The sequence below is a fragment of the Dipteris shenzhenensis genome, chromosome 19, assembly GCF_047967505.1.
Source record: "Dipteris shenzhenensis isolate YYH24624 ecotype China chromosome 19, Dip_SZ_1.0, whole genome shotgun sequence".
Lineage (NCBI taxonomy): Eukaryota > Viridiplantae > Streptophyta > Polypodiopsida > Gleicheniales > Dipteridaceae > Dipteris > Dipteris shenzhenensis.
In genome coordinates this window covers 23672720-23744808 of record NC_141614.1, presented here as the reverse complement: position 1 = coordinate 23744808, position 72089 = coordinate 23672720, and positions in this window count along the sequence as shown.

The window sequence follows — 72089 nt, the reverse complement described above, 5'->3', positions numbered from 1 at the left end:
GCACATGGACATAGGCAATGCACCCAAAAATTTTCAAATGAGAAATATCTGGTTTCCTACCAGTATACATCTCCTCTGGCGTCATGCCATGTATTGCTGCAGTGGGAGTCCTGTTCATTATATAAACTGCTGTAGCAACTGCTTCAGCCCAATAATAATCTGGTAGATCTTTTTCATTTAGCATAGCCCGAGATACCTCTCCAATATGCCTATTTTTCCTTTCTGCAATTCCATTTTGCTGTGGGGTATGACTGCATGAATATTGCTGCTTTATACCATGCTCCTGCAAGAACCTTGCAAACTCATTTGAGAGGTACTCTCCCCCTCCATCTGACCTTAGGCATTTTATTTGCAGGCCTGTTTCTTTTTCAACCATAGCTTTGAAAGCTTTGAAGTGCCCAAACACTTCACTTTTCTTTTTCATAAAATACACCCAAAGTTTTCTGCTGAAGTCATCAATAAATGTGACAAAATAGTAACAGCCACCAATAGATGCAGCTTTAGTAGTCCACACATCAGAGTGGATTACTTCCAATGGCTTTTTACTCTCTTGAACATGCCTAGGAAAAGGTTTCATTGCCTGTTTCCCAAATTGACAGGCTTCATAAACCTTGTGCATTTCTGCAACTTTGAATTTAGGCAACCCTGCAACAATGTTTTGGGCTTGCATTGATTTAAGTCGCTGTATATTAACATGACCAATGCGTTTGTGCCAGATATCAATATCTGCAACTACACCGGTCCCATGTGCAAACATTGCTGCACTCAATTCAGGCATGTCTGCATCCAATGTAAACATCCTGCCCTTCTTCTTTCCTTTTGCTATCAAGCGACCATTATTTTTCATATCCTCAACAAAGCATCCATGAGGATTAAATCTGACCTGCAAGCCCTGCTCAACCATCTGACCAACAGAAACCAGATTCTTGGTGATGTTCGGGACATGAAAAACATCAGACAAGTATTTCTTTTTCCCATCCTGCATAGACAAAGGAATTTTGCCAATCTGCACAATAGGATGTGCAGTATCATCACCAGTCTCCACAAATCCTGGTTTTTCCATTTTCCTTGCATCTTGCATCCATTTTGCATGACCTGTCATGTGGTTTGACGCACCTGAGTCAACATACCACACATCATTGCTTTCTTCTGCACTTGTCACAGAATTGGTCATATGCTGCACCATAAATAGATGCTCATTTCTATCATCACCCTGCCTACTAGAAGATGCATAATTGCCTTGCTGCAATTTTCCATTCATAATGTCATTCTGCTTTTTGTAGCAGTCTTTAGCCATATGCCCCATTTTGCCACAGTAGTAGCATTCAACATTGCTGTTTGCATTTTGGCCTCTCTGCCATCCACCACGACCTCTTTGGCTCCCCCTGCCTCTAGAGTTACCACGTCCTCCTGCATAGGACTGGTAAATTTCTTGCATTTGCTGCATATTATGATTTCTACCACGGCCTGCAGATCGGCCTCCTCTACCTCTGCCTCTACCTCTGCCAGCATTTGAGTAGAAGACAGTTTCTTTTGAAGTTCCTACTGAAGAAGATGCACCCCCATTTCTCTGCTCTTCAGAAATTAGAAGAGCAATCAGCTCCTCAAAATCAGGAAAATTTTCACGGACGGCAATGGATGTCCGGAACTGTGCATAGTCCTTTCCTAGACCATTCAAGGTCACAGAAACTAAATCGTCATCATCCACTGGCGACCCAATGGAAGCAAGTGCATCCGCAATTTTCTTCACTTTCATGTGGTAGTCATTTATGCTCAAATTTTCTCTCTGCACACATTGTGCAACTCCTGTTTGAGTTGCATTTTTCTGGCTTGCGTATTTGTGCTGTACAATTTTGCCAAAGTATCCCATGCCTCCTTTGGCGTACTTGCATCCTGAATATGCACAATCATGGAGTCCGAAATACTGATAGACAGCCAGTACATAACTTTCCTGGCTCTCTCATGCCATCCTTTGAATGCCTGCATTTCCTGTTGACTGGGAACATTAGGAAGAACAGGTTCTTCTTCATTTCCTGTAATGAACTCCCAATAGCCTTTTCCCATCAAGAAATTCGTCATTCTAAACTTCCATGCCTGGAAGTTGTTCTTGTCAAGCTTTTCAGTGACAATCTGTGAAAGAGAATCAGATGCCATTCCAGAACACTGCAAAATATTCTGTCACTGCAAAGAAAACACAGCTTTTGCCTCACACGGGCAGATCTGCAAAACTGACGAAAGTGGTGTTTCACCACACAGTCACTTCCTAGTGACGATTTTGCATCAACAGGCAACAAGCATGAATCTGCAACTCCCAGTGTCTCTGCGCACAGGCATACGATGGAATTTCTGCGGCAACTTTTCACCGACCTGCAGAACAGTGGTCGCACAGCAAAAACAGGGCCTTTTTCTGAGTGCCTGCGGAGAACTTCCGCCTCCAAAACGGGCCCCGAAATGACCTCAATTCAAAAAAATAAAGTTGTGTCGGATTTCATTGTTGTTGCGGGGTTCGACTTCCTCTTGGAGAAGCAAGCTTTCGTGAGTCTACCTATGGGGCTGGCCCTTGCTTGTGTGAGTAGGGCGATGCCATTACCTTGGAGTGTCTGTCCCTAGGGGGAGGTTCTTGTGTAACTCTTCGTGGGGTGGAATTTGGTTCCTGCAGAGTTTCTCGACTGGTGGTGGTGATACTTGTGTGAAGCCGGACCGCCCATGGCACTTAAGGCTGGCCTATTGTGTCTGGTTCGTTGGACATTCTTGTGGTGCTGTATCCCGAGAAGACAAGTTCTTGTGGTGCTGCCTTCGACTCCTTTAGGGTTTGCACTGGGTTTGCACTATCTTTTTTTGGATCTAGGCGACTTTCTTGCCTTGGCCGCCCAAGCGAGGGGTGTTGCTCGAACAGTTGGTGATACGTGGCAGTGGATGAGGCGCGAGCACGCAGTGCAGCTTTCTTCAAGTAGTGAATGTGTTCACAAGAAGCGTTCTTGAGGTGATCGGAGCTATCATTGTTGCTACATTACCGTTCTCTGGGCATCGGTTTTTATCAAAGTGACGTTGGGCACAGAGGATAGCATCCTGTACTTGCAGCTCTCGGATTTCTTGGGCGAAGGATGGTGGCTTCGATTGAGCGTGTAATGGCATTGGTTTACCATTGCGGGGCGAGCTTTCTTTTCATTTCTAGCATATACTGCGTTCTCGCCACACCGCGAAGGGCGTCTCAATCTGAGATAGTGCACTCTTGCACTTCTGGCTGTGCTACCTGCAGAGATTTGCTCCCAAACTCGAAATAGGAAAGCAACACTGGTCCTCTTACCAGGACACCACGAACTTGGATTGCTTTCTTGAGCTCCTTACCACGAACAAGGCTCTGATACCATGTGAAGATTGTGGGAGAGAGGGAAGGAGTCTCACTTGAGGCTTTCTCACAATCACAATGGGGGAATACACACAAAGGTGGAGGCTGAAAATCAGTTTTCCTCTTCTTAGTTGTGAAAGCCAAAAGAACTCTAGTACAAAGAAAATAGAAGAACCCTATATGTGGGTCTCAAACCAAACTCAACTAACTAAGGTGGCATACTAACTGAGCCACAAACTAGAGTAGATAAGGATAGCTGTCATACAGCTATTATTCGTGGGCGGTGTACCAACCGCATCTCCAGCTAACAAGTCGGTGACATAAATACACAACGGTCACCCCGGCATATCGCGAGTGGTGGAGCTCGATATCTCAACACTTATCTCATGCACTAGATCTGTCATCATCACTGCTAGTGTCAGAGTCGGTCATGCCATCCTCGATGTCAATGGCTGTCGCATGAGTAGCATTGAACTTTTCATAGCTACTGCTAATCTTTTTCATATCCTTTCGGATTTTCTTTCTTAGTCCTGCAATGAACCAGGCCATGAGGTACTTTGCATCGGGGTGTGGGTCACATTTGGTGATTAATCATCTCATCTTACCCATGTACGTGCGTACATCTTCTCGACGGCCTTGTTCAATCTTGCTTAGTTGGAGAGTGGGATCATCTTGTAGCCTCTCCGTTTGAGAAGCGTCTTTTAAATTTTGTTTGAAGAAGGTCCCATATGGCTCGCTCTTCCACTAGAAGGTCTAGGTATCATTCAGATGCTTCATTACTTAAGGCCATGGGAAACCAGGCCACCTTGGTTTCATGGGATTGATCTCGACCTACTCGGCATGTAGCATCAAAATGCTGGAGGAATCAGGTTGGATCTCCCCGACCATTATATTTAAAAAGTTCTAGTTTTCGCAAGGGGTGCCTACCTTGAGTGTTATTATTTCTTCGATTAAAGAAATTGTCAACCTCTACATCGAGGTCGATATCCCCATCATTGTCTGATGGCATCTAGCCATGTTGCGGCATGGAGGAGTTAAAGGGATTGCTTGATTTTCAGGGGGGGATTCGGGGTAGAGGATTGTCGGGGGTGGTGGTTGTAGCTAAGTTGTATGCGGATTTGGTGAGTGTTGAAGTCGGAGGCGTTGGCCGGAACATAGCTGTAAGCAGATTGGACGAGAGTTGCAAAGGGTGTCTCTGTAGGTGTTGATGTAGTTTTGTTTGAGGGTTAGAGTGGTGTTAGTTTTGTAGGGACTGTCATGTTAATAATGTGCCTAATCTTATCCTACGTGTGTAGGAAAATGTGCTCGTGCAAATGGATCCTCAATCGGAGGTCATGGCGTAAAGATACAAGCAAATTTGTGCAAAATGAGGCCCGCACGGGGAATGAGCAAGTGCTAGGGATGCCAAAATGGTGTGCACAAAGTTGGAAAAATTCCCCGTAGTGTGATGTTTTTGTGTGTGAAATTTTGGTTCAAACGGGGTCTAGTTTGGGTCCCAAACGGGAGTGATACGAAGTGTTGAAGTAGGGGTAAAATTGGCCTTTTGGGGGGGGGAGGGGGCTTGGTCTTAAGGTTGGTGTGAATGGCTTTAAGTCCAACTGAGGGGTTTCAACCATTTGAATTCCAGTTAGTCTAACTAGCCTATAACCCTAACTATGGGTTAAAACTTAGGACAGTTAGATAAACTAACCACAATAAGTTGACCTAACCTAATTGTCCAATTAGGCTAACTAAGTAAAAGTTAAACTAACCTAGCTACATCCAACTAACCTACGGTTAAACTAACTAGACTAGTTTAATCTAACCTAAGTTAGAGCTAACCTTACTTGGGTAGAAAGTAACCTAGATAGGTTTAGTCCTACGATTAAGTTAGGTTAGGTTAGGGTTTTTTTAATAATTAATAATTAATAATTAATTAATTTAAAAATCGGGGGGGAGGGGTCGCACTGCGGCTGACGGGAATCTGTGAGGGGGGGGAGGGTGTTTTTGCGAGCAGGAGGGGAGGGTGGAGGGGAGGCTCGAAGAGGCAAGGGTAGGAGGGGAGGGGCTATCGAGAAGGAGATGAGGTCATGGTTGCGAGGAGGGATGTGAGGCAGAGGTGAGGCGCATGCGGGTGCCATGGCCTTAGAAGCAAGGGATTAAGCCCTTGCTTCCTACATGCAACTCCTACATGCGAGTTCTACATGCAACTCCTACATGCGAGTTCTACATCCAACTCCTACATGCGAGTTCTACATCCAACTCCTACATGCGAGTTCTACATGCAACTCCTACATGCGAGATCTACATGTAACTCCTACATGCAACTTCTATATGCAAGTTCTATATGTAGAGAGAGAATGTCTTACAATTCCTACATGTAGAGAGAGAAGCTCTCCAGCTTAATGGAATGAAGTCCACACTCTTTGGGGCATTGTATTGAGTTCTACTTTGGTATTCCAAGCAATTGTCTTAAGTGTCCATGCTCCCTTGCACTCCATGTCCAAAAGCATGTCCTAACCTTGCAACTCCTCCTCCCCTCTCCTCCAACCTTGCAACCCATCCTCTCTCTCTCCTCCTCCCTCCTCCTCCTCCTCCTCGCTCCTCCTGCTCCTCCGTCCTCCTCCCTTCTCCTCCTCCCTCCTCCTCCTCCTCCTCCCTCCTCCTCCCTTCTCCTCCTCCCTCCTCCTCCTTCTCCTCCTCCTCCCTCCTCTCTCTTCTTTCCCCCATGCTCTTACACCTTCTTTCTCTTCCACTCCTATGCTCCCCCTAAACCCTTAGTTCCTCAACCCTTATCCTCCATGATCTACGAGGGAGACAAGTTCTCCACCATGTACTCTACTCTGAACCTTGGATCCTTCTTTTAACCTTGGAACGTCTTCTTAACTCTGGAACCTCCTTCTAAACCTTGGAACCTGCTTCTAACCCTTAAACCTCTTCTAAACTCTGGAACCTCTAGTTTTCAACCTTGGAACTTCCTTTTAAACTTTGGAACCTCGTTCTAACCCTTAAAGTCCTCCTAACCCCTGCAACCCCTAATGAAGGCGAAAGCCTTCATTACCTCAACCATGATGATACACATACCTTTTACACGTGCATGCACTATGTTTGCTTACCACACTTAAGCCTATGTCTCTCACCGAAATACGACTCGTGGTCCTAAGCTACATGTATACTACAAATGACAACCCCGATATATCTGTAGGTGACACAAAGCCTCGGAACCCTACTTACTTAAAATACCCTGCTCTTCTTGCGAAAGCCGTGGGAAAGAGCCAACATTTGGCGCCACTTCCAGGGAGACTAGCGTCTCAAGTAATGAGTAAACATACGCAGGTATGTGTAAAAAAGAAACTACTTCAAACTTTCATAAACATATCACTCAAGAGCTAGGAGGGCTAAAATTTTTCCAACTCAAGTAAAAAAATAAAAAATAAATAAATAATTCATAGTTGAAACTCTTCATTATCGGTTTAGGAAAATGAATGTTTTCTAAAAAAACAACATGTTAAGGAATAAATCAGACCATGTGATGGTTGTCAGAGTGTAGAGCTTGAAATTCTGAACATTTCTCCTTTTTACGGAAGCACATTCTGACACAACCACCAAAAGTTATGGGCAATCGATGATTAAAGGCTCTAATTGCCATAACCCAAAAGAAAAATTAAAACCACCTCCTTAGTCAAACATGGACAAATTCAAAGGTGCACATGTGTTTGACTAAATCCACATCCCCCCTCCTTCCCTATAAAAGAGCACCCATCCCTCTAATACTTTTTCTTCCACATCTTGCCTCCATCCTCTTCCCCATTCTGAGCCCTACACAACACTCCTCCCTCTCCATCGACCACCACCCTACTCCCATCCTCACATGGTAAGTTATTTCGAGCCCATCTCGCAGTGATAACCTAGCCATCTACCCACCGTCCATTGGTTCTCAACAATCTCGTTACATTGAGAAAGACTTGGAGAGCATTCAGGTGACCATCTCTTCTTCCCTTTGGATTTCCGTCAAAGTTTTCCTTCCATCAAGTTTTTTCTATTTTCTTCCCCCCCCCCCTCCACCATTCCCCCCTCCACTTCCCCCCGCTCCCTCCATCCCCCTCCTCCCTCCCCCCTCCATCTCCACCAACTCCCTCTCCACCACCCAACCCTCCATCTCCACCACCCCCTTCCATCACCACCACCCCTTTCCTCCCCCCCCCTCCCTCCATTCTTCCCCCCCCCTTCCCTCCACCCCTCCCATCTCCACCACCCCTTCCCCCCCCCTCTCCCTCTACCACCACCCTTTCTTTTCCCCCCACCCCCCTCCTCCATATCCACCTCCCCCCCCTCCATCTCCACCTCCCCCCCTCCATCTCCACCACCCCCTCCACCCTCCAACAACTGCCCTTCCATCTCCTCCACCCCCCCTCCTCCATCTCACCCTCCACCACCACCCCCTCCCCCCCTTCTCCTCCACCACCACTCTAGCCTTATGCAAGTACAAGCGGAGATCTGTTCTAACTAAGTCCATGTTGGCATAGAGACAACAATCATCTAGCACATCCGAGAGACTATAGTCTTGCTCAAAGTGTGAAGGTATATGTGCACCATCGCCACACTCCTCATCTTGTCTCAAGATTTCGTGTACATATAAGATCTTGTCTCAAGGTTTCGTGTCGTGTACATATGCACGTGTACATATGCAATATTAATCACAAACTCAAATAGCATTGACTTACTGATGATCCATCACCACGTGCAACACCAACGGTGGGTATTGATTCGGGATCCTCTCCATACATTCACAAGTGGTGCATGACAATACGACATTGATGTAATACTTCTCACTTGCAATGAGTGAAATGACAATTACAACCTCTCTGTAAGCCACTCTGTGCTCCCGGGCATTGGCGCATCATCTGATGTTGTCTCTTCCATCTGCACACCTCCAAAATCACAACATGAGCTGCAAGGAAATCTATTAACATCCAAAAAATAGCCACCCATTAGCTCCTTTTCTCTCTTCTAATAATAAGTGCCCTTAACTGTTGCTATATAGCGATGGTTTTCCCTGTTCAGTCACTATATAGAGACGTTTTTAGGATATAAACGTTGCTATAGAGTGACTGACGAGTGTCGCTATATAGCGATGCTGGGGGGCTAAAACTCGAAACCCCGTGCGACGCCGTCTTTCACATCTCTATTGTGGGAAAAGAAAAAATCGATCCTCTCACCTTATATTCGACGATGTCGCTTTCCTCCTCTCTATTCCCCACACTCCTCACCCCTACCCAGCCCCTCTCCTAACACTTGTGCTCCCTCTCCACCCTTCTCCCTCTCTGTTTGTGTGAAAAAAAGTTTTTCAAGAAGGTCCGTCTCTTTAAGTAATGTAGGTTCATTTTTTGTGAGATTACATTTAGTGAGTGTTGAAGCATGTTTCTCCTTGTATTGCCAAGCCTATGTGCTAATTTTCATGCTTGATTTTCAGAGGTTGAGGACAAAAAACGAGATTTGGTAAAAGAAAGAAGACTCATCTCTTCTCTTTTTGGTATTTCTCTTCCTCCTCTTTTTCCTTGTTTGTACGTTTATGCTTTCTCCTTGTTGGTAGGCTTATGCTTGTCTCTTCAATCCAATCCCTTTGAAAAGTTGCTTCTCCAAACTCCTCCTTTCTCTAACTAGTCATTTGAAAAAATGGTATGTTTCCTCTCTTTTGTAGGGCTAGTCCACGAAACACCGAGCGGGAATTTTTCAAGTAAGAAAGTGCTTCCTCTTTTTTCCTTTTGTTATTTTTGTTATTTGCATTGGCCTGCAGCTAGCGCCTTAAGTGCTAGATGCAGTGATGGGCGTAGGAACCCTCTTTTCCCTTCTCTTCTCTTATTCCCTCTTCTTCCCCTCTTTTCCTCTTTTTCTCCCTCTTTTTTTTCCCTCTTTCCCTCATATGCTCATGCATAAGCATAAGCATATGCTTTCTCTCTTTTTCTCTTATGCATATGCTTTTCCTTCTCTTATGCTTATGCTCTTTTCCCCTATTCTTTTTCCCCTCTTCCTTCTCTTCTTTTCCCCTTTTTCTTCTCCTTTTTCCATTCTCTTTTTCCCTCTCTTTTTCTCCTCTTTTCATAAGCATATGTATTTACCTATGCTTATGCTTATGCATGAGCATATCCTTATGCTTATGCATAAGCATATGCTTTCTCTCTTTTTCTCTTATGCATATGTTTTTCCTTCTCTTATGCTTATGCTCTTTTCCCTTCTTCTTTTTCCCCTGTTTCAATCTCTTTTCCCCTGTTCCTTCTCTTCTTTTCCCCTCTCTTTTTTCCTCTCTTTTTCTCCTCTTTTCATAAGCATATGTATTTGCCTATGCCTATGCTTATGCTTATGCATGGGCATATGCTCATATGCTCATGCATAAGCATAAGCATATGCTTTCTCTCCTTTTCTCTTATGCATATGTTTTTCCTTCTCTTATGCTTATGCTCTTTTCCCGTCTTCTTTTCCCCCTCTTTCAATCTCTTTTCCCCTCTTCCTTCTCTTCTTTTCGCCTCTCTTTTTTCCTCCCTTTCAATCTCTTTTTCCCTCTTTCAATATCTTTTTCCTTTTTCCTTCTCTTCTTTTCCCCTCTTCCTTCTCTTCTTTTCCCCTCTCTTTTTTCCTCTCTTTTCTCTTCTTTTCATAAGCATATGCCTATGCCTATGCCTATGCTTATTCTTATGAATATGCTTTTCCTTCTCTTATGCTTATGCTCTTTTCCCCTCTTCTTTTTCCTGTCTTTCAATCTCTTGTCCCCTCTTCCTTCTCTTCTTTTCCACTCTCTTTTTTACTCTCTTTTTTGCTTCTTTTCATAAGCATATACCTATACCTATGCCTATGTTTATGCTTTTCCACTCTCTTTTTTACTCTCTTTTTCGCTTCTTTTCATAAGCATATACCTATACCTATGCCTATGCGTATGCTTTTCCTTCTCTTATGCTTATGGTCTTTTCCCCTCTTCTATTTCCTCTCTTTCAATCTCTTTTCCCCTCTTTCTTCTCTCCTTTTTCCCTCTTCCTTCGCTTCTTTCCCACTCTCTTTTTTCCTCTCTTTTTCTCTTCTTTTCATAAGCATATGCCTATGCCTATGCTTATGTTTATGCTTATGCTTATGCATAAGCATAAGCATATGCTTTCTCTCTTTTTCTCTTATGAATATGCTTTTCCTTCTCTTATGCTTATGCTCTTTTCCCCTCTCTTGTTTTTCCCTCTTTCAATCTCTTTTCCCATCTTCCTTCTCTTCTTTACCCCTCTTCCTTCCTCTCTTTTTCTCTTCTTTTCATAAGCATATGCCTATGCCTATGCTTATGCTTATGCATGAGCATATGCTCATATGCTCATGCATAAGCATAAGCATATGCTTTCTCTCGACTTTCCCTTAAATGCTTTCCCTCATGTGCATTTGCCTATGCTTATGCTTATTTCCTTCTCCTTAGTCGTATTCGGTTCTTTTTTCACATGCTCCTTAGCCGTATTTGGTTCTTTTTTTTTTCAAACAGATTCCAAAAGGAACAACCACACCCTCACCCACGAGTGTGCTCCCTAAACCCCAACCCAATTCCCCACATCGCAGAGATTATAGACATAGCTTCTTTGCTAGCTCATGTAAAAGAGAAGATTGCACAAGAGAGCGACTGGGTGAAGTACAACGTGGGGGTGCATGCACTTGGGTGGGGTCCAAGACAAAGGGTAGTGGAGCAGAGGCGCCTAAGGAACGGACGACACAACCTATGAGATCTCCGTATGTTGTGGAGAGACTGCCACAATCGGTGGAGCCTCAAATATGATTGTGTAAAGGACATAATGGATTGTGTGGAGGCATTCGTGGATTACGAGTACATAATCGTTGAAGAGCATAACCGCATATTAGAAGATATGGAGGATGAGGTCCCCAATGACCCGCCTAGTGGCACGGAGGAGGAAAGTACCTCAAAAAGTAATTCAGAGTAGTAGACCTCCTCCACCATTTAGGCATTTTTGGAGAAAGTCTCTTTTGGAGACAAATTTTTCTTAAGCATACTTTTGGAGACATATATTTTTTATATACATACTTTTGGAGACATACTTTTGGTCTCTATTTTTTATATATGAAAATCTTATTGGATTGTCTTTCATAAATATTTATCATTTCAAAACTGGCCTTTCATAATTGTCTTAAGTAAATAATTGTCCTTTCATATTTAGCCTTTATCCGTTGACGTCATTTCATAATTTTCACAAGTGATTAATTGCCTTTTCATGACTTCTTGAGTTTGAATTTCATAATTGTCTTAAGTAATTAATTGTCTATCCGCTTCTTACCCACTCTTGTTTTTATTTTTTGTTTTTTGTCTTCGTGTTTGTGTCTATGTTTGTCCAATCCCCCCAAATTAGACATGGGATCACGTTGCACGTCCGACGAGTACGAAAACCCTCGTAGGAGGAGACATCATGATCTCTACTCTCCAGATGACTTTGATTCCACTCAGGTGACACCTAAGGGGCCTACTGCTGTGATACCCTTGGCCTGCTACCCCTGGCCCAACTCCTCTCAGGCTAGCACTATGACTACCCCTCGAGAAACTCCTTTGCTAGCAGCCCATGGCTTTGTCGGGAGTGTCGATGACTTTGTCACACAGATGACCGATGCAGAGGTAGCAACATTCTTCTCTCTGCCACCCCGGAGGACCTTAGGAAATTCCTCTTTCTCAACGATAGCTCGACGTATTATCTAGCTGTCCCCTCTAGCCCCTTTGACTGAGGGGTCATCACCTGGGCATGCGCATCGTAAGGGAATGAAGAGTAGGAAGGGTCGCTTATGTCGTGCTAACTCAAGAGATGTAGACGAGTCAGCACACGCACATCTCTACAGGTCTCCACTTTGTTCCGAGACCTAGTACCAATGACCAGAGCAAAGAAAACAAGCTGTGATGTCATGATTGGTGGTAGAATTTGAGGAAGCAACATTAGTCCATTTAGGTAAATACCATTCTTGAGTCTTCACAAGCTTTAGCTTGCACTCTAAAGTTCATAGAGTGACAACGTCCCTACCAACACCTTGTTTTTTTGTGCCAAAACGTCTCCACTATTGCAATGACTTCTACACTTAGTCTCTGTCTCTCCTTTTCTTGCATTCTATTGAAGCCCAAGACTACTCAAATCGGGATGATCAGGCATTGCTTTCACTCTTCGTGCATCTCTTAAGAGTTTCTCCAAATAACAAGGACGTCTATAGAAAGCAGACGTGATACAAGATACAATGCTAGTAAGTGGTTGCCTAAACCATCCCAGTGGTTGCTTGTGATTGGGCTTTGGGATAGTTTACTTGTTTCATTTCTTGATACAACACAGGTCAATGGTTGCCTAAACCAGCCTGGTGATTGTTTGTGATTGAGCTGTGGGATAGTTTACTAGGTTGGCAATTTGATTGTCCTAAACTAGCCCGGTGGTTGGAATATCATGTAACATATGGCTGGTTCAGCTCAAACACCAGAACCAAGCCCGCTTGGACTCAATGTGATTGTCCTAAACCAGCACGGTGGTTGGAACATCATGCAATCATGGTTGGGTCAGCTCAAACACCAGTTATGTGATTATCCTAAACCAGCCCAGTGGTTGGAATATCATGCAATCATGTGGCTCGTTCAACACAAACATCAAAGCCAGGCTGAATGTGATTGTCCTAAACCAACTCGGTGGTTGGAACATCATGCAATCATGATTGGGTCAGCTCAAACCAATTAATGTGAAGATAGTGGGAGAGAAGGAAGGAGTCTCACTTGCGGCTTTCTCACATACACAATGGGGGAATACACACAAAGGTGGAGGCTCAAAACAGTTTTCCTCTTCTTAGTTGTAAAATCCAAAAGATCTCTAGTACAAAGAAATAGAAGAACCCTATATGTGGGTCTTAAACCAAACTCAGCTAACTACTGACATAAACTAGATCAATAAGACCTAGTAAAACCTTATCCCGCACATAGTGATAATGACCTCAATGTGCTTTGTTCTAGCATGATAGAATGGGTTATTTGCCAAGTGTATACTGCTCATGTTGTCACAATAAATGACAACTGGCCCATCTATAGACTGATGCATATCATAAAGTAGCTTATGCAACCAAGCTACCTCACATGCAGCCATTGCTGCACCCCTGTACTCAACCTCTATGCTCGACAAGGCAACTATAGACTGTTTCTTGCTGCTCCAAGTGACTGCAGCACTCCCAAAAGAGAACACATATCCACTGGTAGATCGTCCATCAGAAATACTACCAGCCCAATCAGCATCAGTGTATCCATGAAACTATATCTGAAGCCCATTCTCATAAAATAGTCCATATTGCAATGTGGACTTCACATACCTTAGTATGCGTCTAGCCGCATCCAAATGCGGTTTCCTTGGAGCCTGCATAAACTGACTTACCAATCCAACAGCATAGCTTAAATCTGGCCTGGTAATAGTCATATAAATAAAACTTCCTACTATGTGTCTCTACATAGTAGGGTCTTCCAGAAGCTCACCTGCATCTGTGCTTAGCTTCACATTCTGCTCCAAAGGAACTGAAATAGGCTTACAACCTGTCATCCCATATTTGGACAGCATGTCCAATCCATACTGCCTCTGCAAGAGCTGTATCCCACTTGGTGATCTAATCACCTCAATGCCCAAGAAATAACGCAGCTCTCCCAAATCCTTCATCTCAAACTTCTACTTCAATAGCATTTTCACATGAAGGATATCTTCATCACTATCACCTGTGATGATCAAATCATCAACATAAATGACAAGCAGCATAATACCTTTCTCTGTTTTTCTCACATAAAGTGAGAAATCTGCCTTGGAAATCTGAAAGCCAATAGTGATAAGATATTGTCCTATCTTGTCAGACCATGCTCTAGCTGCTTGCTTCAAGCCATACAAGGCTTTCTTCAACCTGCAAACAAACTCAGGATGAACAGCATGAACATAACCTGGTGGCTGCTCCATAAAGACCTCTTCTTGCAAATCACCATGCAAGAAGGCATTCTTTACATCCATCTGATGTAAAGACCAGCCCTTTGATGCAGCCATAGCAATGATTTCTCTTACAGTTGCCATCCTTGCAACCGGATAGAATGTTTCTTCATAATCAATGCCATATGTCTGCGCATACCCCTTGACAACTAATCTTGCCTTGTATCTATTCACAGAACCATCTGCATTGTGCTTCACCTTATAAACCCACTTACAACCAATTGCATTCTTGTCTTTAGGCAAAGGCACCAATTCCCATGTAGCATTTGCATCCAAGGCATTCATTTCTTCATCCATGGCTTTCTCCCATTTTTCTTTTCCCATGGCTTGCTCAAAAGAAGTGGGTTTTGGTTCCTGTATCACTTTGACCATATAGGCATAGTGAATGGATGTAAATCCATCATATTTCAGCCTATTCACAGGATACCTAGCTTTAGTAAACCTGCACAAAATAGGCTCACTTCCAGGTGCTCTCAAAACATCCCTGGTCTTCTTTACTCCAGGTGTAGCAACAGAAGGAATACCCAACTCATCATCAATGCTCTGTTTTGAGCCACTGGATTCACCATCTACATAAGAGTGACCTGCATTCACATCAAACATGGGCTGATCTACCTTCTCTTTTCCTTTTCGTGATACCTGCATACCACTATCTGCAATGCTTTGAGGAGATTCTCTTGATCTCAATCTGCCTGTCCATGGCGAAGTATGTGAACCACTGCTAGAGGACACTCCAGGTCTACTAATATTTTGTTATTGCTGCTGTGAATTCTGTGCAGCATTACCATTTTGTGCATCTACATCATTTTATACCAGCTGCTCATCTCATAAAAAACAACATCTCTGCTCACTGTAAACTTACGAATAGAAGGGTTATAGCATCTATACCCTTTCTACTATAGAGAATAACCAATAAAGATGCACTTCTTAGCTTTTGGATCCAACTTGGACCTCAACTCATCTGGCACATGAGCATAGGCAATGCAACCAAAAAATTTCAAATGAGAAATATCTGGTTTCCTACCAGTATACATCTCCTTTGGCGTCATGCCATGTATTGCTGCAGCGGGAGTCCTATTCATTATGTAAACTGTTGTAGCAATTGCTTCAGCCCAATAATAATCTGGTAGGTCTTTTTCATTTAGCATGGCCCGAGATGCCTCTCCAATATGCCTGTTTTTCCTTTCTGGAAGTCCATTTTGCTGTGGGGTGTGACTGCCTTAATATTGTTGCTTTATGCCATGCTCCTGCAAGAACCTTGCAAACTCATTTGAGAGGTACTCTCCCCCTCCATCTGACCTTTGGCATTGTATTTGCAGGCCTGTTTCTTTTTCAACCATAGCTTTAAAAGCTTTGAAATGCCCAAACACTTCACTTTTCTTTTTCATAAAATACACCCAAACTTTTCTGCTGTAGTCATCAATAAAAGTGACAAAATAATGACAGCCTCCAATAGATGCAGCTTTAGTAGTCCACACATCGAGTGGATTAATTCCAATGGCTTCTTACTCTCTTCAACATGTCTAGGAAATGGTTTCCTTGCCTGTTTTCCAAATTGACAGGCATCACATACCTTATGCATTTCCGCAACCTTGAATTTAGGCAATCCTGCAACATTATTTTAGGCCTGCATTGATTTAAGTCGTTGTACATTAACATGACCAATGCGTTTATGCCAGATATCAATATCTACAACTACACCGGTCCCATGTGCAAACATTGTTGCACTCAATTCAGGCATGTCTGCATCCAACGTAAACATCCTGCCCTTCTTCTTTCCTTTTGCTATCAAGCGACCGTTATTTTTCATATCCTCAATAAAGCATCCATGAGGATTAAATCTGACCTTCAAGCCCTGGTCAACCATTTGACCAATAGAAACCATGTTCTTGGTGATATTCGGGACATGAAATACATCAAACAGGTATTTCTTTTTCCCATCCTACATAGACAAAGAAATTTTACCAATCTGCACAATAGGATGTGCAGTATCATCACTAGTCTCCACAAATCCTAGTCTTTCCATTTTCCTTGCATCCTACATCCATTCTGCATGACCTATCATGTGGTTTGACGCACCTGAGTCAACATACCACAAATCATTGCTTTCTTCTACACTTGTTGCAGAATTGGTCATGTGCTGCACCATAAACAGATGCTCATTTCTGTCATCACCCTGTCTACTAGCAGTAGTAGCATTCAACATTGTTGTTTGCATTTTGGCCTCTCTGCCATCCACCACGACCTCTTTGGCTCCCCCTGCCTCTAGAGTTACCACGTCCTCCTCCATAGGACTGGTTTTCTTGAGTTTGCTGCATATTTTCATTTCTACCACGGCCTCCAGATTGGCCTGCTCTACCTCTGCCTCTGCCTCTTCCAGCATTTGAGTAGAAGACAGTTTCTTTTGAAGTTCCTCCTGAAGAAGATGCACCACCATTTCTCTGCTCTTCAGAAATTAGAAGAGCAAACAACTCCTCAAAATCAGGAAATTTTTCCATAGGACTGGTTTTCTTGAGTTTGCTGCATATTCTGATTTCTACCACGGTCTCCTGATCGGCCTGCTCTACCTTTTCCTCTACCTCTTCCAGCATTTGACAGTTTCTTTTGAAGTTCCTCTTGCAGAAGATGCACCACCATTTCTGTGCTCTTCAGAAATTAGAAGAGCAAACAACTCCTCAAAATCAGGAAATTTTTCACGGATGGCAATGGATGTCCTGAACTGTGCATAATCCTTTCCTAGACCATTCAAGGTCATAGAAACTAAATCATCATCTTCTACTGGTGACCCAATGGAAGCAAGTGCATCTGCAATTTTCTTCACCTTCATGTGGTAGTAATTGATGCTCATATTTTCTCTCTGCACATTGTGCAACTCCTGCTTGAGCTACATTTTCCTAGCTTGCGTATTTGTGCTGTACATTTTTGTTAAAGTATCCCATGCCTCCTTTGGTGTACTTGCATCTTGAATATGTACAATCATAGAATCTGAAATACTGATAGACAGCTAGTACATAAATTTTCTGGCTCTCTCATGCCATCCTTTAAATGCCTGCATTTCCTACTGATTGGGAACATTAGGAAGAATTGGTTCTTCTTCATTTCCTGTAATGAACTCCCAATAGCCTTTTCCCATAAGGAAATTCGTCATTCTAAACTTCCATGCTTGGAAGTTGTTCTTGTCAAGCTTTTCAATGATAATCTATGGAAGAGAATCAGACGCCATTACAGAACATTGCAAAAAACACAGCTTTTGCCTCACAAGGGCAAATCTGCAAAACTGACGAAAGTGGTATTTGACCGCACAATCATTTCCTAGTGACGATTTTGCATGAACAGGTAATAAGGATGATTTTGTAACTCCCAATATCTTTGCGCACAGGCATACGATGCAGTTTCTATGGCAACTTTTCACCGACTTGCAGAGTAGTGGTCGCACACAGCAAAAACAGGGCCTTTTTCTCAGTGCTTCCGGAGAACTTTTGCCTCCAAAATGGGCCCCAAAATGGCCTCGAATCAAAAAAATAAAGTCACAAAGGGCTTCGCCATGTCCTGCAGCATATACTGCCCTCTCGCCACACCACGAAGGGTGTCTTAATCTGAGACAATGCACTCTTGCACTTTCCGACTGTGCTACCTGTAGAGATTTGCTCCCAAACTCGAAAAAGGAAAGCAACACTGGTCCTCTTACCTGGATGCAACGAACTTGGTTTGCTTTCTTGAGCTCCTTACCACAAACCAGGCTCTGATACCATGTGAAGATAGTGGGAGAGAAGGAAGGAGTCTCACTTGCAGCTTTCTCACACACACAATGGGGGAATACACACAAAGGTGGAGGCTGAAAACAGTTTTCCTCTTCTTAGTTGTAAAAGCCAAAAGAACTCTAGTACAAAGAAATAGAAGAACCCTATATGTGGGTCTCAAACCAAACTCAGCTAACTAAGGTGGCATACTAACTGAGACATGAACTAGAGTACATAAGGATAGCTGTCATCCAGCTATTATTCATGGACGGTGTACTAACCGCATCTGCAGCTAACAAGTCGGTGACATAAATGCTCAACGGTCACCTTGGCATATCACGAGTGGAGCTCGATATCTCAACAGTTAAGGCTAGAGAGGTAGGCAGTGGCAACGATGCATTTGTGTTGGTTTAGGATTACCTGCAACCCCCACAAAATATAACCTTTAGTAAATCCCAAACAACCACCGTGCTTGTTTTAGTAAATCCCATTCAAGGGAAAATGTAAATCCCAAACAGTATACTAATCCCAAACAACCACCGAGCTTGTTTTAGTGACAATGACTGTGCATGAGGGACCATCTACTTCATAGGTTCAGATTAGCGTTCAATCGAAATCACATTGTAATAACAATGACTGTGCATGAGGGACCATCTAGTTCATAGGCTCGAATTAGCAGCTCGAATTAGCATTGAGCAAAAATCAGATTGTAATAATAATGACTTTGCATCTAGTTCACGAGCTTAAATTATTATTCAGTTGGTTTATGAGGCTTTAATAACAATAGTTTAGAATGAGAACTAGCTAGCATTAAGCTGAGATAGACTGTAAGAACATATCACATGGTTAGAATTACCATCTAATTGCACATCATGAGTTAAGCAGTCATAAGAAAATAGAACCTTTGAGTCCAACTAAATGCAACATTTTCAAATTATAAGGTCCAGCTGAGTGAAGCCATCATATCCAAGGATAGATAAATGGCGAATTATTGCTTTAAAACTGAAGTTTTATAGAAAAGCCAAATGTATAGTTAGCCCCTAACGTTATATACCCAAGTAGTATACAACCAAGTTTTACTCTTCTATATTTTGAAAAGAGACAAGCATCGTATCTAAGTATGGATAAATACAAACACAATTTACTTTTTTTTATTTTCAAAGAAGACAATTTACTACTTAACTCAAGTTCTATTGAAAAGCGAACTGTATTAGAGGGGTGGTCAACCCCTAAAAATGTCCTCGGTAATATATATCCAAAGATTCCAAGAGATTAAGTCCGAGATATTTGAAGGAATTTATATTTACGCAACGATTCCAGGATGCAGGCTCGACACTTTGCATAGTAGGAGCCTTCACCAACATATTTCACAAACTGTGGGTTCTTATAGTATTGAAGGCCTTCCCATAGTTCCTTATGCAATATGACCATCTTGTTAATGACACTCTTGGGAACTCTATGTTCCTCGTCCAAGTGATGAATCTCACATTAGGGAAGAATTGGGGTCTCCAAAGGGCCCCCAATTAGTGTTTCTTCCTAATTTCAAGGGATAAGTGAGGTATTTGAGGTGTACCAATGGGAGTGCTTCTTTTTGTGGGGCAATGCCATGTTGAGGTGGAGGGTGGGAAGACCTGTAAACAGCCCCTATTGGTGGATACTCCTCTTACACCAGGGACCACTCAAACCATTCCCCCCCCCTCAACCCATGCTTGACCCTTCTCCCATATGCACCTCCCCCAAACAAACCTACAAGTCATTTAAGAGGTGGTGGACCCTTCTGGGTGAATTTTTCCCCCCTCTCAGCTTGTTCTGTCCCCTCCTCTTCTCTGGTCCCCAGCTCCATTCTCCCTTAATTTTTCAAACGTGGGAACTCATTTGGCATCTTATCTGCCCCCTCCTGCTCTGGTCCAATGTGTTTCTCCCTCTCCATCACCTCATATAGCAACTGCTCATTCTCTCTCCATTCCTAGCTACAACACCTCCTACAATAGTAGCTTCTCATCCCTCTCTGCTCTTTCTTCCTCCATTCCTAGCTACAGAACGTGTTGTAGTGGCTGCTCATCCCCCTCTACTCTTTCTCCCTCCATTCCTAGCTACAACACCTCTTGGAGTAGCTGCTCATCCCCCTCTACTCTTTCTCCCTCCATTCCTAGCTACAGCACCTCTTGGAGCTTCTCTCAACCTTCAGTTTCACCCTCTATACCTTCTCCCTCTCTCTCCCTCTATCAGAGCTGCTCTCTCCCTCCAAGCTGCACTTTCTAGTCCACTATTGTTGTTGTGACCTCTGTACAAGCATGGTGAGGAGACCATACATGTACTCTGTGTCCCACAGGAGCAAAAATGCACTGGGTGAATGGGTGCCTTGCACCTACAGCTTGAATGATTGGATAGTCATGAGAGGATCTACCAAGGGTCCACAGAAGCTTTCCAAGAGCAAAAGAGGTGATCTTTTGCATGAATGGAAGGGCCACATCATGAAGTTCAAGCTTGGGAAGAAATGATTGCTTGCAAAGGTGCAACACATCTACATGGGGAAGGACATATGCCTTCCTCCGTCAAGCAATCAATCGACAATACCATCGCATTATAAGTCTGCATTTTGTGTAAGATTTTGAAGTGTAATGAGTCAGCTTGAAATTGTATTTTGAAATAGAACTAGTGTAATGAGTTAGTTTGAAATTGTATTTGGAAATAGCACTTGTGCATAGCATATGTATTTCCTTCAAACTTTGAGCAGTGGGAACCAGTCAAGTGCTTCTTAGGTAAGTTTACTGCCATTCATGAGGATTTAGGAAGGCAAATGCATGCTAGAGGGAAGTCCTCTGCTTTGAAATAGAGAAATATCTATTGGTATAATGCCAAGTACATTACTCCAAGGACGGCATCAGGCTATGGCCATCTTCAATGCATTGCAACACCACAACTTGAAGACATGGATTGCAGCATGGTGGACACAAGAACAATGCAATCATACAAGGAAAACATTGCAAAGAATGTGGGCATGGCCATGAAGTTTACATTTGGCTCTAAATGGGTAAGGTTGTCTTGGTTTATGCCTCTGCACATTTTTTCTTCTTGTTTTCATAATATCCAGATGCACAAAACAACAACCATGTGGTCATGCAAGTGCCTACATGAGAATGCCCTTGAGGAATTGCTTGGGGTGAATTGGGGAAGCAGGTCAAGTGAACAAAAGGGTGATCTATTTCAATGCCATGTATGTAAGGACAATGTGGTTGTCAAGTACCACATCTCCCACCAAATGTTATATTTTTCTTTCCAATATAGGCACTAGAAGAAAACAGGTGGCAATTGTCTCCCCCTTAACTCTAACGATGATGATAATATAGGGGGTGATTTTATGTGTTGGTTCTCATTTAGGAGATGTCAAGAATGTGACTGTCATGTCACAGTGGACTCTCAGGGACATGCGGGAACACCTATTGGTCATGGAGGATGGCATGTCTGAGTCCTTTCACTTTACCTTAAATGGTGAAAAGGTAGGAAAGCATGTAGAGAAGCTCGTGCATAGTGCCACTTTTATCCCTCCTGCAATATTCAAGATTGTCTAGGAAATGTGGGGTGGAACAATTGTGGATTTTGACATTTTCCAATTAATAGTGGTGCAATTAATTTTGATGTTTTGAATGGTTTTGTTTCATGTCAATGTCAAGTTCTTTCCAAAAAATTTATAATTCTTTTTATTTTTTATATTTAGAACATTTGGGATTATATAGGTTATAAAGTTACTTTAGTTTCAAAGTTTCACTATCATAGCCATAGTTCTCCTAGCTACCAAACTACCATGGATTCTGCTAGGTCTGCCTTCCACGATTTCATCTCCCGTACTCCATTAATTGATAGAGAGGAGTTATTTCCAGTCTTTGATAAGAGCATAGATGTCCTAGGCACCTACTTGGGAGCCTAAGAGGATTTTGAAGACATCATCAAGTACATGCAAGACTACATCGCGAGTTTTGCATATCAACTTGATGAGTCTACAAAAAGATGGGTCCCAATTGATTATTTGAAGTACTTGTTCAATCAAGAACCCAAGTTCATGAAGCGTTTAGATCACTTTTGAACCCAGCTCACACCCCTAGGGTTTAGGAAGGTGGACACTGCTGACCTCCTAGCATGTGGAGTCATTGGAAACATAGGAAATAGGTCCCTATCCTGGGAAATGACCTTTATTTTCCTTCTCTAGGAGGGAAAAATGGAAGAGGAGGCCTCGATCTCAAGCCCTGACCATGCCCCTTCCCTTTCTGATCCTCTTATTTCTGTAGATGAGCCCAACATCTACAATCAAGAGCCCATAGATGAAGAAGCTGAGGAGCGGAAAGCTGCATTGGCCCTAGAAGTGCTCTAGCGACCTCCTGAACCCCATTCTACTTCTCAAATTCCATCCACCTCAGGAACCACCTCTGTTGACCCTGCAACAATGATATGGTTTCTTGCTCCCCTTCTTGTCGATGGAGAACAATACCTCTTTCTCCATGACATAGAGGTTATGTTTGGTCTCCGAGAAGATGAAGCTCTTGGTATACTGTGTGGATACGAGGTGGACACGACTATGCAAGAACCTCAAATTTTTGGAGCAGATGATTTAGTAGAAGAGGTTCTTGTTTTAACACTGGACCATATCAAAGATGCAAAGACATCAATCTACTCTAACCTACCTGATGTTCTAGAAGAATTCTCCACATCTCACTCCAGACGGCCTCTGGATCCATCCTCATTGACAAAGAGGAAGGGATTCAGCATGATGACTCCATACTAGTAAGAAACTATGAGCTTTTAATTTCTTCTCTCTTGGTATACGTTTGCTTTAATGGAATTATAATGTAATGTTGGACTATTGCAGGAGGCATTTGAGGTCGACCTATTCTCATCTTGGCAATGCCTTGTTCGCAGTAGCTTCAGCCGAGATCACTCACTGGCACATTACCTTGGCAAAGCAAAAGGGCACTTTGTGGTTATCCACAAAAAGTTTTCTCCACATGGCACTGATGACCTCGTGAAGTGCAAGGCCTTGTCAAGAGTGAATGGTCATGCTGACATCAATCGCAATGCTGACAAGGTCATTTTGGTGAACCGCATGGCTACCCTCAATGCCTTTGGAACCAATTTCCAAGGTATGGCATTGACGGCAGCAACCATGTCCCTAGCCAGCAACGACAATAGAGTTGTCTCTCTATCGACTAGGTTTAGAGCTAAGAGTGTATTTGGGAATTCAAAGCTCGATGTTCTCAGTGTTTTAGAGAAGAGAGAAAGGCTCTGAAGCCTTGTTGTATAGAAATTTTATTTTATATAAATAAATCTATACTTTTTATACAGTGCCCCAATTTGTGTTCTTTTACAAAATTTATTTTATACTGTCATTGTATTTTGTAACTTTAATTGTTGTTGGCATTAATATTTTCATTCACTATTCTGTTCAAAAGCATGTGATCAGATAAATATTTGCACTATAATGGTCATTTCGGAGCAATCTAGTAAGAATTTCACCGCGCGGCAGAAGGCAAATGTGTTCGGCATCATATGCGCCATAGCGGGTTTTACCATTTTTGGGCCCCATACACGCCATAGTGGGTTTTACCATTTTTGGGCTCCTCGCGCGATGCTAAACACATTTGCCTTCTGTCGCATGATGAAAAAACATCATTTGACCACTCAAATTCACACTGAATTGCATAAACTGATGGAAAGCATCATGTAACATGTATAATAACATGGGAACAGTAATAGAACATAAAGATATCTTTTATTCATTGGCCTCAAATGGCAGAGATTTACAAAATGATTCAAGTTACACCAAATGAACCTAAACAACATCTAGGGCCTAAGGGAGGGATCGGAGCGGATGCGCTTGGCGAGTGCAAGGTCCTTGTCCATCAGTGTTACTCTTTTCCATGTATCACATAAGTTCGCATCTTCAAAAAGACCTACTATCATCTGCTCCATTGCCTCCTGAATTGCTTCCATAGTGCCTAATGTGAAACGCACATCACTCTTGTAATGCTGTGCTATTTCACGTACAACACACTGGAAGGGTGCACGGGGAATGAGATTGTCCACAGTGGTTTGGAACTTGCGGATCTCTTGAAGTGCCTTCACGCCTGAATTTTTGTGCCTCTTAATCTTTGGGGGACCCTGCACTGGCCTTTAGACATGGCTCCATGGCCGCTTGTCCGCTTTGAACTTCTTTCACCTCTCCTCCCTTGCAACCACCTCTTCAGACTCCTCTTCCTGTGTCTGGTGGGTCATTTGACGACCTCCCTCTCAAACCTCTCTCTCTCATACCGCTCTCTCTCTCTCCTCCCTCCCTCCTTTCCTCCCTCTCTCTCCCCCCTCCACTTCCCTCTTCCTCCTAGAGGCTGCGGCCCCCAGGGCTCCTCTCCTTCTCTCTAAACTTTCCCTCTCTCTCTAGTTCCTCTCTCTCTTTCTTTATTTCTCTCTCTTCAAATTAAAAAAAAAACGAATCTAAAAAACTTAGATAAAAAACTAATCAAAAAAATTTACAAGTACCTAGAAAAAACTTGTAACTTTGCTCTTTCTTGCTTTCTTGCTCTTCCTTCCTTGCTTTCTTGCTCGTCCTTGCTTTCTTGCTTCAATGAAATGAGGGGAGAATAAATGAAGGCAAGGAAGACTATATATAAGAAAAACTAGGTTTTCCTTCTCCTCTCCTATTGGCTTTCCATTCCTCCCCTCTCCCATTGGCTCCCATTACTGCCCCCCTCCCATTGGACCCCCATCCCTCATCCCAATCTTCCATTGGCCCTCCCCCCCATCCATTTCTTCTTCCTCCCCCATTGCCACCACTCCCATCCCACATTTCCACCACATCCCATGCTCCCATTTCCCCATCCCACCCTTCCATTTCCAAAAATCCCATATTTCCCCATCCCACCCTCCTCTTTTTTATCCCCTATTAACTCCCCTCACTCATTCCACTCCCTTATTATCCTACTCCCCTATTACCTCCCCCTGTCCCATTCCACTCCTCCCTACCCACTCTCACTTCCACTTCACATTACTCACTTGCCATTTGCAGACTATTAATATATTATTATACTATTTTTTATACTTATTATCATACACCCCTATTACCTTCCCCTCTCCCATTCCACTCCTTCCTCCCCACTCTCACTTCCACTTCCCATTACTCACTTGCCATACACATTTGCAAACTATTAATATATTATTATACGATTTTTTATACTATTTACAAACTTACATGTGGGCAAAATCACAGGTGTCAAAGTGAGCCTATCGTGGTCATACAACAACTGTGCTTTTATTCAAGGGTGTATTTACAAGAGCTTATTTAAGGTTTTATCTTGACACAATACTCAAGGTATGAAGTGCATAATTTGTGCACGAGGTGTTTACTTTGTTGTATTAAAATTGTTTGCCACACACACACACATATACACATACCAAGAATTTGCTAATATTATCATATCTACATTTCTCTGATGGGCACAAAAATTTCTACATGCCTCAACCTAGGTGGAATTGACTTGCATAAAAAGTGGCACACCCATCCCATAAGTATTGACTTGTGTGCAAAGAGGTGCCCCCATTCGATAAGCACTTGTTCGAAAAACACATCTAGGACCGTGTGTTTTGACGGTTGTGCATGACACTAAGGCAAAAACGGTATTTAATGCTCCCTCAACCATGAAAAGCATATCTGATGGGAAAAATACTTTGCATGCAACTTAGCCTAGTTGAACTTGACTTACGTGCAAACTGGATCCCCCATCCGATAAGTACTTGTTTGAATAACACACCTAGGACCGTGTTTTCTTATGGTTGTGCATGACACTAAGGCACAAACGGTGTTTAATGCATGATATACCATGCAAATCATATCTAATGGGCACAATACTTTGCACGTGCCTTAGCATACATGCTATTGAGTTGCATGCATAGTGGTGTGTCCATCCGATAAGTACTTGATCGGATAACACACCTAGGAGCGTGTTTTTTTACAGATGTGCTTGACACTAAGGCAAAAATGGTATTTACTACTCAATGGACCATGCAATGCATATCCGATGGGCACAATAATTTACTTGGACCTCAACCTAGGTGGGATTGACTTGTTTTCAAAGAGGCACACCCATCCAATAAGTACTTGGTCGGATAACACACTTAAGAGCGTGTTTTTTTATGGATGTGCATAACACTAGGGGAAAAATGGTGTATAAGGCGTGATCAACCATGCAAAGCATATCCTATGGGCACAATACTTTGCATGCACCTCAACCTTGTTGAACTTGACTTGCGTGCAAAGTGGAGCCCCCATCCTATAATTACTTGTTTGAATAACACACCTAGGATCGTGTTTTTTTATGGTTGTGCATCACACTAAGGCAAAAACGGTGTTTTATGCTTGATCGACAATGCAAAGCATATCCGATGGGAAAAATACTTTGTACACACTTAAAAATATGTGGATTTGACTTACATGCAAAGTGGCGTGCCCATCCCATAAGTACTTGTTCAAATAACACATCTAGGACCGTGTTTTTTTACGGTTGTGCATGACACTAACGAAAAAACGGTGTATAATGCATGATTACCTATGCAAACCATATCTGATGGTCATAATAATTTGCATATGCCTCAACCTACATGTTGTTGAGGTTCATGCAAAGTTATTCACCAATACCATAAGTACTTGTTCAGATAACACACCTAGGAGTGCGTTTTTTGTTGGTAGTGCATATCACAAGGACGAAAATGGTGTATAATACGTGATTGACAATGCAAATCATATCTGATGGGCACAATAATTTCTGTCCACCTCAACCTATGTGGTATTTACTTGTGTGCAAAGAGGTGCTCCCATCCGATAAGCACTTGTTCGAATAATATATCTAGGACCGTGTGTTTTGATGGTTATGCATGACACTAAGGCAAAAACGGTATTTAATGCTCCCTTGACCATCAAAAGCATATCTGATGGGAAAAATACTTTGCACACAACTTAAACTAGTTGAACCTTACTTGCATTCAAAGTGGATCCCCCATCCGATAAGTACTTGTTTGAATAACACACCTAGGACCGTGTTTTCTTATGGTTGTGCATGACACTGAGGCAAAAACAGTGTTTAATGCATGATATACCATGTAAAGCATATCCTATGGGCACAATACTTTGCACATGCCTCAACCTAGGTGTTATTGAGTTTCATGCATAGTGGTGTGTCCATCGGATAAGTACTTGATCGGATAACACACATAGGAGCGTGTTTTTTTACAAATGTGCTTGACACTAAGGTAAAAATGGTATTTACTACTCAATGGACCATGCAATGCATATCCGATCTCGGGGTGGTCACAATATAAAAATCCTCTATACCACGTGCGTTCAAGGCCTATTTCTAAAATCCCTTATCTGTAAATTTTTCATTAATAAAATGTACCCCTTTTCTATACAAATCTGTAAATTTTTTCCAAAACTATTTTAAATAGTCCCTTATGTATATTTATTTCTGTAAATTTTAGACATAAAAAATGTCCTTCTGTTGAACTCACGTGAAAGGGTTACATATGATGAGTGACCCCCCCGAGTATCCGATGGACACAATACTTTACCTGCACCTCAACCTAGGTGGGATTAACTTGTTTGCAAAGAGGCACACCCATCCGATAAGTATTTGGACAGATAACACACCTAAGAGCGTGTTTTTTAATGGATGTGCATAACACTAGGGAAAAAATGGTGTATAAAGCATGGTCGACCATGCAAAGCATATCCGATGGGCACAATACTTTGCACGCCCCTCAACCTTGTTGAACTTGACTTGCGTGCAAAGTGGAGCCCCCATCCGATAATTACTTGTTTGAATAACACACCTAGGATTGTGTTTTTTTATGGTTGTGCATCACACTAAGGCAAAAATGGTGTTTTATGCTTCATCGACAGTTTGACACACCTCAAAATAGGTGGAATTGACTTACATGCAAAGTGGCGCACCCATCCCATAAGTACTTGTTCAAATAACACATCTAGGACCGTGTTATTTTACGGTTGTGCATGACACTAAGGCAAAACGGTGTATAATGCATGATTTCCTATGCAAAGCATATCTGATGGGCACAATAATTTTCATGTTCCTCAACCTATGTGGTGTTGAGTTTCATGCAAAGTGATGCACCCATACCATGTACTTGTTCGGATAACACACCTAGGAGTGCATTTTTTGTTGTTGGTAGTGCATATCACAAGGATGAAAATGGTGTATAATACATGATTGACAATGCAAGTCATATCCGATGGGCAAAATACTTTCTACTCACCTCAACCTATGTGGTATTGACTTGTGTGCAAAGAGGTGCCCCCATCTAATAAGCACTTACAGTTCGAATAACACACCTAAGACCGTGTGTTTTGACGGTTGTGCATGACACTAAGGCAAAAACGGTATTTGATGCTCCCTCGACCATGAAAAGCATATCCGATGGGCAAAATACTTTGCACGCAACTTAACCTAGTTGAACTTGACTTGCATGCAAAGTGAATCCCGCATCCGATAAGTACTTTCTTGAATAACACACCTAGGACCGTGTTTTCTTATGGTTGTGCATAACACTGAGGCACAAACAGTGTTTAATGCATGATATACCATGCAAAGTATATCCGATGGGCACAATACTTTGCACGTGCCTCAACCAAGGTTTTATTGAGTTCCATGCATAGTGGCTTGTCCATCCAATAAGTACTTGATCGGATAACACACCTAAGAGCATGTTTTTTTATGGATGTGCTTGACACTAAGGCAAAAACGGTATTTAATGCTCACTCGACCATGCAATGCATATATGAGGGGCACAATACTTTACCTCGACCTCAACCTAGGTGGGATTGACTTGTCTGCAAAGAGCCACACCCATCTGATAAGTACTTGGTCAGATAACACACCTAAGAGCGTGTTTTTTTACGGATGTGCATAACACTAGGGCAAAAACGGTGTATAAAGCGCGATCGACCATGAAAAGCATAGCCGATGGGCACAATACTTTGCACACACCTCAACCTTGTTGAACTTGAATTGCATGCAAAGTGGAACCCCCATCCGATAATTACTTGTTTGAATAACACACCTAGGATCGTGTTTTTTTATGGTTGTGCATCACACTAAGGCAAAAACGGTGTTTTATGCTTGATTGACAATGAAAAGCATATTTGATGGGAACAATACTTTGCACACACCTCAAACTAGGTGGAATTGACTATGCAAAGGGGCGTGCCCATCCCATAAGTACTTGTTCAAATAACACATCTAGGACCGTGTTTTTTTACGGTTGTGCATGACACTAAGGCGAAACGGTGTATAATGCATGATTGCCTATGCAAAGCATATCTGATGGAGGCACAATACTTTGCATATGCCTCAACCTATGTGTTGTTGAGTTTCATGTAAAGTGATGCACCCATACCATATGTACTTGTTCGGATAACACACCTAGGAGTGCGTTTTTTGTTGGTAGTGCATATCACAAGGATGAAAATTGCATATAATACGTGATTTAAAATGCAAATCATATCCAATGGGCTTCATACTTTTTGTGCACCTCAACCTATGTGGTATTGACTTCTGTGCAAAGGGTTGCCCCCATCCGATAAGCACTTGTTTGAATAACATACCTAAGACCGTGTTTTTTTACAGTTGTGCATGACACTAGGGAGAAAATGGTATTTAATGCTCCCTCGACCATGCAAAGCATATCTGATGGGCACAATACTTTGCATGTGCCTTAAAAGTGGTGGTATTGAGTTTCATGCAAAGTGGTACACGCATCCGATAAGCACTTGGTCGGATAACACACCTAAAAGTGTGTTTTTTAATGGTTGTGTATGACACTGAGGAACAAACAGTGTTTAATGCGTGATGTACCATGCAAAGAATATTCGATGGCCATAGTACTTTGCATGCACCTCAACCTAGTTGTTATTGAGTTGCATGCAAAGTGGCGTGTCCATCCGATAAGTACTTGATCGGATAACTTCTCCCACCAATAAATAAAGTACTAACTAAAAATTATAATAAATGAGTAGATTATTAAAAAGAGACTAATATTTATGTAATTGTTGCTGCTGCAGTTTGCTTGCAAAAAAGGACTGTCAGAAAGGAGATGGCTATAGATTTTTTTCCAAGGATGGATGTGATTTTATGTAGCTAGAGAGAAGTAGTTGGATTACAATCCATGATAGTGATCCCAATTCAGTTTGCCACTTTTGAAGACTTGGCAAAGATAAGGTGGCAGTTACTGTATCAAAGATTCTTAGCGCATATGTTAAGCTAAAGTATGAATGTGGAGATATGGAAACACTTGGAGATGTTATTCCCTACAATACATCCAACAAATCATTTATAGCATGGACAGAGATGAGACTTATGCAATAGACATTATTAAGAATACAAAGTGCACCACCTTGGATTTTACTGTAGGGGACATTTTACAAATGAGATCATTTGCAAATAAGAATGTAGCAAAAAGTCAAGTATTGGGATTTGAACAAGTGGAGCAATGGTCATTTGCATAGATGAGGATTCTAAAAGTCACTGATGATGGTATGGATGATAACATAACATCCTTATGTGCTCCCTACTATGAGGTAGGCAAGAATATGAGATGGAGCATGCAATTTTTAAACATGAGAAAGAGGCACATGGTTTTCAATGATAAAGATAAGGTATACTACAATATCAAAGGACCTAAAAAGCATGGCCATGTGCCAAGCTCTATCACTTCAAACGTTGATGATTTCAATGTACTCAATTATAGAAGTGACATCTTATCTAGAGTGGTGGATGAGTTCATTGGTTTCGAGAAACAAAAACATTTTAGAAGCGAAGCCTTATCTGGGGTGGATGAATTCTTGCACAGTGAGAAGGGAAAAGGTTTCAATAGCGATGTCTTGTCAGGTGTGGATGAGTTCATGCATATTAACAAACCTAGTGTCAATCAAACTTGTGGATTTGTGAAAGGCATGCAAGATGTCCCAATGAGCGATGTTCTCTTAGGAGTGGAAGAGTTTCAAGGTTCTCAATACTCTCATAGAATATTGAAATCATTAAATGGCCCTAAGAGTATGTTAAAAACGAGGATGAGATCAACATAGGATATTTAGTATTTAACTTTGATTGTGATATGGCCAAGGATGCAATGACCAATCATGGATGCTTGGTTACAAACAAACGTGAGGAGAAGAAGTGCATAAATACAGATAACAATGTGCACGAGGAACGAAAATGGTCATACAAATGCATGAAGAGAAAGTGAATCGAGGCAGATCCACAAAAGCAACCAAAGAAGAAGAGAGTAATGAAAGAGGAGAACATGTTAAATGCATTGGGATATCTATGTTGCAAGCAAAGATGTATGCACTTCATTAATCTTGCAGACATCAGGGAATGTAGAGGACACGTGTGGCAAAGAAGAGGAGGCGAAAGAAATGAATACCTTCTCACAAGTCTCTCTTGCTTTCTTCAAAATGGCAATAAAAGGCTAAGTTCAAGAAAAAAGGTAAAACATCTCATAAATGGAAAAAAGATTTGCAATAAGTCATATCGCAATATTACTGGATTATCCCATGGTACATATTGGGATTTAGTTACCAAGGCAAAGGGCGGAAAAAATTTTAGCATTCACGGTCATAGAGGAAGGTCCAAATCAAGAATCTCAACTGTCAAGGCAGTAGCAATTTTGCAAGACTTCATACAGGAAAATGCTTTACCTCAACCCCATATATCTACCAAACTCCCTAACGGTGATGCGATCACTAAAATGCACCTTCCAATGGGCTTGACAAAGCTCGAAGTATTTGACTCTATTACAGAAAAGCAAAGGGAAAGAGGAGATGCTGTGGCTTCTTCTCATACTTTGTATACTCTTTGGAAGAAGAACTTTGGATATGTTAAAATCCCAAAGAGGCAAAAAATGTCAAAGTGCAATGTCTGGGATGATTTAAAGCGAGCAATTGAGAGTGCAACATGTCCAAATCAAAGGGAATTATATAAAAAAAACCAAAAATCTCATCATGACCTTATTTGACATTCCAGTCAAAAGTATGCATTTTGGAAGGAGCAAGATATTTCGCATTCCGATGACTACATGTGTCTTTTTGTAGATGGCATGGATCAGAATACAACAACATTGCCTCATTTTGCTGCCACTCCACCTAAATTACAAGGAAACCACTATCTAAAGACACATTTATGTGGAGTGTTGGTGCATGGAATTAAGCTTTTTGCAAATATATGGATTGATTCCTTGCATCTACATGATAGCATTCAAGTTGTAACATCGATTATGAAGGCAATTCGCAATGTACATGCAGAAAAAGGTTGCCTACCACCGACTTTGAGAATACAAGCTGATAATTGCTGGCAAGAAAATAAGAATTTTCTCATGTTTGCATTCTGCTCAATGCTAGTTGCTCAACGAATCTTCAATAAGATCGAATGTGATTTTTTGTATGTTGGGAATACACATGAGGATATCGATCAGGTTTTTAGCACAGTCTCAAGAGAGCTTAAATGCAAGGATGTGGAGACAATAGATGACTTGGTAAGAAGATGTGGGAGGCAAGTTGGTGGTCATAAGGAAAGTATGGTATGTGAGAGGCTCAAAAGAATGTATGATTGGAAGAGCTTCATTCTACCTTTCATATAAACAAGTGGTGATGAATTGATAGGTCATATCAATCCACACTACTTTTGTTTTTTTTTAAGGATGAAAAACCAGTAATGCAATGGCAACAATATTCTCATGATACAAAATGGGAACTACACAATGAAGACCAAAGTCAAACTTTTGGCCTAAATACATTCCACCTTTTTAAGGGAGGTGTAACCCTTGTATTCTCATGCTAATATTATAGATACGTGGGCCCATACTACTCCAGGGTAGATAGCATATGCTTAATTCTCACACCCTCTTGTACATCTCCGCATTGTCATTAAAACATATGAATTGTTAACCATTGGGCCGGTTAACATGCCCCCCTTCCTATTCACAATCTATCCATGGATTGTGTTTGGTGCATGATGTATAAATTTAGGGCATTGTTCATTATTCTATACCTATCAAAGGCCTATGGGTGAAGCATCTTCCAAAAATGTGTCTCAAAAATATCAAAGATCTGAATATGATGACCATGAAAATTGTGGACATGGATATATACTTGCATCACTTGAGGGAATAAGGGACCCTCGTTTAAGTGGAAAGTAATTTCTTCAGAGATTCATTGATGAATTTCTTTTGCCAATGGGTCCAATGTAGGTATGTCCCAAAGCAAAATGTTCAGCAGCCTAAGAAAGTGCATTGTGGTGATGACTGCAAGATTGGGGACCGAGGTGAGGGTAGTGTTAAACTTCTCCATCTGAGCTGCTAATAAGGCCAAGGTTGACCCAAATTTTGGAAAATCAAACTTTGAGAAGTTAAGCAATATTCAAGTCAAATTCCTTCAGTAGTTCGAAAATTGGCCATCTCCATTGGTGGTGTAGAGGCATATACATGGGATTGATGTGACATCCTTGACCCAAACAATAGTAAGTCCTATGAAATGCCGTGTGTTTCAGAAAGGGGACCCTCCATTGTGGTTGGAGGCCTACATTTGTATCTATTCAAGGGACTTTATTATAATATGGCTCGTCATAGCCACCCCATGTTTGTCACTTATTCTATTGTCACCATTTGTGGAAACTCCTCTAGATTAGGTCCATGAGGGATCATACTTCCATGATGTCCGTCTGGCTTAGTTGGAAGCTCTGAATTTTTCCTTTCAACCTATTTATTTTTAAAACATCCTTAACCATGTGGAAAGATGTGATTGCCTCGGACCAAGTATCATGGTCGAGAGTTGTCTCTTAGGGATGTTGTTCTTGAGAGTGCTCTCAACGGAAGCAAGAACGGAATAAGGAGAGAGAGAGACAGAGAGCCACACAAGTTTGGTGGGTGCAGAACCACCCTAATCTTCTTTTTCATTCATTTATATATGTGTTTGAGTATTGTACATAACCGGGGTAAAGGCACAGTGACCTTTAACCCCCACAACCTCCCACTTAAAGGACAATGTGCCTTTAAGGGAGAACAACCAGTGAGCATACTATCCAATGCCCATCAATACATGACAATACTCAAACCGCTGACTAGGTAGACTCTTCGTCAGCATACCTACAGGGTTATCATCTGTATGAACCTTGACAAGCTCTATGCGCTTGTCCTCAAGTACCTCCCTAATGAAATGGTACCTGACCTCAATGTGTTTGGTCTTTGCATGAAAGACCGGATTCCGTGCTAGCTGAATAGCACTCATGGAATCACTATGCAATGTCGGTACACCTGTATGAATCCCCATATCTCCCACTAGCCGATCAAGCCATATAGCCTCCTTGCAACCCTCTGTGGCTGCAACATACTCAGCCTCTGTGGTAGACAAAGCAACGCACTTCTGTGCGTGAGACATCCACGACACTACACCACCTGCAAAGGTGAACACATAACCAGAAGTGGATCTCCTACTATCCACATGCCCCCTGCATAGTCTGAATCTATGTACCCAAGTACACGCATGTCTCCTTTACCAAAGCAAATGCACATCTCCTTGGTACCCTTCATGTACCTCATGATGCACTTAACTGCCTCCCAATGCCTCTTTCCTGGATTAGCCATATACCGGCTAACAACTCCCACTGCAAATGCAATGTCTGGTCTAGTAGCTATCATAGCATACATAAGACTCCCAACCGCTGATGCATAAGGAACCTTGGCCATCATGGCCCTTTCCTCATCTGATTTGGGACTATCTGTATGACTCAGTTTCACATATGGAGGCAATGGAGTACTCACTGCCTTCCCCCCCTCCATATTGAAACGCTACAATACTTTTGTAACATACTCTTTTTGTGAAAGCCAAAGGAGTTTCCTACTCTGATCACGCGTGATGCGCATACCAAGAATATGACGTGCAAATCCCAAATCCTTCATATCAAAGGCCTCATGCAACTTGGCCTTTAATGCATCTAGCTCATAAGTATTCTTGCTAGCCAATAGCATATCATCCACATATAGTGCCAAGATTATCAGGCTATTATCCTTAGCCCTTTTAGTGGAGAGGCAGTGATCAATTTCACTCCTTCTAAAACCCTGGGACCGAATGAAAGCATCAAACTTCTGATACCATTCTCTAGGTGCTTGCTTAAGACCATAGAGACTCTTTTTCAGCTTGCAAACTAAATGCTCTTTGCCCTTTTCTTCAAAGCCTTCCGGCTGCACCATGTAAATTTCCTCATGCAAATCCCCATGCAAGAAAGCTGTCTTGACATCCATCTGCATAAGCTCCATATCCTCTGATGCCACTAGTCCAAGCATGCATCTAAGTTTGGTCATCTTCACAACCGGAGAGAATATCTCATCAAAGTCCACACCCTTCTCTTGCTTGAACCCTTTAGCAACCAAACGGGCCTTGTACCTAGGCACATCATCACCTGTGACCTTCATTTTGTAAACCCATTTACATGGCAATGCTTTCTTTCCATGTGGCAAAGAAACCAAGTCCCAAGTCTTATTCTTCATAAGTGAACTCATCTCTGATTGCATAGCATACATCCACGTGCGTTGATCCTCACGCATCATAGCCTCTTTGTAGCAAGAAGGCTCCCCGCAATCAGTAAGCATCACATAGTCTACCCCTGGAACAAACCTATCAGGCGGTCTAGACACTCTAGATGATCTTCTCAAGGGCATTTCAACTTGCTGTCCCACTTGCATATCAGCCACATTTGGCTCATCATTTCCACCAATAGATGATCCATCATCTACCCTTGATTGTATACCTGTGGGAGTACTTGGTGGCACCATTTCTTGCACATTTGGTGCATGGATAGCTTGCTGTCTATCAACATATGGAGGTGGATTCACATCCTCGAAAGTGATTCTCCTCATTTCCACATTCCTCATGGGTGCCTTATGCATCTTCTTCTCATTGAAGACCACATCATGGCTGCGTATGATCTTCTTTGCTTCTGGATCCCAGTGACGATAGCCCATCTCTCCACTTTCACCATAACCTAGAAAGATGCATTTCCTAGACTTAGGATCTAGCTTCTTTCGAAGCTCTTTTGGCACATGTGCATATGCCTCACACCCAAATATACGCAAATGAGAGTAAGAGGGCTTCTTGCCACTCCATGCCTCTTCAGGAATACCACCATCCAAACTCTTACTAGGTGATCTATTGATCACATGCACTGCAGTCTTCATTGCCTCAGCCCAAAAACCACCAGAAAGACTTGCATTAGAAAGCATGCATTGCAACCTTTCTTGAATGGTACGGTTCATCTTTTCTGCAACTGGATTTTGCTCTGGAGTACGAGGGGATGTAAGCTCCCTCTTAATCCCACGAGTATCACAGAAATGTTGAAAGTCATGAGAGAGATATTCTCCACCATTGTCAGTCCGTAGGCATTTAAGCGTTCTACCTGACTGATTCTCAACCAAGGCCAGCCATTTCTGAAATACCTGGAACACATCACTCTTCCGAGCTATAGCATAAGCCCACACTTTCCTAGTTGCATCATCAATGAATGTCACATAGTATTCAGCCCTGCCTAATGACCGTGTAGGCATGGGACCACATACGTCTGAATGCACCAAATCAAGCATTTCAAACTCTTTCTTTCCCCTTCTTTTATGGGCTGATTTAGTCTGCTTCCCATAGAGACAGTGCTCACAAAATTCAAAATTAGAGAAACTCAAATGCGGTACATAACCCAAACGGCATAAGAGTTTCATTCCATTCTGGCTCATGTGCCCCAACCTGCAATGCCACAAAGAAGTGCTTGGCTGCTCGGTTATTGCAACAACATGATCAAATACCCCTGATACATGTAAGGGATACAAAGTCCCACACTTGGCACCCCTGGCCAAAAGCATAGAGCCCTTTTGAATTTTCCAACTTTGAAAGCCAAAAGTGGTGTGAAAACCAGCATCATCTAGCTAACCCACTGAAATAAGACTCTTGGTCAGCTTAGGCACATGTCTCACATGTTTCAAAACAAATGCAGACCCATTTGCAAAAGAAAACTTTATGTCACCTGCTCCCACTATGTCACATGCATAGTCATTTCCAAGATGCACACAACAACCTGTCTTTCCACTGTCATAAGTGGAGAACCATTCCCTATGGGGAGTAACATGGAATGAAGCACCAGAATCCAAAATCCAATCCTGGGAATATGCATCATCTGAAGTGGTAAGCAACTCTGTAGATAAACTAGACATGAAGAGAACATCATTGTCACTATCACGTGTGACTGCATTGATCTCCTCGATCTTCACTTTTCCTTTGTCCTCCCTTGGACTCTCTCCTTTTTTTGATTTGCACCCCAATTTGCATTCTTTTTCTTATCCTTTTTCTCTCTTTTCAGCTTGTAGCAATCCTTTTTCATATGGCCCTTCTTGCCACAATGGTAACACTCAATGTTCCGTGCCTTGGATTTGCTACAAGACTTCCCTCTTTCTTGGGACTTTCCCCTGAACTGTGATCTGCCCCTTTGCACATTTAAGGCTGCATCCTGCTTGTTGCCATCCATAGACTTCCGTCTAATCTCCTCGGCCAACAAGCTACCCACAACATCATCAAATTTTAGTACTCCACCAGGTGTAGAGTTACTGACAGCTGTACGGAAGGTATCCCATGAGGATGGCAATGAACATAAGAGAAATATTGCCTTAGTCTCCGCATCAAAATTCATTTTCTGAGCCTGAAGCTTGCTGAAAATAATATTGAATTCATTCAAATGAGAAGCAATGGAGACCCCTTCCTTCATCTGCAGCTCAAACAACCTCTTCATGAGGTAAACTTTATTAGAGGCAGTTTCCTTCTCATAAGTGGCACACAGTTTCTTCCACAAATCTTCCGTAGTCTGCTCATTTACTACTGTGAGAAATAAACTGACTCTGCAAGATGAAGTCTAATAGTAGACTTTGCTAATGCATCCAACTCATTCCAATCATCCTCAGACATATTTGCAGGCTTAGCTTCAATCCCTGCCAAGGGTTTAATCTGCTTCTTTTGAATAAGCACATCCATTATCTGTTCTTTCCACAAAGAAAAGTTTGTCCCATCAAACTTTTTAATGCTGAAAAACTCCTTTTCAGGCATGGAAGAGGATGCCATGATGCAAATAAAGCAAAATCCCAAATGCTAGTGCCTGCAAGAGAGAATCACACCAAATGCACCCAAATGTGTATGCCACAATAGAGTGAAATATCACCAAAACTCAAAGCTCAAAGCATCAAAAGATGCATCTGACTCATGTGCATATACTGTGCATCCATATGAGCAAATCTGGCCCAAAAGGGAATGCCAATAAGTGCCAAATGACTCAAGCATAAACACTGTCCACTGGCATATGCATCAATAATATCACATCCAAGAGAGCATAGCACTATCAGTGCATCACCAGCAATGTGTCAAAGCTGTCCCTCAGCATAAAATAGCATCCATGTGCAAAGCGTCCATAAAAAAATAGCATCCCACAAGGCAATTTGGGCCTATTAGCGCATCCAACAAGGACCGCAATGCATCCAAATGGCCTATAAATCATCCACTGCAACCCAATGCATACCACGAATGAGCGCACAAACTGCAACCAGAGTGATCTGCATAAGGTATGCTCAAGAAATCATAGTCCCACGGTAATGAGCGCTACTGAAAAATAGAACCTGAGATGCTTCAAAACATGGGCGCCATTGCATAATCGGACTCAGCAAGAAAATCTGCAAATATCTCTCTTCTACCAGAACTCCAAAATCCCAACCGATGAGTGAGAAATGGGAGTCAACACTTATCCACTGCCATGTGGCATAAATCTAAGGTTTCAAAAGCTTAGTATGAAAAATGCATAACAGAGAGAGACGAAATCGAATACACAGAGATTTATAACTCTGAAAATCCTCCACCGAATCACACAAGAACTGACAGGTAGGGGTTTTTGGGCGTCCGGAACGCAATGGGACAGACGGTTTTCGAAACCGTGGTCTCAATCACTGGGTCCAACACACGGACTGAAAAACGTTTTTGGAAACAGAGCTATCTGTAAACTCCACTGGAGTGCGAATGATGAGCAACATAGAAGTTTTAGGACCTCCTGAGTCCACCGGAACTGACAGATCTGCAAATGGTTGCTCCAAACTTGAGTTCCAACACCCGGGCAAAAAACGCAGGAACTGACACAGTGAGTCAAAAATGCAATGAAATGATCTCGGATTCAAGAATAAAGGTGTTTCCAGGCTCCTAAAGTAATGTGGACACCAAAAGCAAGCAATAGTTGCCTCTACAAGTCAATACGGAGTGTCTGTCCATCGAACGGAACAGGGACAAGCTCAAAAAACGACTTTTTCTTTGAAAGCTCTTAATAGGCTCTCAAAACCACTTCGTAAAGCCAAAGTGACTTTTCCAAAGGTTCCTCCAAGTTCTCTGCACACTCGGATGCAAGTAAAGTCACCCACAAAGCTTCCCACAGAGCTTCTCCTTCCTCCCACAGAGCTGCTGAGCTTCCAAGCATTCACGCACGCTCCGCTAGATCACTCGAGCTCTGATACCAGTTGAGAGTGCTCTCAACGGAAGCAAGAACGGAAGAAGGAGAGAGAGAGACAGAGAGCCACACAAGTTTGGTGGGTGCAGAACCACCCTAATCTTCTTTTTCATTCATTTATATATGTGTTTGAGTATTGTACATAACCGGGGTAAAGGCACAGTGACCTTTAACCCCCACAGTTCCTCTTCTTCATGGTGGTTCTCATCTGCTCATCCACTCTTCTTGGCCTTCCTTCTCATATCAACCCTCCATGTCTAAGAAGAGAATGGGCTTGAATATCCTATATCATGGAGCCAGTCTCATGTCTTTGGGTCCCCCTTGGTCGATTGACTCCTGCTGCATATATATGTTGTGTCGTGCTGTGAGGTGGATGGCTATGATGGTTGGTTGATGCTAGTGATAGTGGAATTGGGATCAGTGCTAGGTGTGATGTCAAGTTGTGAGGGTGGTGGTGGACGTGGTGCTAAGCTAAAGAGTGTCCAAGTGGTATCCATATTCTCTTCATCTGCACTAGTCGGTTAAGACATGTGAGATTCATCAAGCTGGCTTATGTCAGTTTGAATCATTTTCCACAAGTCTTTGAGGATATTATTATATAGATCTATGATGCCTTTAGGAGGATACCGTTCTCTACTAGCTCAAAAAACGTGATTGAAAATGAAGTCAGCATCACTCCGCACATACCCTTGCATCCATTAAAAGCTTCGGCATAGAATTTCATCGTTACAAGGCAAGTTAGAGTATCATTAGTGAAGATTAAGGATTTTTGGAGGTATGAAATTGTAGAGAATTGGGTGGTAGAAAATTTTGAGAATGTCTGGATCCTTGTCAAGGTCTATATCCTCTTGGAGGTAGGCCACGATGATAAGTGGATGTGCTTGAGTAGACGTGTGGTGGAAGAGTTCTTCTAAGTCATGCAATGTGAGTGCATTATAAAAAGTAATATTGTGTGGGAGCGCCACAAAGATGGTCTGGACAAAATAGTTGAAGGTGTTCTATTCTGGCTTTGTATACCCATTTGTTTGCTATGGCCTTCTTTCATGGTGGAAGGTCGCATAATTCCCAAGTATTATTCTTATACAAAGCATCCGTTTCTTCATTCATAGCAGTTTGCCATTTTGGCTTGTCTACTGCATCTTCGAAGTACATTGGCTCTTCTATAGCCATGATGGTAGTCATAAGAGCATAGTTGGTGGTTTCAACCTGAATTGCTTTGCCTTTCTGAGCATATGTCAATCTATCTGGAGGTCTGCTTTCCCTAGTAGACCATCTGAGCTATTGTGGCTCTGCTTGGAATGTTTCTGGAAATTCTTGCTCTTTTTCATCAAACTTTTTTGTAGATGATTGTGAATTTGGTGTGTCTATCTCTTGTGTATTTAAGGGTTTTCATTCTGATTCCTCATCAAAGATTGCATCTTTGGAGATAATGACCTTGGAGTTGATGAGATCATACATCTTTTCTTTCTTTGCTATAGCTAGCCATAATGTATTTGCATGACTTCGCATCCAATTTTGTGCGATGGTCATCATGTATGTGGAAATATGCTATGCAACCAAATATGCAGAGATGCCCAATGTGTGGCGTGTGTCCAATGAATGCTTCATAAGGTGTCATACCCTGAATCAGTTTGGTAGGAAGCCGATTAAGTAAATAGTTTGCAATGGCTATTGCTTCTACCCAATACTAATTCGAAAGATGCTTCTCACTAAGCATTGCTCTAGCACTGTCAGCTAAAGTACCATTCTTCCTTTCAGCTCTTGCATTCTTCTGAGGAGTATCTACACAAGTGAATTGTCTTCGAATGTTGTGACTTCTACAAAAGTTCATGAATGCTAAAGACGTGTATTCACCTCCTCTATCTGATCTCATGACTTTGATCTTTGTGCCTATCTAGTTTTCTACCATGGCTTTGAATTCTTGAAATCTAGAAAACACTTCATATTTCTCTTTCAAAAAGTAGACCCAACAATATCTATTGCGGTCATCGATGAAAGTCAAGTAGTAAAGTGAGGGCCCATTGATGCTACGGGTCTAAGCATAAGCCCATACATCTATATGTATCAAATCAAGAATAACTCGTGCTTGAGAGGTGCTTTTGACAAAGTTGGTTCACTTTTTTTTGCTAAAGCAACATGCTTCACAAACTTTTCCAAGAAACTGTAGCTTAAGAATCCCAATTGCCATATTCTGATTCCTGAGATCTAGCAAGCTCTTGAGATTAACATGACCATATCTCTTGTGCCATTTTGTAGATAGTGGCATCTATTGTGGTTGAGCTGACATGGCATGCAAATCTGGTACTGTAGCTAGCATTCTGTACAAGCGTCCTTCCTTGAAACCTGTTCCTACTAGCTCAAATCTCTTAGATTTGTCTCTTATAGTGCATTCATGTCCATCGAAGATGACTCGGTAGTTGTGTTTCGTCATTTAACCTACTGACAAGAGGTTCTTGCTAAGATTTGGAATGTAGAGTACATCTTTCACCAATCCTTTCATACTAGTGAAATTTTTCATAGGGATAATGTCGGTCCCTTGAACTAGATTCGGTATATTATCAGTTGTGTAGATGACATTCTTTTGACCTTCTAGTGGTTTCAACTCTGTAAACCATTCTTGATGATTGGTCATATGAGATGATGCACCGCTGTCGATGTACCAAGGATCCTAGTCTACTTGATTGACTTGGTAGCTGAAATATTCTTTTGGATTATTGCAATCAGTGTTTGTAGAGGTACATTGTATCAGTTAGTTGCATTTCCTCATTTGCAAGAAACATATTCCCATGTTCATTTGCAAAATAATTGTGACTAGAATGTCCACCACGATGATTTACTCTTTCGCAAAAGTTCCCTCTATTGCTACTGGATTGACCGCTTGGTCGTACTGCTTCTTGTGGCAATCTCTTTCATAGTGTCCAAAGTTATGACAGTAGTTGCATTGGATGTTTGACACGTTGGTGGATCTTTGCTGATTTTGATGTTGTTGAGCATGATGCTAATGTGGATGCTGACTTTATTGATGACTTTGTTGCTGATGATGATTCTCTGGAATGTTCTACCTCTTCCTCTACCTCTGCCTTTGCCTCTTCCTCTACTTCTCTAGAATGACCTTTGCGTGCATGAATGGCCTGAGTCCTGAGTTCTTCACCAAGTAAGATTGACTGAATTTCTTCCAGTGTCGAAATTTGCCGTGAATGGCAATACTCTAGACTAGATTCTTGTATCCCTCTCCTAGTCCATTCAAGATGACTTGAACCATTTATGTGGGCTTCATAGTATCTCTTGCTGCTGCGAGTTGAATGTTGTAGTCTTTGATCCAGAGTACATAAGCATGACCAGTTTCACTGCTGTTGCGAAAACTTTGGTTGATTTGGTTTCTCAGTGTGAGAATCTTGGAAGTGTTCTAGGACTCGTAGAGAGCTGCAAACATATCCCATGCTTGATGGTGTTGAGTTCTCATAGCATGACATCTTGCACATTCTACTTGATCGGATGATATGCATACTTATCTTTCTTGTCCCATTCTTCTTGAGTTCGGGCAATGGCAGGATCTGCTGCAGGCGTGAAAACTACTGGTGTAGCTAGAGATCTTGTTGTAGATCCTACTGCGAGTGCTATGACAACAGATGGAGTAGAACTATACTAGCTGGATTGTTTAATGGTCTAGGTGTAGATCCATTGACATACTCCCATTTGTACTAAAGTACAAGAATAGTATCCATTCGGTATTTCCATGTGCCATAATTGGAGTTGTTTAGATTAGCAGATGCCTCAAGATTGAGGTTGCTAGTCATAGACATGGTGCAAGAAATGTACTCAAAGTGTCGTGGAAATCACTGTCTGAATCAACTGAAAAATACTAAATCTGAACTGTTGGTGAAGGTAGAACTGCAATATATATAATCTGATCTGAATTACAAGGTTTGTGGCAAATGATGCTGGGAATAGCCAAGAGGCTTTACAAGGCTGAAATAAAGTGCACAATGCCATGAAATAGACAAATAGGCTTTACAATGATGGCATATGTGTGTGAAATCAATCATGTGCTATCTGCCCACTGAACATTACATTCCTCTGAAGTCTACTCACTGAATTGATGAACATCAGGTTTCAAGCAATGCTACCACCATGGTAGATGATCTGGCAGTGTTGACTAGATTACTGATGTGGCAATCGGCTACCACATGTCAGTCGGTGGTGATGTGGCCAATGGATAAGGTGTGTTGATGTGGTAGTTGGAGAGGATAAGGTTCCACATGGCACACTGTCCCGGGGGATTCATAGGGGGAAACTTATGATATCACGTGAGTGTACAATAGGGGTTTTTTTTGAAATGAGGCATAAGCTTAGACATTAGGGGTGGGGACCCTTTTTTTTTCCCCAATATTGAATTTAAGCTAGGGGGACCATGTCATATTTAAGAAGGGGGGACATAATATAGGTTACCTTGGGTAACTAGTCCAAACAAGTTTGATTTTGTGTATGGTTTTAAATAGTCATAGGGAAAGTAACCTAAATTTACTTATTGTGTAATCTAAATGCTTGAGAAAGAATGTAGATTTAAGGAAAGGGGGGGACATAATAAAATTTTGGTGGTATCTTATAAGCTTCAATAGGGGTGTTTTATCATCCTATGTGGATCTTAAATAGGGGGTTTTCTTGAAGTTCATGCACGCAGGTGACGTCCCCCTTTAATGAAGAGTGAATCCCCCAGGCACACTGTAGACCAAACCTAAGAGTGTTAACCCAAGTGACACGTGTTGAGTTGAGGACCAACCTCGTGTTGTGCTATGAGATGGTAGAATCTTTTGATTCTGATGGAATCTTTCTAAGATTCTGTCTCTATAGTGAAGCAGTGCCTATCCGTGGGAGCGCTAGAAGGACCCCGTAGCATTGAAGGTCATAGGCACGTTAGTTATGGAGCTCTTGAGATCTTGTTAGAGGCCCTCATTGCTAGAACTATGGCACTGGGAGTCTGCATTGGCACGATGAAGGCTTGGAATCGTTGCAGTCGCACGGGCTTAAAGGTCATTGGAGACACGTTAGCTATCCATTGTTTTCGATCGTGGGCTACTGTGTGCCTAGATGGAGGTTGCCCATGGAAGAACCTTGGAGTCTACTTATGAGCAGGTCGTAGGAGGCTATCGTGGCCTTGTTGGAGCGGGCTGCTCTATTGGAGAGGCCAGTCGTCGGGCGCTATGGCATTGCAAAAGGGCTTGAAGACTATGAGTAGAGTAGCTGTTTCTTGCAAGAGGCGGCTACTGCGCCATTGGAGAAGGGAGATTTGATGGAAGGAGTGCTCGGTGTTACATTTGGAGAGGTGGAGGTGATGTTGGAGGTTGCTGCAGCTCGGTTAATGGAGCCGTGTTGAGCTGCACATCTGTGAGCCTTGCAAATGGAGTCCCCCGTCACTGAGTGCTTGTGGCTATGTGTTTGGAGCGGGGGTAGTTGGGTGCTTGGGCTAGCCCATGGAGGAGCCCTTCTAGTAGTTGTTGTTGTCTTTTAGGCTGATGAGAGCCTCATTTGCCATCGCCTTCATTGTGGCGGCTTGCTAGCTGTTTGGGCTAGCCGAGATGCCTTTGCTGTCGAGTTGTTGAAGCTACTATTCAAGAAGTCTATGGGTTGCCTTTCCTTCTATTATTGATCACCGGTGGTTGGCTGCTCTATCGAGGCAGGTGGACTAGTTTATGAGTCGCTGAAGGTTGGAGCTTGTCTATGGATGGAGAGGAAGGTGCTTGCAGTAGTTCTAGTCGCTATAATAGATGGTTGCCTCGCTTGCCTTGCACTACTGTAATTGTATGAGTCCTTGCTAGCAACTCCTCTAAATAATTCTCCTCTTAGAACTAGACTCTCACACCTCTCTCTTTCTCAATAGGGATGAACCTTTCTAACTCTCTGAGAATTCACAGTGGATCTAATCTCTCTTTCTCTCAATCAAGTCACAAGGAATTTCTCTCCCTAATGGAATGATGGAAATTTTCTTTCAAAGAATGGATGAAGATCTCTCACTAGAAGTGGACTCTCACGGAGAACATTCAAAAGAACTCTCAATCACTCAATCTCTCTCACAAGGATGGCACCTCAGCAGAAGGCAGAACCATGCTCTGATGCCATGACAAAATATGAAGAGGGGAGAGGAGAAGAGTGGAGATGAGCAGAGAGGGCACAACTAGAGAGCACACCACAAATGACTAACTGTACACTAGGTTTAGTTGAAAATGTAGAATATATACAAGCCCATTCAAGGTTAGGGTTAGGGCATCTAACCCTTTTGCTTTATAGTATTCTATTGGGTTAGTTCTATGCACATATGATCACATGATGCTGCTATGCACATGATCACCTAATGTTGAGCGTGATCTCTCAACATAGAGCAAATAGTATTCTTGCACAATTGGAAGTCTTCTTGTACCCTGGCAGGGACAATGGTAAGATGTTCTTGGAGAATCGTGGTGGTGGTTGATGCCAAGACTAACTTGAGGGTCTCATAGGAGAATTGGCATTCTTCTATCCAATCAAGGATGATCAGTAGTTTATGCCTAGTTATAGATGGATCTATGATAGTAGCCCGTGTGCCTTCTAAGGTGAACGTGTCATCCATGGATGTTTTTATCGAAGCTATGCTTATATATTAATATAAAATCTTGGTGGAAGTTTATCAAGCTCATTTTTTTAGTTTCACAATATTGATAGGATGTAGTCACTTTTATATATTTCCCTTTGAATTTTTCAGTAAAAAATGTAAATCCTGCAAAAGTTTAAATTTATTTGCATAAAAGTTTCCAATCCTGGCAACTCTTTCACAAACACATATTTTTGTTAGAGAATACAAACACCAATATAAAAGTCTAGCTTCTTAACGAAACTAACTTGAAAAAATCATCCATGGCATCATTAGATTTGAAGAAAAAAAAATGGATTGCATATTATAAAATGTGCTAACATTTGAGTCAAGGTAGCATCAGTACAAAAAATGGGTATCAATCGGTAACAAATTCATGGTAGGATCCAAATGAGATCCAGATAGATGACTAGAAACAAAAATATGATGATTTTGGTACGAAACAATGGCATATCCTCTTCAAGTGGCAATTTTTAGAGAATGTATTGAGGCAGAAACATTTTGCTAGAGATGTGGTAGAGAGTTAATGATGGTAACAATAGTGAAGATAGCCATTAAGGGAGAATTGGGGTCTCAAAAGGGCCTCATAAGGCATGGATTAGGGAATTTTAGTGGGGTAATGGAAGGGGCTTGGAGGGTCCCAAAGAGGCCTAACCAGCCCAACCTAGGTGGGTTAAGCCCACATTTGAGCCCACCTCTCCCCCCATCAATGAGGGCAGGCGGCCACTTTTTGATATTTGAATTTCAAATTTCGAATCTCCCTCGCTCCCTCTCTCTCTCTCTCCCTCCCTCCCTCTCTCTCCCTCCCTCCCTCCCTCCCTCCCTCCTCCTCCTCCCTCTCCCTCTCCCTCTCCCTCCCTCCCCCTCCCTCCTTCTCTCCCCTCCTCCTCCTCCTTTTGGCTCCTCCTCCCTCATTTCTCTCCCCTCCTTCTCCAGCCACCCAAGATCCCTCTCCTCTGCTCCTCCCTCCTACAGAATCTCTTCCCTCCTCGTCCCTCCTGTAGCTGTAAGAAAATAATATGTCTGTGCTCAACAGATAACAGGATCTCGTACGCAAGAGAGAAAACCAGATAGTATGGAGAATCAAAATTTTGATTACTATAGAACTGATACAATAGATGGCGCTGCCTCCCAGCCGTGCACTCCTATGAAAGAAGCTTCGATGGCAAGCTGGAAACAGTAGAGGATGGAGGCTGGATGCTAAGAAATCAGGGTTGTTGTAGCCAGTGATGAAATGGGCTTCACGGGCTTGCTCTTATATAGCCACAAGTCATAGTCGGTTAGGCTCAATTGGGTGACTGACCTAGTCCACCCAAAATGGTTGACTGGGGGTTGGTCCCGAAATAGGCCATCGACCACACAATAGAACCGGTGTGCAAAAAATAGAGCAACTAACCTACGGTCTTCGTTCGGCCCACAGCCATCCGAGATCATCTAGGACTCCAAACGAGCCCCACAACCCGAGAGTGGGCTGTCCCGGGAAATGTTCTATCTACCCTCAATGCGGTCAGTCATGGGATGCCTTCCCGCACTTGCATGTAGCCTAGTTGGTGGTGTGCCAACTCTATCTGAAGCCGTCCAGCCATCAGGCCACACATGGCCCCCATCTGGTGTCCAAACCAGGACCTATTGAATAACCGAGCTACTCAAATGCCTTCTCCTCATATGGGGGGCTTACAAGTCGAGTTAGCTGGTTCCCGCATAGTTACATGAGAGTGGAGCATTGATATCTAACACCCCCCGTCAATGTCCACCCGCAAGTGAACTTACTTTTTCGGTCCAATGCAAAGTCGATGAAGATGCCTCTCCAGCAAGTCTCTTCCAAGAGCCTTCATGAAGATGTCCGCAGAACTCTCTGTAGTCGGACAGTACACCAAGTCGACCTCTCCATCCATGATGAGCTCGCGTACAAAGTGATATTGAATCTCAATGTGTTTTGTGCGAGCGTGGAACACAAGGTTCTTTGCAATCGCCATGCAACTTTGATTGTCACATGATAACTGCGTAGGGTTGTTCTGCACTGCACCCATGTCCCCCAAAATCCTCCTCAACCACACTGCCTTGCAAGAAGCAAAGCATGCTAATTTGTACTCAACCTCGGTAGAAGAAGGAGCAACTGTGGGTTGCTTCTTGTTGACCCACAACACAGCTCCAGATCCAAGTGAGAAACAGTAACTTGTCACTGATCTCCTATTGTCCACATCTCCTATCCAATCCGAGTCACAAAATCCGGTCAAGATGTTGCCCTTGGTATAGGTGATGCCATAATCAAGTGTGCCTTTGATGTATTTCAGCACCCACATCCCTGCCCTCCAATGGTTCTCCCGGGGCTTATTGGAAAACCTACTTAGTACACCAGTCACAAAACTGATGTCCAGCCGTGTGTTGCACAGGTAAATTAAACTGCCCACAAGTCTTATGGACTTCACTTCATCCACCAGTGGTGATGAATCCTCGTTCGAGAGCTTCACGTCAACCTCCATAGGGGTACCAACTGTCTTGCACTTAGCCATGCCAAATGCCTTCAGTATCTCTCCAGCATACTTTAGCTATGAAATGATCTGTTTCGGCTCTTTCCAAACTTCAATCCCCAAATAGAAATGCATCAGTCCGAGGTCTGTTATTTCAAACTCTCTTCCTAGCGAATGCTTTGTCTGCGAGATCTTCTCTTCATGGTTCCCTGTTATGACAAGGTCATCCACATAAAGGACCACGATCATACACCTGCCTCCTTCTCTGAAGATATACAAGTTTGCATCAGATGGGCTCCTCCTAAACCCGTTTTGTAGAAAGTAGGCATCAATTCGCTGGTACCACGCTGGTGGGGCCTATTTCAGCCCGTAAAGTGCCTTCTTTAGTTTACAGACTTTACCTTCTGAACCGGGGATCTCAAAACCTGGTGGTTGTTCCATGTATACCTCCTCCTTGAGAACTCCATTCAGAAAGGTGGATTGCACATCCATCTGAAACACGGGCCAACTTCCCTGGGCAGCTAAAGCCAAAACACTGCGAATTGTGGTTAGTCGAGTTGTGGGAGCAAAATAATCCTGATAATCAAAACCATGTATCTGTGCGAATCCTTTTGCCATGAGCCGAGCCTTGTACTTATCCAATGTGCCGTCGGACTTGTACTTGGTCTTGTACACCCACTTGGTTCCAATTACCTTGCATTTTGGTGGACGATCCACAAGGTCCCAAGTGTTGTTCTTCATTATGGAGCCACACTCCGACTGCATAGCCTCCATTCACCTATCATCACCCTGTGCCTCTTCAAGACACTTGGGTTCTTCAGCACGGATCACCTCTATCATCAACGCGTAGTTGACCAAGTGTTCCTGCGCCCTTCTTTGCTCCTCTAATCTCTTGAACCGGCGGTGTTCAAATGGTTCCTCCTCAATGGCTGGAGGTATCTACCGTCCAAAAGCTGCTTTACCCACTTCGGGAATGGCTATTTCCATTGTGGTTCTGTAGGCTCTTCTTCCTCTTGTTTGTCTTGAATCCTCCCAAGCACCATTGGGGGACTTCGGTCTGCTGTTGGTGGCGGTACTAGATGGATATCCTGGTCCTGGTTGTCTGGGAAGGAAGCATCCTCCTCCTATTGATGTAGCTATTCTAGGAAGACCACATTGCGACTTACAATTACCTTCTTGGTAATAGGGTTATAGAGACGGTAACCCTTCCCCTCTTCACTGTAGCCCAAGAAAATACATTTCCGGCTCTTCAGTTCCCATTTGGTCCTAGTAGCATCAGGGACATGCACAAAACAGTCACATCCAAAAACTCTGAAATGTGCAGCTGAAGGTTTCTTACTAGAAAAGCCCTGCAGTGGAGTCATCCCATTCACATCCCTCGTGTAGCTATGATTCAGAATGTAAACTGCAATGTTACATGCTTCAACCCAGAAAGTCTTTGGCAAATCTTTCCCTTTCATCATACTCTAGCCCATTTTGCAGATGACGCGCATCTTGCGTTTTGCTACTCCATTTTGCTGTGATGTATGTGGCGGGGGTTTCTGCCTCTTGATCCTGTGACTTTTGCAGTAACTTTCAAATTCAGTTGATGTGAACTCTCCACCTCTGTCTGATCTCAATTTCTTCACCTTCCTCCCCGATTCTTTCTCGACCATTACATGCCATTCCTTGAACCTACTAAAAGCCTCGTCTTTAGTCTTCAAGACATATATTCATATCCTTCTACTGTAGTTGTCGATGAGCGTCATGAAGTAGCAGGAACCACCCAAAGCTTCCATCTCCATCTTTCCACAGAGGTCCATGTGAACGAGCTCTAGAGGAGCCTTTGCCCTGCTGGCCTCTTTAGGAAAGGGATGTCGATGTTGCTTGCCCATCATGCAAGCTTCACATACATCGGGCAAATCTGAAATTTCTGGTAGGTCTGCAATCATTCCACTTTTATGCATCTCCTTCAAAGAACTAAGGTTTAAATGACCAAACCTCTCATGCCACAGCTTAGTGTTCTTCACATCAGCTCGAGCACTGAAAGCTGAGAGTTCGTAGATGTTGTTGCACCGTGTACCTTTACCAATGACCTTCCCTTGAAGATCCACAATCTGTGCACCATTCTTATCGAAGTGAACTTTGAGGTCCCGATCCGTGATCGCAGAAATGGACAACAAGTTCCTCTTGATATCTGGCACATAAAGAACATCGGACAACTGTTTTACAACTCCATCTGACTTGAGAGCAATCTTACCTTTTCCTTTTGTTGGACATTTTGCATCATTGCCGACTACTACCAGGATGTCATTCCCTATCGAGTGTAGAGAGGTATACCAATCCTTGCGACTGGTCATGTGGCACGATGCACCATTGTCAATGATCCATGGTTCATCCGCAGGTACATGAATTGCCTCCGTGCAAATCTCCTCAATTGCTACAAATAGCTCTATTGGTACTGCCTGCGCGATGTTGCTGGACTCTTTCTTTACTCCGTTCTTATCATCTGCAATCTTGTTTCGGCACTCATTCTGCTTGTGCCCTGCCTTGTTGCAATAGAAGCACTTGATCTTCTTATTTATCTTTTTATCATCAAAAGAAGATGGATTACCAGAGTCCTTAAGGACCTTTCTTTGATCTAGCGTAGAAAGCCGAATCTTCTCCAGTCCTCGTCTTTTGACGCATCTCCTCCTCCAGAAGCATTGCGCTGAAATCCTTAAAGTTGAGGGGCAAATTTATGTTCTGCGTATTCAACACTGTAACAAGACCATCGTACTTTGGTGGGAGAATCCGTATGCACCTTTGTGCTAGATTCTCACTAGTGATGGTGATGCCAAACGCAGTCATCTGATCACGCAGATTCTTCACCTTGGTGATGAACTTCTCTGCCGCTTCAAACTTAGACAATTTCTCATTCACGAGTTGAGTCTCTAGATTCTAAATCCGCGTCTGATTCCTGGTCTTGTACTGATTTTTCAAGACCATCCATGCTTCCTCCGCTGTGGTGACATGTTGAATTAACGCCATGACAAAATCACTTACACTGCAGATAATAGAACAGAGCGCATCTACATTTCTTCTTTTCCACACGAGAATCTCATCTGTAGTTGGCACTATCTTTTGTCCTGCATTGGCTGGATCCGATCTCGCAACCCCCCTCATGTCCACCCCAGTAGTAGTGTCTCAAAGCTCATATACGCTTAGGATGGTCTTCATCTTGAACTTCGAGAGTGGATAGTTAGAGCCGTCCAACTTTCCACTTTCGCCAAATGGTGGGATTCGCAGTCTTGCGGGCTGGGCCTCCCTCACAATCTGCTCGCAAACAGAAACACACTACCAAATCTTCTTGCTAGAGTCCAAGCTCTGATGTACGCAAGAGAGAAAACTAGATAGTATGGAGAATCAAAAATTTGATTACTGTAGAACTGATACAATAGATGGCGCTGCCTCCCAGCCGTGTGCTCTTGTGAAAGAAGCTTCAATGGCAAGCTGGAAACAGTAGAGGACGGAGGTTGGATGCTAAGGAATCAGGGTTGCTGTAGCCAGTGATGAAATGGGCTTCACGGGCTTGCTCTCATATAGCCACCAGTCATAGTCGGTTAGGCTCAATTGGGTGACTGACCCAGTTTGCCCAAAACGATCGACTGGGGGTCGGTCTCGAAATAGGCCACCGACCACACGATAGAACCGGTGCACAAAACAGAGCAACTCACCTATGGTATCCATTCGGCCCACAGCCATCCGGGATCATCTGGGACTCCAAACGGGTCCCGCAACCCGAGAGTGGGCTGCCCCGAGAAATGCTCCATCTACCTTCAATGCGGTCAGTCATGGGATGCCTTCCTGCACTTGCATGTAGCCTAGTTGGCAGTGTGCCAACTCTATCTGAAGCCGTCCAGCCATCAGGCCACACATGGCCCCAATCTAGTGTCCAAACCAGGACCTACCGGATAGCCGAGCTACTCAAATGCCTTCTCCTCATATGGGGGGCTTACAATTAGAGTTATCTAGTTCCCGCGTAGTTACATGAGAGTGGAGCATTGATATCTAACAGTAGCATCTCTCCCCTCCTCCTCCCTTCTACAATAGCTCCTTCCCTCCCTTCTACACCTGTCGCCCTACTGTTCTCCTCCTCTTCCTCTTGCCCTTATCTGCTTCTCCTTCTCCCTCTCCTTGCTACTCTCTCCCTCTCACTGCTCCATCTTTGCCAGCTCTCCCCTACATTTTAGCGTGCATCACTAATACCTCTCTTTGAGTACTCATGGCACCATTCGAGGACATATCCACAACAAGTACCACGTGAGCCTACAACTAGAGGCAAAATATGCAAGCACACGCTCTTTGGGATATAGTGGAACTCCTCAAAGTGTGCTCCACAGTCTTTGATTGCAAGGGAAGAAGCATCTTGACCATTGGGTGGATGGAAACTTGTATCCTTTAGACCCTGCCACCCAAAAGAGTCTTCCTTTTCATACAGTGCATGATGTTGTTCGGTTTTTGGCAAGGGACATGCTGGATTGCTTAGTTATTGCAATTGATTGAACCATTCTTAGACATTGGCTATGCAAGCAAGCGAGGTGCAGAGAGCCCAAGCAAAAGAACTTGCATATTTGGGAAATATTACTATTGCGGCAATGCATAATAGTATGCAGAATCTCCAATTGCAAAACAAAGAACTCAGTGGCAAAGCACATGCACTAGACTTTGGAGCGACATGAATTAGAAGAATCAATCCAGAAGCTTGCTGAAAGAAAACAAGATTTGGAAAGGTCTATCTATGGTTAAGCTTAATGTGCTGTGGAGAAGGAACGAGAGAAGTCGATAGAATGAGTACAAAAGTTGAAGGGAACACCTTTGGGACTGAAGGAGAGGAAAAGACAATTGCAATCTATGGATGCATTGTCAACCAATAGTGGTGCCCGAAAGAGGAGAATACGGGCTGCAAGGTTAGTTTCCCAAATTTTCAATGAAATTTCTTACCCCAAAATATTTGTGGTGTTGCATTCTTTCCACTAAGACTCATTTGTACTCTACTTTGAGTCTACTTTAGGAATTTCATGGAGGATGTGATGGGAACAATGGAAATGGATGATAGCGATCCTTCATATGTTCTAAGAAGTTTAATAAAGCCAAGTGATGTCATCAAAGTGTTGAAGGACCCTAGACAAAAAGGGCTACGTAAACAAGTTGCTAGAGAGGTAATGAAGGATTTCAAGGGCCTCGTCCAAGAAAAGGAGGTGCTTGGAGCTTGTGATGCTACTGGTGTAAGTCGTGAAGCTTACAACTCTGTTTTTAAAAATTTCAAGTCTGCTATGGAGGAAAAGTATAAGATATCTACAATGCCATTGCCAACACTGTGGTTTGTAAGGCTTGCACATCAAGAAACAAACCAATGTGCTAGAGAAAATCTTGGAGGATACCATTGTGTAAGTGGCACAATGACTTGGAAGAGTAAAAACAAATCTGGCATCCAAACGTTTGAGATGAATGCTTTCAATAATGTTTACGTGGATGTAGAGAATTTGCAGAGATCCATGGTCAAATTATATGGGATGAGAGAAGAAGGTAAGAGAAATTCCCTCGTCACATTCAACTTTATTTCTTTTGATTTCTATATCCTTACTGAATTTCTCTTTCATTGTACAGATGTGAAGCTAGTATTTGTTATAAAAATGGATGAAGCTCAGTTGGTAAAAGAGCACAAGCTAGAGAGGGTGAGCATTTGTATTATGAATGACGCCTTGCATTTTTCTCAAGGGGATGAGGAAGTTGAGCAGGATTTCTCAGTCCAATCTGAGAAGGACATATGGTGGCTTGCAGCCTTTGACACCCCAAAGGAGTGCCACGAGACATTCAAGTGGGTTTTGGAGAGAACCGGCATCGCGTCAAACATTAATTGTGGATGGGCATAGAACGTTTCAAGTTGAATGGCATATAGCTGATTTGAAGACCCTCAAGTGCTTGTATGGTTGTGATATATATGCAGATGCAAAATGGACATGCTTGTATTGCACCCACTCTCAGAAGATGCAAAAGGGAAGCGTACAATGGGAAAATGACATCCTTTTTTGCAACCAGAGTGCAGCCCTTGATCGTCACAAAAAGGATCCTAAGTGGGACCCCATTCTACCAATTCCATTGGAGCGGGTACACGTGTGTACTTTGCATGCTTAACTGTGTATACTTGATAAGTTACTCTATCTCCATCTAGTTTATGCTTGGAATTTGAGGCCACAGCAAGTATCTGCACAATGCATTGCAAAAGTTGAAGAACTACTCTCACTAATGGGACTTCACAGAGGCAATGTGAAGCTTAAGCAGGACAAGACAGGAAAGACACAAAATCTTCTTGCTAAAGTGTCCATGGGTGGAGGGAAGGCAAGGAGGTTCTTGTCCAACCACAATGCTGATAAAGAAAAACATAAATTGGCTCAAAGCACCCTAGGTTGGGAGTACTGGAAAAATTTGTGTGAGTGCACCACAAATCAAGCTTCACATCCGCGAATTGCTACTTTGAGAGCAAAACTGTGGACAAAGCTTGATGCATTTATAAAGTTGCTTAGACAAGGTCAAACAAATGAGCTTTATATAAGAGATTTAGGATAGCATTGGGAGAATTTATATCATTGATGGTAGAAGCATGGGGGGGGGTCACATATTACACATTACATGGTAATCCTCCTTAGGTTAAAATTTTGTGCTTAAAACTTGAGTCAGTTTATGTTTCTAATACAATGTTTTTCTTTACAGCATATTCTTTACGCACATGCACCATGGTTTGTGGAGCAATGGGGCCCTCTATCCATTTGGAATACTCAAGGAATGGAGAAATCACACTACAGAGCAAAGGCAGCATACTTCAAGAATACAAGGCATGGGGCTGGTATCGCACAAAGCAATGCACTACACGAAATGTTCGATTAGTTTTATAGATGTCTAGAGGCCAGGACTCTCAAGCACGATAAGGTAGAGGTCTCAAGTCTCGCAAAAGCGGTTCAACATGTCAAGAAGACAAGGAGATGTGCTGCTTGGAAGTCCTCAACAGGGATCCAAGGTGGTTGCAACGTAGAGTCAAATAGGAGAGGCGTTGGATCCTAAGAGAGCCCCAAATGTAAAATGTTTGATGAATAAAGTTAACACTATTTTGAGTCAATTATAGATTCCAAAATTCACAAATTTGTTTGGAAATTGCAGAATTGCATGTGTGACATGGCAGGGCGGAGGGGTGAGTGGGTTGGGAGGGAGGGTGGTGAAGATTAAGTATTACCGAACTGGCAACAAAACACTGGGGGGGAGGAGGTGCACTCAAAAAACCCTAATTTAAAAGAAAAACCCTAAAGTGCTTTAAAGAATACTATATAAAGCACTTCAAAACCCTAACATCCCTCATTTCTATGGCACGAGTTAAACAAACTGCTAGACCCACTGGATGCCGTTTAGATGCTACTTGTTGTCCTCCTTAGAACGCCATGGCCCCCAAACACACTGCAAGCCCCAGTGGCCAAGAGGGCAATGATCACCAGGGATCTGAAGGCGGTTCTCAACATTAGGAGTCCAAGCAACGCGCGTCCCCACCATCAGACTCTCATGGGGGATCCTAGGGATCTCAGCACCATGAGGAATCCCAACACGATGAAGGATCCAAGCACGATCAAGGGTCCTCTCAGTCCTTCCACACAACTAACCATGAAAGTAGAGAGGTCTTCCAAGAGGGGCAAAATAGTCCAGTAAATCCTGATCAACTGCCCCTCCCTCCTCCGTGGGGTCCTCGCATGGAGCATCTAAATGAATAAGGGGAGCAAGAAAGGCAAAGAGAGGAGATGGAGAGATTATAGGGGCCACAACAAGAGGAAGTATTTGGCGGGCTCACAGATATAATGAACCTTGGCCCCAGTCCTCCAACCAAGCAGACCGCACGGAAGAGCACCATCAACCCTCTGTGCCTCGAGATGATGAGATATGAGGAGCCTCTAGTACGAGCTGAGCAAGAGCCTCAGCCTACTGTCTCACAGCCTCGTGAAAAGGAAAAGAGACCAAGGACAAAGCAGATCCCTAGGTGCGAGAAGCCACCTCGAATGACCCACCAGACACAAGAAGAGGAGTCTGAAGAGGTGGTTGCAAGGGAGGAGAGGCGAAAGAAGTTCAAAGCGGACAAGCGGCCATGGAGCCATGCCCAAAGGCCAGTGCACGGTCCCCCAAAGATTAAGAGGCACAAAAAATCAGGCGTGAAGGCACTTCATGAGATCCGCAAGTTCCAAACCATTGTGGACAATCTCATTCCCCATGCACCCTTCTAGCGTGTTGTCCGTGAAATAGCACATGTGCGTTTCACTTTAGGCACTATGGGAGCAATTCAGGAGGCAACGGAGTAGATGATAGTAGATCTTTTTGAAGACGCGAACTTATGTGCTATCCATGCCAAAAGAGTAACAATGATGGACAAGGACCTTGCACTCGCCAAGCGCATCCGCTTCGATCCCTCCCTTAGGCCCTAGATGTTGTTTAGGTTCATTTGGTGTAACCTGAATCATTTTCATGTGAATCTCTGCCCGTTGAGGCCAATGAATAAAATATATCTTTATGTTCTATTACTGTTCCCATGTTATTATACATGTTACGTGATGCTTTCCACTCGGGGGGTTCACTATGTATAAACCCTCTATATCACGTGCGTTCAAGGCCTATTTTTAAAATCCCTTATCTGTAAATTTTTCATTAATAAAATGTACCCCTTTTCTATACAAATCTGTAAATTTTTTCCAAAACTATTTTAAATCGTCCCTTATGTATATTTATTTCTGTAAATTTTAGAAATAAAAAATATCCTTCTGTTGAACTCACGTGATAGGGTTACATATGATGAGTGACCCCCCCGAGGCTTTCCATCAGTTTATGCAAGTTCAATGTGAATTTGAGTGGTCAAATGATGTTTTTTCACCATGCGACAGAAGGCAAATGTGTTCGGCATCGCGCGGGGAGCCCAAAAATCGTAAAACCTTATATGGTGGGTATGGGGCCTGTTTGATTAATACGCACCATAGCGGGTTTTACCATTTTTGGGCTCCCCGCATGATTCCGAACACATTTGCCTTCTGTCGCATGGTGAGATTCTTACTGGATTGCTCAGAAATGACCATTATAGCACAAATATTTATCTGATCGCATGCTTTTGAACATAATAGTGAATGAAAATATTAATGCCAGCAACAATTAAAGTTACAAAATACAATGACAGTATAAAATAAAATTGGTAAAAGAACACAAAATGGGGCACTGTATAAAAAGAAAATTTCTATACAATAAGGCTTCAGAGCCTTTCTCTCTTCTCTAAAACACTGAGAACATCGGGCTTTGAATTCCCAAATACACTCCTAGCTCTAAACCTAGTTGATAGAGAGTCAACGCTATTGTCATTGCTGGCCAGGGACACAGTTGCTGCCGTCAATGCCATACCTTGAAAATTGGTTCCAAAGGCATTGAGGGCAGCCATGCGGTTCACCAAAATGACCTTGTCAGCATTGCGATTGATGTTAGCATGACCAATCACTCTTAACGAGGCCTTGCACTTCAGGAGGTCATCAGTGCCATGTGGAGAAAACTTTTTGTGGATAACCACAAAGCGCCCTTTTGCTTAGCCAAGGTAATGTGCCAGTGAGTGATCTCGGCCAAAGCTACTGCGAACAAGGCGTTGCCAAGATGAGAATAGGTTGACCTCAAATGCCTCCTGCAACAGTCCAACATTACATTAGAATTCGATAAAAGCAAAAGTATACCAAGAGAGAAGAAATTCAAAGCTCATAGTTTCTTACCACTATGGAGTCATCATGCTCAATCCCTTCCTCTTTATCAAGGAGGATGGGATCCAGAGGCCTCCTGCTGTCTGGAGTGAGATGTGGAGGCTTCTTCTGGAACATCAAGTAGGTCGAAGTAGATTGATGTCTCTGCATCTTTGATTTGGGCCAGTGTTAAAGCAAGAACCTCTTCTATTGAATTATCTGCTCCCAAAATCCCAGGTTCTTGCATAGTCATGTCCACCTTGTATCCACACAGGATACCAAGAGCTTCATCCTCCCGGAGACCAAACATAACCTATATATCATGGAGAAAGAGGTATTATTCTCCATCGACAAGAAGGGGAGCAAGAAACCATATCATTGTTGTGGGGTCAATAGAGGTGGTGCTCGAGGTGGATGGAATTTGAGAAGTAGAATGGGGTTCAGGAGGTTGCTGGAGCACTTCCAGGGGCAATGCAGCTTCCCGCTCCTCAACTTCTTCATCTATGGGCTCTTCATTGTAGATGTTGGGTTCATCTACAGAAACAAGAGGATCGACAAGGGTAGGGGCAGGGTCAGGGACTTGAGGTCAAGGCCTTCTCTTCCATTTGTCCCTCCTGGAGAAGGAAAATAAAGGTCATTTCCCAAGATAGGAACCTATTTCTAGTGTTTTCGATGACTCCACATGCTAGGAGGTCATCAGTGTCCACCTCCCTAAACCCCATGGGTGTGAGCTGGGCTCGAAAGCGATCTAAATGCTTCACAAACCTGGGTTCTTGATTGAACAAGTACTTCAAATAATCAATTGGGACCCTTCTTTTTGTAGACTCATCAAGTTGATATGCAAAACTCGCAATGTAGTCTTGCATGTACTTGATGAGGTCTTCAAAATCTCGTCTCGGGCTCCCAAGTAGGTGCCTAGGACATCTATGCTCTTATCAAAGACTGGAAATAACTCCTCCTCTCTATCAATTAATGGAGTATGGGAGATGAAATCGTGGAAGGCAGACCTAGCAGAATTCATGGTAGTTTGATAGCTAGGAGAACTATGGCTATGATAGTGAAACTTTGAAACTAAAGTAACTTTATAATCTATATATACCCAAATGTTCTAAATATAAAAAATAAAAAGAATTATAAATTTTTTGGGAAAACTTGACATTGACATGAAACAAAACCATTCAAAACATCAAAATTAATTGCACCACTATTAATTGGAAAATGTCAAAATCCACAATTGTTCCACCCCAAAAGTGGAACTATGCATGAGCTTCTCTACATGCTTTCCTACCTTTTCACCATTTGAGGTAAAGTGAAAGGACTCAGACATGCCATCCTCCATGACCAATAGGTGTTCCCGCACGTCCTTGAGAGTCCACTGTGATGTGACAGTCACATTCTTGACATCTCCTAAATGAGAACCAATACGTAAACTTACCCCTGTATTATCATCATCGTTAGAGTCAAGGGGGATCCAATTGCCACCTGTTTTCTTCCAGCGCCTATATTGGAAAGCAAAATATAACATTTGGCAGGAGATGTGGTACTTGACAACCACATTGTCCTTACATACATGGCATTGAAACAGATCGCCCTTTTTGTTCACCTGACCTACTTCCCCAATTCACCCCAAGCAATTCCTCAAGGGCATTCTCATGTAGGCACTTGCATGACCACATAGTTTTTGTTCTGTGCATCTAGATATTATGAAAACAAGAAGCAAAAATGTGCAAAGGCATAAACCAAGACAACATTACCCATTTAGAGCCAAATGTAAACTTCATGGCTATGCCCACATCCTTTGCAATCTTTTCCTTGTATGATTGCATTGTTCTTGTGTCCACCATGCTGCAATCCATGTCTTCAAGTTGTGGTGTTGCAATGCATTGAAGATGGCCATAGCCTGATGCTGTCCTTGAAGTAATGTACTTGGCATTATACCAATAGATATTTCTATGTTTCAAAGCAGAGGACTTCTCTCCAGCATGCATTTGCCTTCCTAAATCCTCATGAATGGCAGTAAACTTACCTAAGAAGCACTCGACTGGTTCCCACTCCTCAAAATATAAAGGAAATACATTTGCTATGCACAAGTGTTATTTCAAAATACGATTTCAAACTAACTCATTACACTGGTTCTATTTGAAAATACAATTTCAAGATGACTCATTACACTTCAAAATCTTACACAAAATGTAGACTTACAATGCGATGGTATTGTCGATTGATTGCTTGATAGAGGAAGGCGCCTTTGCAAGCAATCCTTTCTTCCCAAGCTTGAACTTCATGATGTGGCCCTTCCATTCATGCAAAAGATCACCTCTTTTTCTCTTGGGAAGCTTATGTGGACCCTTGGCAGATCCTCTCATGACTATCCAATCATTCAAGCTGTAAGTGCAAGGCACCCATTCACCCAGTGCATTTTTGCTCCTGTGGGACACAGAGTACATGTATGGTCTACTCACCATGCTTGTATAGAGGTCACAATAGCAATAATGGACTAGAAAGTGTAGCTTGGAGGGAGAGAGCAGCTCTGATACAGGGAGAGAGAGGGAGAAGATATAGAGGGTGCAATTGAAGGTTGAGAGAAGCTCCAAGAGGTGATGTAGCTAGGAATGGAGGGAGAAAGAGTAGAGGGGGATGAGCAGCTGTTCCAAGAGGTGTTGTAGCTAGGAATGGAGGGAGAAAGAGCAGAGGGGGATGAGCAGCCACTATAGGAGGTACTGTAGCTAGGAATGGAGGAAGAAAGAACAGAGGGGGATGAGCAGCTGCTACTATAGGAGGTGCTGTAGCTAGGAATGGAGAGAGAATGAGCAGCTGCTACAGGAGGTGCTGGAGAGGGAGAAACACAGTGGACCAGAGTAGGAGGGGGCAGAGAAGATGCCAAATGAGTTCCCATGTATGAAAAATGGAGGGAGAATGGAGCTGGACCAGAGAAGAGGAGGGGGCAGGCCTGTAACAAGCTGAGAGGGGGGAAAATTTCACCCAGAAGGGCCCATTGACTTGTAGGTTTGTTTGGGGGAGGTACATATGGGAGAAGGGTCAAGCATGGGTTGAGGGGGCGGGGGATGGTTTGAGTGGTCCCCAGTGTAAGAGGAGTAGCCAATAGGGGCTGTTTGTAGGTCTGCCCACAATCCACCTCAACATGGCATTGCCCCACAAAAAGGAGCACTCCTATTGGTACACCTCAAATACCTCACTAATCCCTTGAAATTAGGAAACACTGATTGGGGGCCCTTTGGAGACCCCAATTCTCCCCTAATGCATGGTAGCTCATCCACTAGATGAATTACCTGTCATCTCATAGTTATGGCTCACAAGACTACAAATTTCAAAATATACCATACATATAGGCATGGTGCAATAGTGGAAACCCTTGAAAAAGAGCAAGTATCAAGGTTGTTATTAGAAGAGTATTGCATTGTTGTCTTTAAACCTAGGATCTCTAGAATCTATCTTTATTCAATGTACTTTGTACTACGTTTGATGTGGAATTTTGTATCTCAAGGAAATACAAAAGTGAGCTACAAGAGTGTTGTCGTTTGTCATAGCTGAGCTATGCTTACGTTGTTTATGAGCTTGTAGATGTTTGGTCGCCTGAGATAGTCATTGTAGAGACGGCATGAACGCTCTTGGAGATGTTGTTGAGGCTTGGAGCTCTCTCATGAGGTGTCCTCATAGGATCATCCTCATCTTTGAGTTGATGTGTGGATCCGAGTCACAAAATTCATAAGCATTGCAACAAATAGATTTTCAGAGTGGGAGAAAACAAAAAATAAAACTTTATTTTGGAATCGAATATTTGTTGGGTAATTCATAGAGAAAGGTATGGGAGTATGAGTGTCCTTTAGTGTGCATGTGTGAAGAAACACTTGTGCCAATTGTGTGGCAGGTGGGTGAGTCTTGTGTGTGACATCACATGTAAGTTAGGGATATTCCCTTAGCTGAGATCACCAATAATGTTTGTGTGTGAGAAGATAAGGCTGCCCAACCTATTAATGAGGCACCCATTTACTTGCAAAACATAAAATCAATCATGAGTTATAAGTTTCCTCCCTTGTCTCCATCATGTGATCAATTCTCTCTTTCTCTTTGCCATGACATCTAACATGGTATCAAAGCACAAATTGTTCTTGGAGCTATTGTCATTGTGCTAGAGAATAGATGGTTGTTGGCAGTGTTCACCAAAAAAATTTTTGGTTACCAATACATAAACCTTCAACTTCAAAATTTACACTTTTTTTCTCAAGTTTTTGCATGGTTTTCCACTATAAAACTAAAATTTATAAACTTTAAAACTTTCTCTTCCCAAATTTCTAGATTTTGTTTTCTAGTTTTAACAATGTATCTAACATTTAACCTCGCTTTTTGGTGGACACTAGTTCTTGGAGGTGTTATTTTTGTAATTTAGTGATGCTTTTTCTCACTTTGGTTTGTAGAGGAGATTTGTGCGGAGATTTGTGCACCACATCATGGTATCACCTTGAAGCATGCATCTTTTACTGTAGCTCACTCTCTAGTGTAGAGAAGCACCAAATGTTCTTCTCTTTTTGAGCTTAGACCTATTCTACCATGCCAATAGGCTATTCCTATAATGAAACCATACTCTTAGAAACCATGAACAATGTATTGCTATTGTTTCTTTGTGGATGTCACCATTTCCTACTATGAATCCAAACCTACTACTATTATTGGTCACTCTCACCATCTTTCTGACCAGCGTTTGAGAAACATTGCCGACGGGGAAGGGCAAGAAGCGAGGTTTTTGAGCGAGTTTAGGAACACGTTTTTTTTGGCAATCAGCATGTTTCATTCCACCTATTCCACTTATGACATCTCTCTCTCTCTCTCTCTCTCTCTCACACACACACACACACACACACACAAACACACACATTATTTTTTTTGTCTCTTTTCTTTCTTTGTCCTCCTTGTCCTCATTGCAATCCTCTATCTCCGTGTATGTCTAACTCTGTCACATCTCTCTCTACCCCCTCTCTCATGCATGCAGTGTTCTCTCTCTCTCTCTCTCTCTCTCTCTCTCTCTCTCTCTCTCTCTCTCACACACACACACACACACACACACTATTCTTTTTGTCTCTTTTTCTATTTTCATTCTCGTTGTCCTCATTGCAACCCTCTATCTCCATCTATGTCTAACTCTTTCACATCTCTCTCTAGCCCCTCTCTCATGCACGCTATGTGTGTGTGTGTGTGTGTGTGTGTCAAACACACACACACACACACATACATCCTCAACAAGCTTATATGGTACACGATTTGTAAATACAAATGCCCTACATTTCATTTTTATATCTTCCCAATTTCATCCACTTGAGGTTTTAGTAGTCTCTCTCTCTCTCTCTCTCTCTCTCTCTCTCTCTCTTCATCATTGTGGGTCTAACTCTCTCATGTCTCTAACCCCTCTCTCATTCATGCATTGTGGGTCTCTCTCTCTCTCTCTCTCTCTCTCTCTCTCTCTCTCTCTCTCCCCACCTTTTTAACCATGATAATTTGTCTTTTTTTCCCACCATTTTGGGTAAATGTTTTAGCCCAAAAGAGCTTGTACAGGAGGGCAAGCATGCACATAATCACACCTGAGATAGAATTTCATGAAACTAACAAGAGAAATGATATCATTTGATGTGTTCCGATCATTTTGATACCAAACATGACTAAATTTGATTATTTCTAGCAAAAGTTGTGAAATTGCTTTAAGCCCAAACTGGCATCCAAATTGGCACCCTCCTCTAGATGCCAATTTGGGCTAAGAAAAAGTTATTTGATTTCTTTTTTTACTCTCTCTCTCTCTCTCTCTCTCTCTCTCTTTCTCTCTCTCTCTCTTTCACCATGATTATTTGTCTTTTTTCCCTATCATTTTGGATAAATTTTTAGACCAAAAGGACTTCTAGAGGAGAGCTAGTAAGCACAGAATCACACCAGAGATAGAATTTCATGAAACTAACAAGATAAAGGAGCTCATTTGATGTGTTCCGATCGTTTTTTTACCAAACATGACTAATTTTGGATATTTATAGCACAAGTTGTGAATTTTTTAAAGCCCAAATTGGCATCCAGAGGAGGGCGCCGGTGTCCTCATCTGGATGCTAATTTGGGCTTTCAAAAATTTGTTTGATTTTTTTTTTAGTCGCTCTCTCTCTCTCTCTCTCTCTCTCTCTCTCTCACACACACACACACACACACACACACACACACATGCTAAAAATACTCAAAATGGTGGGAAAAAAAGACAAATCATCAAGGCAAGAGACTCTCTCTCTCTCTCTCTCTCTCTCTCACACACACACACACACACACACACACTGGTACTTGAGAATGGTAATTAAATTGGGCTTGGGAAATTGTCGACCCTTAATGTGCTGGATGCACAAGTTGAAAATGTTGCCCCTTAATGTCTTGGATGCACAAGTTAAAATGCAATAAGAATTTCCCTGATGCATGTATGGATTGTAGAGCCAACTCCCTTTAGTAAAAAAACCAATCAAAATCTTGAGTATGAGATGGATTTAACAATATGCCATGAGTAGAAATTATTCAATTAACATGGGTGTGTTCTACACTAAAAGAGCTTCAAATACGTCTTTACACCTTGAAATTTGGGTAACACATGAAAAAGTTACATTGATTTGAAAGGAGATGGGTTTTCATATTTTAGTGTATTTTTTGTTTTACCCCCCCCATCCAAAAGACCCCCCCCCCTTGGGCCTCACATATTATGAAAATTATGTACAAATCTTAAAATCTTGCATATTTTTCAAGGTATATACCTTATATTTTGTGGGACAGGGGACATTAAATTTTCATATTTTTTCCTTGCATATTTGAAAATTTTTAAGGAAATCCATGCATATTATATATGGACCTTGTCCCCCCATACCATGGATTTTGGACGAGGGTAGTAACATATTACATATTGAGTTGGTGCCCCAGGTGTAGAATGCCATAGCTGAGAGTGCTCTCAATGGAAGCAAGAACAGAAGAGGGAGAGAGAGAAACAGAGAGCCACACAAGTTTTGGTGGGTGCAGAACACCCTAATCTTCTTTTTCGTTCATTTATATATGTGTTTAAGTATTCTACATAATCGGGGTAAAGGCACAATGACCTTTAACCCCCACAACCTCCCACTTAAAGGACAATGTGCCTTTAAGCGAGAACAACCAGTGAGCATACTATCCAATGCCCATTAATACAGGACAATACTCAAACCGCTGACTAGGTAGACTCTTCATCAGCATATCTGCAGGGTTATCATTTGTATGAACCTTGACAAGCTCTATGCGCTTGTCCTCAAGTACCTCCCTAATGAAATGGTACCTGACCTCAATGTGTTTGGTCTTTGCATGAAAGACCGGATTCTGTGCTAGCTGAATAGCACTCATGGAATCACTATGCAATGTTGGTACACCTGTATGAATCCCCGAATCTCCCACTAGCCGATCAAGCCATATAGCCTCCTTGCAGCCCTCTATGGCTGCAACATACTTAGCCTCTGTGGTAGACAAAGCAACGCACTTCTGTGCGCGAGACATCCACGACACTGCACCACCTACAAAGGTGAACACATAACCAGAAGTGGATCTCCTACTATCCACATGCCCTGCATAGTCTGAATCTGTGTACCCAAGTACACGCATGTCTCCTTTACCAAAGCAGATGCACATCTCCTTGATACCCTTCATGTACCTCATGATGCACTTAACTGCCTCCCAATGCCTCTTTCCTGGGTTAGCCATATACCGGCTAACAACTCCCACTGCAAATGCAATGTCTGGTCTAGTAGCTATCATAGCATACATAAGACTCCCAACCGTTGATGCATAAGGAACTTTGGCCATCATGGCCCTTTCCTCATCTAATTTGGGACTATCTGAATGACTCAGTTTCACATATGGAGGCAATGGAATACTCACTGCCTTCCCCCCCTCCATATTGAAACGCTGCAATACTTTTGTAACATACTCCTTTTGTGAAAGCCAAAGGAGTTTCCTACTCCAATCACGCATGATGCGCATACCAAGAATATGACCTGCAAGTCCCAAATCCTTCATATCAAAGGCCTCATGCAACTTGGCCTTTAATGCATCTAGCTCATAAGTCTTCTTGCTAGCCAATAGCATATCATCCACATATAGTGCCAAGATTATCAGGCTATTATCCTTAGCCCTTTTAGTGTAGAGGCAGTGATCAATTTCACTCCTTCTAAAACCCTGGGACTGAATGAAAGCATCAAACTTCTGATACCATTCTCTAGGCGCTTGCTTAAGACCATAGAGACTCTTCTTCAGCTTGCAAACTAAATGCTCTTTGCCCTTTTCTTCAAAGCCTTCCGGCTGCACCATGTAAATTTCCTCATGCAAATCCCCATGCAAGAAAGCTGTCTTGACATCCATCTGCATAAGCTCCATATCCTCTGATGCCACTAGTCCAAGCATGCATCTAAGTGTGGTTATCTTCACAACCGGAGAGAATATCTCATCAAAGTCCACACCCTTCTCTTGCTTGAACCCTTTAGCGACCAAACGGGCCTTGTACCTAGGCACATAATCACTTGTGACCTTCATTTTCTAGACCCATTTACATGGCAACGCTTTCTTTCCATGTGGCAAAGAAACCAAGTCCCAAGTCTTATTCTTCATAAGTGAACTCATCTTTGATTGCATAGCATACTCCCACTTGCGTTGATCCTCGTGCATCATAGCCTCTTTGTAGCAAGAAGGCTCCCCACAATCAGTAAGCATCACATAGTCTACCCCTGGAACAAACTTATCAGGGGTCTAGACACTCTAGATTATCTTCTCAAGGGCATTTCAGCTTGCTGTCCCACCTGCATATCAGCCACATTTGGCTCATCATTTCCACCAATAGATGATCCATCATCTACCCTTGATTGTATACCTGTGGGAGTACTTGGTGGTACCATTTCTTGCACACTTAGTGCATGGGCAGCTTGCTGTCTATCAACATATGTAGGTGGATTCACATCCTGGAAAGTGATTCTCCTCATTTCCACATCCCTCATGGGTGCCTTATGCATCTTCTTCTCATTGAAGACTACATCATGGCTGCGTATGATCTTCTTTGCTTCTAGATCCCAGAGACGATAGCCCATCTCTCCACTTTCACCATAACCTAGAAAGATGCATTTCCTAGACTTAGGATCTAGCTTCTTTCGAAGCTCTTTTGGCACATGTGCATATGCCTCACACCCAAATATACGCAAATGAGAGTAAGAGGGCTTCTTGCCACTCCATGCCTCTTCAAGAATACCACCATCCAAACTCTTACTAGGTGATCTATTGATCACATGCATTGCAGTCTTCATTGCCTCAGCCCAAAAACCACCAAAAAGACTTGCATTGGAAAGCATGCATTGCAACCTTTCTTGAATGGTACAGTTCATCTTTTTTGCAATTGGATTTTGCTCTGGAGTACGAGGGGATGTGAGCTCCCTCTTAATCCCACGTGTATCACAGAAATGCTAAAAGTCATGAGAGAGATACTCTCCACCATTGTCAGTCCATAGGCATTTAAGTGTTCTACCTGACTGATTCTCAACCAAGGCCAGCCATTTTTGAAATACCTAGAACACATCACTCTTCCGAGCTATAGCATAAGCCCACACTTTCCTAGTTGCATTATCAATGAATGTCACATAGTATTCAGCCCCGCCTAATGACCGTGTAGGCATGGGACCACATACGTCTGAATGCACCAAATCAAGCTTTTCAAACTCTTTCTTTCCCCTTCTTTTATGGGCTGATTTAGTCTGCTTCCCATAGAGACACTGCTCACAAAATTCAAAATCAGAGAAACTCAAATGTGGTACATAACCCAAACGGCATAAGAGTTTCATTCCATTCTGGCTCATGTGCCCCAACCTACAATGCCACAAAGAAGTGCTTGGCTGCTCAGTTATTGCAACAACATGATCAAATACCCCTGATACAGGCTTCCAGCTCGAGATTTAGTCTCGTGGACTGCACTAATTGCAGGCTATGCCCAGCATGGCCTTGGTGAGGAAGCACTGCACTGTTTTGAACAGATGCAGCTGGAGGGTGTCTCTCCAAACGTTCTTACTTTGATTTCCAGCTTGAAAGCTTGTGGCAGCATAGGAGCCATAGGTAAGGGCCGAGAGATTCATGTCGAGTGTGTTAAAAAGGGGTTGGAAGGAGACCTGTTTATTGGCAGCACTTTGGTCGATATGTATTCCAAATTTGGCTGTCTTGCAGAAGCACAGGACGTGTTTGATGGGCTTCCAGTTCGAGATGTGGTATCATGGAATGCACTAATTGCAGGATATACCGAGGAAGGGCTTGATGAGGGAGCACTTAAAGTGTTTTGATTATTTGCAACTAGAGGGTGTCTCTCCGGATGCTTTCACATCTGTTTGCATCTTGAAAGCTTGTGGCAGCATAGGAGCCATAGACAAGGGTCGCGAGATATACACAGAGATTGTCAGAAAGGGGTTGGAAAGAGATGGTTTTGTTGGCAGCATCTTGGTCGATATGTATGCCAAATGGGGCTTGCTTGCAGAAGCACAGGAAGCGTTTGATAAGCTGCCAAATCAAGATAGGGTCTCTTGGAATGCACTAATGGCAGGATATGCCCAGCTAGGAGAAAGCGAAATTGTTTTCCATATGCTTCAAAGAATGAGAGAAGGTGGCATAAATCCAGATGGGAACACATTCCTTACCATACTGACTGTATGCAGCCACACGGGTCTAGTGGCTAAGGGCACAAAATGTTTTGAGGTTATGAGCAAAGATAGTGGCATTACTCCAACAATGGACCACTACACTTGCATGGTTGATCTCCTTGGCCGTGCAGGCCAATTAGATGAGGCTATAGCAATGGTGAAGAAGATGCCTTTCCATCCTAGTCTTGTGGTGTGGCATACTTTGTTGGGTGCTTGTCGCAAGTGGGGTAATGTGGAGCTTGGAAGACAGGCCTTTGAACATGCAGTGCAATTGGATGAAAATGATGCTACGGCTTATGTATTGATGTCTAATATTTATGCAGATGCTCACAGGCAGGAGGACGAGAAGAAGATTAATGCCCTGGGAGTGAAAGGAGAAGCATGGAAGGAGACAACACTGAGTTTGTTGACAGACATTAGTAGAATTGTAAGACATCCCCAAATCAATAGTCTATATACAAAGCTATGATATCTTGTCCTGAAAATGAGGGGCACAGTATGTGTCCTAGATCAGCATGGATGTCATGGGATATGTCCGTGGACACAAGAAAGATGTGTTATATTGGCACAGGGAGAAGCTGGCTATTGTGTTGTGTGCCATGATAGTTACACCCAAGGGACACACGCATCATATGAACGAACGAGGATGATAATGAAAGCTATTTTTCTCATGTAGCATCAATTGAAACAAGAGGTGATGAAGTTGATGATGAAGACATGGCCATAAGTGAACTTAGGCATGAGTTTGACTCCATTCTAGATGATAAGTATGAAGGTCATGGAAAATCTATTTCTCCCCTTGTTGAAATGGATGGTAAAGTCAATATATAAGGCATCTTTGGTAAGCCAGCTAAATGGAAATCCAAGTGTTTCAAAGGATAGGTTGAAGAGGACAAGACAAGGAATATATGTTGATCAAAAGAATGCTTCTAGACTTGGAACTATTGGGCCAGCTCTGGAAATCGGATCTACTATGTCCAGCTTTCTTTGAACAAGATTATACAAATACAAAGAAGACAAGCTTCTCAAGAAAATCCAACAAAGGTTGCAAGGAAAGGTACTTGATATTTGGAAATGGTACAAAGAATGCATTAAAAAGTGGGAAATTGAGTGATTGAGTATAGAGATCCAATCGACTTGCTTGATAGACCAGCCAACCTTGATATACAGGTATGCTAGTACAACAAGGCTAAAGGAATACACACGTATGCTTATGATCTTACAGACACTGATACGATGAACGTGGAAAGTATTATTGCAATAGCAAATCTGAAATACATTCCATCTATCAAGAGTTATCTCCTTGATGGGGCAGACTTGATGGTTTTCAATAACATTGTCACCAATAATAGTACACAAGGTAATAGCCCTAGATTTTCCATAGGGATAATATATGTCCCTTTTTTCTCTTGCTCGCGGATTATAAATTTGCTCATATTTTTAGTTTTGTCAGAGAGCAAACCGTTTTCATGTATTCAAGACGAAAAGTGCATGGAGAGTACAGGGAGTGTCCCTATTTTGAAATGTTCCTGGTAGATGGTAGAAAGACAAGTAAGGTGTTTCTTACAGCTGGAGGATGAGCTGTGTTTGATTGTATTGCCTTTATAACTCTTATGATTATTTAACTTATGAGCACTATAGCCTTTGAGTTTCAAGTGAATTGGAACTTGAACCACATTCATTAGAAGGCTAAATCTGAGAATTACACCTACTTCGAGGCTTTTTTGGAGTGTGGGAACTGAAAAACAACAAGATGAAGCGAAATTTGAGAAAATCATCAAGTTGGATAGTGTAAGGAGATTATGGAGTAGTGGGAAAGTAACGCAACGTTGCCCGAGGCAAGCAGACAGTAAGGAAGGTGATAAATTAGCGAGGAGAGCAACAAGAGAGGGTGCAAATTTGCAAGAGAATGCAATTAGAGTGCTTAGAATTGATCCCAAACTTCTTACAAACCTTAAGTGATAGCAGAAAGCTGAGAGCACAAAAAGTAGGCTCAAAAAGCTTACAAAACGATTTCTAATATATTGTATTCTATTGGTAATTCTTGCTTAGAATAGGTTTTAGGAGTTATTCTAATCTTTTAATCAAGTCTCTTAAAAACTTTGCCCCATTACCCCTCTACACATGCACACAATTAATTAAATTAAGACGCCCAGAACAAATGCACATCGTAGGTTTGCTAGGCTCATAACTTGACGTAGGCAAGTCAAAATTTACCCAAACTAAAGCTCAATGTGCATGTGAGTGATCAAGGTAATAGACCTAGCACTAAAAAACCTAGGTGTTCTGAAGATCACATCTGCCTAATGGTTAAACATTATGTGATCTTGACCTACCCTCATTATGCTAAGCATCATTGCCCAATACACGAAGGCTTAGCCCCAAACCCAATCTGAAGGTGTCAATAATAAACCATGGGTATTGGAGACCCATTGGGTGTTAGGAAACCCTTGTGGATGTGCAAAGCATCATTAGTCTTGTACGGCGTGTTCATAATTTAATATCAGATAGAGGGTGATCCGATAGGAATAGTCACATGACTCATAGCTTCACTGGTGTGAACTCCATCTCATGCACTAGCTCTCAACATCTTGTACGGTGTGTTCATAATTTAATATCAGGTAGAGGGTGATCCGATAGGAATAGTCAAATGACTCGTAGCTTCACTGGTGTGAACTCCACCTCATGCACTAGCTCTCAACATCTGTCACTGGATGTGACAATCATGGATACCAAAGATCCATCAACACATTGTAGATGGTGTAGATGAGGCCATACTAAAGATGGAAATAGTAAGCCATGGTGTAGATGAGGCCATACTAA